The sequence below is a fragment of the Xenopus laevis genome, chromosome 3L (assembly GCF_017654675.1).
Source record: "Xenopus laevis strain J_2021 chromosome 3L, Xenopus_laevis_v10.1, whole genome shotgun sequence".
Classification (NCBI taxonomy): domain Eukaryota; kingdom Metazoa; phylum Chordata; class Amphibia; order Anura; family Pipidae; genus Xenopus; species Xenopus laevis.
This window is the reverse complement of record NC_054375.1, coordinates 132,934,834-133,006,922: the sequence shown is the minus strand read 5'-3', so window position 1 is coordinate 133,006,922 and position 72,089 is coordinate 132,934,834. Positions and strand designations below refer to the sequence as shown.

General features: G+C 42.0%; 3 protein-coding genes across 4 annotated transcripts; 1 reads left to right on the top strand and 2 right to left on the bottom strand.

Moving 5' to 3' along the window:
- The first annotated feature begins 16,313 nt into the window (after positions 1-16,313).
- On the top strand, positions 16,314-23,463 carry ankrd39.L (ankyrin repeat domain 39 L homeolog). The gene is given in 5 exon segments (NM_001096860.1): positions 16,314-16,449; positions 17,896-17,999; positions 18,402-18,605; positions 19,336-19,480; positions 22,853-23,463. Coding segments are annotated over 4 exon segments (549 nt in total). The 5' UTR covers positions 16,314-16,346; the 3' UTR covers positions 19,474-19,480; positions 22,853-23,463.
- Positions 22,159-36,395, bottom strand: cnnm3.L (cyclin and CBS domain divalent metal cation transport mediator 3 L homeolog; the record flags this gene model as incomplete). The annotated part of the gene is made up of 8 exons (XM_041585585.1): positions 22,159-23,221; positions 28,779-28,914; positions 31,294-31,391; positions 31,546-31,642; positions 31,720-31,889; positions 32,935-33,087; positions 34,282-34,425; positions 34,769-36,395. Coding segments are annotated over 8 exons (2,595 nt in total), but the record flags the coding sequence as incomplete, so codon positions are not given.
- Positions 36,396-39,183: 2,788 nt separating this feature from the next.
- On the bottom strand, positions 39,184-69,574 carry cnnm4.L (cyclin and CBS domain divalent metal cation transport mediator 4 L homeolog). 2 transcript variants are annotated; one of them, XM_041586982.1, is made up of 9 exons: positions 68,071-69,574; positions 62,684-63,047; positions 60,760-60,903; positions 57,140-57,277; positions 56,876-57,045; positions 53,175-53,274; positions 53,010-53,066; positions 49,444-49,619; positions 39,184-42,665 (listed from the first exon to the last, which is right to left on the bottom strand). In XM_041586982.1, the coding sequence occupies exons 1-9, from the start codon at positions 69,088-69,090 to the stop codon at positions 42,477-42,479; spliced, it is 2,358 nt and encodes a 785-aa protein (XP_041442916.1). In that variant the 5' UTR covers positions 69,091-69,574; the 3' UTR covers positions 39,184-42,476. The 2 variants fall into 2 exon arrangements, with proteins under 2 accessions (XP_041442916.1, XP_018108927.1); XM_018253438.2 differs by lacking the exon at positions 53,010-53,066.
- Between the last annotated feature and the right edge of the window lie 2,515 nt (positions 69,575-72,089).

Here is a 72,089-nt window from a genome sequence, read left to right as displayed (position 1 = left end):
TTTAGGCACCATTACTGATTATTTATAATGATTATAGACGATTCATAGGTTATTTGTATCAGGTCTGGACTGAGATTCAATGCCCTGGCATTCCAGATACACAGAGGTTCAAACAGCCCCCACCAGCCCAATAAATAGTGATAGTCAACTATGGCATCTTACAGCAGACCCTCTGGCAGCATTGGACTGGATATCCTGCCCCCTCCGGCAGGAGCAATGGCATTGGTTTCAGGCAGCAGACCCACTGGCTGTTTTCATAGTGTCCCACCGACCCAGTCCTTATCTGCAATGTAAATCACACTTCAGCCATGTTATTACCATTTGAATATTGTCTAGCAAATGATCTTATGTTCTGGTGTCAAAGTATACAAGAGGTTTCCTCTAATCCTGACAGATCCCAAACATTCTCTCATTTACTATAATATATTCAGCTGCTGGGAAATCTGTCCCATGTGGGACTGCTCTGCTGTTTTTCTATTATGTTTGGTTTGATGAATATGACACAAGAAGCTTCTCTTAGAGAAAAAACAAATCTGAAATGTGCCCTTTAGTAAACGAAATCTCTTTAGTCCCAGTCCGCTCTTTAGAACCCATCCGCTGTGCTCTGTACAGTGTGGGATGTATTCCTGCCCTTTCTGGAAATGTATCCCTGGAAGGGGATTTGAGCTTTTACAGCTGCTTACATATCAGCATTTACTTCCCGTGGGAGAGCAAGAAAACTGGAGATTTGTTTTCTTCTCTCATGATTTCCCAGAGTCTTTTTAGGAACCAAGCCACAAGAAGGGGGGGGGGGCTATGGAAAGTTAACCCTTTCTTAAAAGCTGGACACACGGTATTTTTAAGCCTCTGGTTGTGCAAAAATATACAACAGAACAGTAGGAAACCAAAGTACATTTCTCCCAACGATCTGTTTGATAATAACTTGGAAGTAGGTATTGAAAAGACAATATTCTGTGATTGTGGCTATATAAGTGAAAAGGATAATAATGATCAGTTTTCCTCCTCAATCCAAAACATACTGATAGATTAAATGGTTCCTGATAAACAAAGAATATGGCTGTAAATGATTATAATCTGTTTGTTAAACAGGGCGGTGTTAAGGTTCGAAAGGACACAGGGCAAAGATTTGAATGGTGGGTTCACACTGCCCCGTGAAAGTGATAGAACTACCCTCCAGCATGTGAACTTTAATATAATAGCCAAGCCCATGAAGAACTGGTTACTGAAGTAGACATAATGCCCAGGTGTGCTGCCATAGATCAATAGCCTTGGGGGGCAGATAAATGAGAAAATGGAATGCCACAATGCAAAATGCAAATAATTTACATAACCATACCATAGAGCTCTTCCAGTAGATTAAAATGATTAGCCTGCTATCTCTGCTGGACGCTTCTGTCAAAGGTTATACCAGAAGAAATCCAACTGAAGGGCGTCCTGTCCTTGTGGGCTCTAGGTAAATGCCCTGTTGTTAATCTGTGCAATGAATACTAGGCTACAAGCTCCACTATGGCAGAGATATGTAGTTAAAATGACTTGGATGAAGAGCCAGGCTTGTACTCATATCAGGTATAGATAGAAGGTATAGAAGATGGAAGTAGGGGAATGCAAAGCTTTCTAAAAGAATATGCAGATTTTATTATGTAGGGGATAAGACAAATCCTTCCCCTGTTTTTCTGTATTTTTCTGCCCAGTTACAGGCTGGAGAGCCATCCGATTGGCTGGGCGCCCCAGTGCATGCTTGGGAAAGGGGGTGTGCATGACTTTGGAGCCAAATGTACAGGGTCTCCAACAGAGCTTAATAGGGGTTCTATGCAGCAGCAGCCAGGGAGATCCAGATCTGTGGTGTGTAACAGTGCTGCTTAAAAGGAGCTCCAGGATGAAGGAAAAGGAAAGGTGTGTTTTGTTCTGCTGGAGAAAGTATTTGAGCATCAGGGAGAGACAGTTTCTAACTCCTGCTTGTGGATGTTTTGGCCACTGTATGTTTCCCCAGGGTGAGGACAGGTCTTGCTTGTGTACCTGCCACGTGGGAGCGGCTACTACTTTCAAAGGGAAAGGTACCTTGGGGCAAGTAGCGCTATCTGGGGACAAAAGAGCTCTTGGGGAAGGGGACATTGAACTGACCAGATTTATTCTACGTTTATCCACCCGTTGTGGAGTGTGGGACTGTGGCATTGAGAGACTGTGGCACTGAGAGACTGTGCCAGGGGTTGATAGTCCACACAGGTTCCCCAGATTATGTGATTTGCATTTACAGTTACTAAATACAATTTACATAAAGTTTATATTTGTTTTATTGCAAACTGTGTGTGTGTGTGTTTTATTTTTCCTAGTGGAACCCCCCTGAGGTGTGCTCCTCAGTCTTCCCTAGATGGAGGCATTGTGCTGTAAATCCCAGTTCCCAGTACTTTTAATTTGCAAAAGGGACTCAGGGCCCTGAAATGTCAAGGGTTAATTGCTATTTAAAGAGACAGTAACCAAATTAGGGTTATAATTATTAAATGCTACTTGACCAGAAAATAGACTTTTGTATTCAAAGTACACGGCTTGAACTAAGGGTAGTCAGAAGAGGCGCATGCCTAGGGCCCAACAATGGGGGATACTACGCATGAACCTCATATGTAGCCTACTAGCCTATGTCCTTGTCAGTTATCTTGGCTTGTTTGCTTGTGCACACGGGGGAGTGACCACCTGGCTAATTAAAATGGCTTATGAGTCAATTTTATTAATATGGCAGAAAGATAAAGCATGGGAAGGCTGATATTTGTTCCCAGAAATTGTGGCAAGCCTATTTATGCAAAATACCTTTCTTACCCATCATTCAGCTTCACCCCCCCCCCCCCCCAGAATTAGAACTAATTAGTGTCTTTGTTTGTTTTTGCAATGGAGTTATTTCAAGCACACTGTGAATGAGCCCTAGAACATTTTTCTCCCTGCTGAAGTGTCCACTAATGCAAGTCATTATGGGTAGTGCTCAGTTCAGTGGAAGACCTGAAATACAAGTTCAATGATGAGTCATTCACGAAAATAGGCCAGAAATATAGGGGGGGTACGCAAAGTTCTCAGTTCAAAAATATACTGTTGGTTCATCACAAGTGACTGCAAAAAACATTGTCTCCTGTTTCTTATTTTGCTCCTAAAACAGCAAGCACTAAAAATAATATGGTCCCTTGTCGCAGTTTTTAAAAAAAGAATATTGGGGTCAGATATGCCTTTTTTTCCCTCTAGTTGAGAAACGTGTCTATGCTGACATGCCAGAGAACAGCCAATAGCACTTTCAAATACAGACAAAAGAGAGTGGGGTGATGTAAGAATGGGACCAGAATGCTCGGGACCTGGGGTTTTCCGGATAAGGGATCTTTCTGTATTTTGGATCTCCATGCATTGTCTACTTAAAAATAATTTAAACATTAAAAACTCAATAGGATTGTAATGGTACTAATAAGGATTACTTATATCTTAGTTAGGATGAAGTACAAGGTACCGTTTCTTTATTGTAGAGAAAAAGGAAATCAATTTTTTAAATGAATTATCTGATTAAAATAGTCTATGGGAGACGGCCTTCCCATAATTCGGAGCTTTCTGGATAACAGGTTCCAGATTACAGATCCCGTACCTGTATTACAATGCACCGTGCATTAATGGTAAGTCACAAAATGTAGCTAATATGTCAAAATCATACTAGAAACCAACAAAAAATGCCTTCCAAATATTATTGTTATAATAATAATTATTATTATAGCTGTTGTAATAATAATAACCATAATCATTCTGTTAAGCATGAACAAAGAATATACTTTTGCCTATGGAACATATGTGCTTGAACACTAGATTTCAGTAAATCTGTGCTGATAGTAATAATTCCAGAAGTCTAATTAAATCCATTTAAGGCAGAGTGATATATAACAGCCTTTGACCTCAGGAAGGTTCATTTGTGCAACAAAACGAAATATTTGTCTTTCATGACACACAGGAGTCATTTAATTAGATTTAAATGCTTCTTTGCAAGAGAGAAATGCAGAATCCTTTATTTGCCCTTCTGCCCCCACTAATCCAGGTTCTGGCCTTCTTAGTGAGAGGGAGCAGCTGTCTATGACTACATCCACTCTCCATCTATAATATACATAGACCTGTGGTTTATAAATTGTTTTCAATGCACAGTCAAAACAAAACAGAAGTTGCGGAGACCGGGGGCATGCTGCGTGCAAGCACACAGGTTTGCTGAATTTACACGTGCAGGTGAGAGAGGGGGAGTGCTCCCTTTTGACTTTCTACTTCAATGCACAGTCAACAGAATTTGTTACGTGCTACGATTCATCAAGAAAGCCTTACGTGTTTAATGCCTCCATGTGACTCTTAGTCATTGGAGCCTAACTATGGGTACTATAACTTTTTACTAAATAATTAGCAACAGGAGTCAACTGTGGTCCAGTTTCTGCCAGCCTAAATTTTGAATGGTTTGAACGTGGCTTACTCCTTGAAGCACAAGGAATAGCATTTTACAATTTTGGTGGCAAAAGTTAGGCACCCCCAATTGACTATTTTTACTTAATTGAATCCCCAGGCCAGTGCAGAAAACCACACTGGCCCGGGTTTTTTCTAATTAACAACACAGAGAGATCATCTTCCTGCTTCATCGGTTCTCAAATCTCCCAGGACAGACGCATGTACAGTAGAGCGAAATAGCCGGCTTTTTCGCTAAAGTCTGGCTTTCCGCTCTACTGCGCATGCGCAACTGCGAGAAGACCAGAAGAAGCAGGAAGAGGATCTCTCCATGTTGCTCGCTAGAAGAACCCCGGGGCGGTGCGGTTTTCTGATGATAGGAGCGCCGGCCCGGGGTGTCAGGTAAATAAAAGTAGTCACTTGGGGGTGCCTAACTTTTTGCACCCCAATTGTAAAATGCTATTCCTTTTCCTTTAAAGGAGGATGAAACCCCCCCAATAAGAAAAGCCCCTACCTACTATCCTAGATAGTCCCCCCCCCCTCATAGTTCATTACCCAGTAAGTGTCCCAAATACATTGCTCACATGTTACGTGCAGAGTAAGTGCAGCGAACCTTATGGGCATGGGCGTGGGGTATTTTGGACAATTTCATGCAGGGGGGAAGCAGGGAGGGGGACAATCTAAGGTAGTAGGTAGGGGCTTTTCTTATTGGGGGGTTTAGTTCTCCTTTAAGCTGAAGGTCTGGGTCATGCTCACCTGGACCCACCGATTGATGTGGTGAATGTACTTATTATAACATTCATCATCTGGTATTTATTTTTGGATTTATGTTATCTACAGAGATCCTAGATGCAAGAGTGCTAAAGGTCACAAACACACTGCTCTTGGTGCTCATTCTAAAAGCACTTAGGTCTGGTGTCTGGCTGCATTCTGCACCTTGAGTCGGACTGGAGATTCAGTACCAGGTGCAGAGCTCAGATGGGAAAAGGGCAGCCCTGTCCTTAACAGTTGCCACAGTGCAGGAGGTAATAAAGGACTCAGTTGTGGCCTGTGCACCCCAGTGCTCCCGACCTTGCATGACTGAATGCCATGCAAGTTATGGGACAGGAAGGGGGCGAAAGAAGGGAATCCTATGTGTTTTCCTCTATCCTCCCTTGAATACAGAATGCAGTTCTTTACGCTCCATTACGGAGTACATAGATCCTGCAGAAATTTTTCGGGGTGCAGGATGCAAAATGCACATGGCGGATTGCCCCAGTTTTTTGCACTTTGCCCCCTACCGTACACTTAATATAGGAGCCCTATAATGGTTGGACTGGGCCGGCGGAACACCGGGAGAAAACCCGGTGGGCCCCTCTGGCCCAAACCCGAACCACACCGGCTCTCCCCCAGGACGCTGATCTCTCTCCCCCGAGGTGCTGAAGGTGGGTTTAATTTACGCTCGCTCGGAGAAGGGCAGGTGGCGAGGGCCCCAGGTGTGGGGGTGCAGTAAGCGCCCTTTGGGGGGTACGGGGGTCGCTGGGATGGCAGCCCCGGTGGGCTCTGCACCTGCCAGTCTAATCCTGAGCCCTATTGTAGTGTCACAGGCATGGTTCCAATAAGCAGTAACAGTGGGCTCACCAGATTATTATGTGGATCAGATAATGGGTAGAGTTAAATGGGGTAATTCACTTTTATAAAAATGATAATTTTCCAATAGTATACAAGAAAGAATGACTTCGGAAATTGGTTACTATTGTTTAAATACTGTTTTTCCTAAATGTTGGTTTAGAAAAGGAATTCATTAAATTTTTCTCCCTTTCATATTAACTCCGCACCCACGCTGCCAGCCATACTGCTAAAATCTGATAAATGAGTTGAATTTCCCAGCAGCATCTGACATTTCCCAGCAACTTGTGTATCAGTTGTCACCGTTGCTCCATTATAGACTTTAGTAAAGCTTAGGGAGCTCAGTAGGGGCCCAAGCTACAAGAAATAGAACACGTGATTCATTTACTTACTGACCTGCTACTGGGAAAATCGGAGAAGGGGGGGAAATTAAATAAAGTCGTTTTTTTTTTAATCTTACATATTAGGAAAAACAGTGAAAAATATACTATATACAATATATATGTTTTATACTATACTTTACATATCATTTGAAATTGATATGTATAGTAAAGGTAACCTGCCACCTTTAAGTGTCTATAAGAAAGGCAATGTGCGTGACTACCCTTGAATTGGGTGTCTGAGAAAGAAGTGACACTTTAATTGTAAGTGCTGAGCACAGCGGGAGTAAACTATGCATGAAATGTGTGTCCGTTATTGTAGTTTAAGGACCTCTCGGCTCAACAATCTTTGCAGAGTTTCCATAAGCCATACATATTTAACATACACCAGAACCCAGTCTAAGTTTAAAGGGGAAGATCACAGTTACCTTCATTTTTAGTATGATGCAGACAGTGACAATTTGCAATTGTTCTTCATTTTTTATTAGTTGTTTTTGCATTATATCGTTTTTTGTTCAGCAGCTCTTCAGCTGGAATTTCTGCAGCTGTCTGGTTGCTAGGGACCAATATACCAGTTGAATAGGAGATTTTTTATATAAGGATAAGTAATAAAAAGTAGCAATGAAATTGTAGCCCCACAGAGCAAAGGCTTTCTTGGCTGCCAGGGTCAGTGACTCTCTCTTTTTCAGAGCTGAAAAGAGTCAGAAGTGGAAGGCAAATAATCCAGAAGAAATGAAAAATTTAGACCAATTGAGAGGTTGCTAAGTATAGGCCATTTATAACATAGGGCACATTCACTGGCCATTAATGTTTTTATAAGTTTTAGGAGCCACCGTTTTTTTTTAGTTGTAGGGGGGCTCTTAATGTTGTACTGCTTGTGCCTGTGTGGCCATTGTACTGATGGGTTGGAGGGTTGACGAGGGGCACATTTTGACGCAAGTATCGTTAATTAAAAAGGTTTTTGGAGCAACTCACTGCAGGCAAAAGTGCAAGTTTCCCACTTTATCTGTAGACATAACTAAGCCCTCCTGAAAGTTAACTTAAAGGAAAGCTATCACTTTAATTGGTCTTGATATAACCCATGAGCAGTCAAGAGAGACAGAACTGGGTGAAAAGTTTTAACAATAGCTATAAACATTAACTCTATTCCCTGGGGCTGCCACATCTAAAATTGGCGTCTAGGGTAATGTTGGTCTACCCTGTAAGGAAACAATCAAAGCACCCACTGAGTCAGACCAAGTCATACAATTACATGACTAAGCAGTCCTTTATGAAATGCACCCGGAGCTGGCATCAAAGAGCCCATGATTAAATATCAAAGGAGCACTAAGTAATAAGGCGCTAATGGCAAATTCACAAAGAATCAACATAAAAACCCAAAACTTTCTTTTAATGCAATTTTCTGGAAATTAATATTTAGCATTGCTTTAAGGGCTTGAATGCACATGTGGATGCAGCTCCCAGACAGTAACCAACACAAAAGCTATAATCATCCAGTATTATACCAGGATTTATTAGCATTTTATAACAATGGCAAAAATCAATCGTTTCCAAAAAAAAAAAAGATATCATATTGGCAAGGACTTAAAGGGGAACTGTGACTATTTTTATTTCAGCCCAAACATTTGCATGTAAGCTGATAACTGCCCCATATGCGCAGCGACAGGCAGATAGGTGTTGCTTACATGGAGAGCAATTGGTGACTGGTGGAAAAAATGCATAGATTAAGGTATTCTTATGTGTTCATGCTTTGTCTTGTTGGACATTCTGATCACAAATTTATGGCTACTATTTTGATAACAGTATAAATGTAATCCTTTTTATTTGCCACGCTATATGTTGCCAGTAAACACACAATGGGGGAAATAGGGCTAATATTATATATATCGATCCAGCAAGAAAGCTCCCTGCTCTGCCTTCTGCCAACACTACTTACTTTCATTATTCTGACATTGGTTACAAAGGGTTCTCAAAGTTGCTATTATTTATGTCAGGACTACTTGTACTTCACTAATGTATTTTTAATACTGTATTTTTGCTTAGAGCTTGCTGCTCTGTAAATGAATACAAACAGCTTCTGACATTATACAACAGGGATGCATGGTTTAGGAATTACCCACCTGGTACCTACCCCCTAACATACCACCTCTCAATCTGACCTGCGATGAACTTAAAAGTCCACAACAAAGCCAACCTCTTTCATTTCTGGTGGTTACATCTCCAGGGAAGGCTATTTATGAAATGCCATAAGCAAGGAGGACATTCTTAGTCACTATATGATGTTGGCAGCTTGTCAGCCTAAATCTACCTGGCTTTCAGGTTCTAGGGGTTACTGACCAACCTGCACAAATCTATTTTTTCAAGCATTGTGCCATTTTCCTTCCAGCCCTGAGATGCTCTACTCTGTCCATTAGACAGGGGCCTGATTTAATTGCCTTGGTAAGGCTAAAGTAAATGGAGCGGCCCCGTTATTCACAACTTGTCCCTTTACCACAATAGGTGCTCCGGATGAGACCTTAATTCTCAGAGAGTGAGCCCTCGCAATGGTGTGGAGGCAGGGTGTAACATACTGTGTTCAGTGGTATTAATAAAGAATGGGCACCAGTCGTTCTTTAAACAATAACTGAACTGATTTATTAACACAGATCCACATGGGAGAATAGAGCAGTAATACAGAAAACAACCATGGTGTAATAGTAAATAAATACATTAGTGACCAATAGCAGAGTCTTCCCTCTAGTAGTACTTGAGAGGGGAATATCAGTCCACCCAGAGTTTTTATTGTTTCCTTTGAGGACACTTCTTATGTGGAACCCAGGTGGGATCTATTTAAGTCTCTATAACCTGTCTCTGGTTCCCTGATTAGGCAACAATGCCCTTTGGATCGAATCCCTTACTCCTCGGTGGAGCTAAAAGCTGCTCAATATAGGTAGCCCTAATCTGGCTTTCTCTCCTAGAGCGAGTATTACAGGATCTAGCTACCCCTTACTAGTCCTGACTAATGATGGCACTACGGGAGACTCCAATACACTTAGGAGAGGTTTAGGGAAACAGCCCTGGCAAACGCCTCTAGCATAGGAGTGCCCATACTTTACTAATGTGGAGTCTATTTTTATTGATGGTGTCACGTTATGATGAGCATAGAAAATATTACTTAAATACTGATTTATGAGAAAATCTATATTGCTATATTTAACACACATGAATTTCTTATGTAACTTTAACATAATAAATATCTGTATGAAAAGAATGAAATAGGAGGGTGATTTAGACAAACTGTTTGTTGACAGTGTCTTGAGATCTACTGATCACCAGCTAAAGGTCTACTGGTAGATCCTGATCTACTCTTTGGGAACCCCTGCTCTAGCGGAATCCTCCTGAGCCCACAAGGTTTAGTCATTGTAAATTATAACACAGTGCCCAAGCTTGGATTAACTAGGGGTCATACATGGCTTTTTGGGCCCCTCCAGCCCAGGTTATTTATAGGAAAGAAGCACACCAACTTATTCTGGGAAATGCCTTTATCTCATTTTATTGCAGAGAGATTGGGTGCACGTGTGCTTGTATCTGCACACATCTAGACCCAACAGTAGCCTAGAAGGGGGCCCTGTGTGGATGTAGCCTGGGGGTCTCACATCTCATTAATCCAGCACTGCCAACATCGATAAATATAAGCATTCATTTTGTAAATCCTGTCCAAATATGACACGTTTTCATTGCTGATTTGTGATTTTCAACCCACTAAGGCAGGGGTCAGCAACCTTTACTATCAAAAGAGCTATTTTGCCCCCTCTTCCAGTAAAGAAAAAGAGTCTGGAGCCGCAAAATACAACAAAGCTTATAAACTTTTAAAAGTTTTAACCTTTTTTTTTAATTTTAACTGTTACAACAACAGAATACAACAAACAGAAGTGCAATGTGTATGTGTAGGCCTACTTTGAAATAAACTAAACACTGAATAGCCCTATTAAATGCCAGTGTTCTCATCTGTGACTTCTGTTTCTGAAGCTCCATGCTGATCTTCCTTCTCTTGTCTTGAGTGTGTGACTGCGGGAAGGACCATGATGAATCATCTTGCTGCGGCTCGGTCTTGCCTGTCACTCCTGGGACGTCTATACAGCCCTCGCACCTGCTGGCGGCCTCCTGAGTGTGCGACCGTGGTAATATAATCATTCACTTATTCGGTCACACACTCAAGAACAGGGCCGGAACTAGGGGTAGGCAGAGTAGGCATGTGCCTAGGGCGCAAAGGTAGAGGGGCACCAGGCACGTACTTACTCCTACCCCTAGTCCGGTCCCTTCTCTGCCGACCGCCCACTGTGCCATGCATGCGTCAATTTGCGCCTGCGCAGAAGCGTTTTTTCACGCATGTGCAGGAACGCCTTTTTGCGAATGCGCAGAAGCGTATTTTTGCGCATGCGCAGAAGCGCTCATCCAGTCGGCGCAGCAGCCGGGCAGGCTGCCTAAGGCGCCTGCCCGGCTTGGCCTGGCTCTGCTCAAGAAGCCGCCAGCAGGTGCGAGGGCTGTTTAGACGCTGCAAGACCAAGCCACAGCAAGCAGGATGAAGAGCCGCATGAGGCTCCGGAGCCACGGGTTGCCTACCTCTGCACTAAGGGAACTAACTGCCCAGGTCCAGGCTGGGATTCACAATAGGCCCTGGCATTCCAAGTTCACAGAGGCCCAAGCAGCCCCCACCAGTGCAATAAATAGTGACGGTCTATGGCAACTTACAGCTGCCCCTCTACCAGATGATAATTCAGGGCTAGTGTCAGTGTGAGCATTTGCACATAATTCATCACAACAGACTGATGGGAAGCATCGGTGCTCGCTGGACGTTACAAAAAAAAAGACATGAGTGAACACAAGTACCTTTCTGAATAAGGTCAGACTCAATTTTGCAACCATATTTGTGCTTGTGTTAGCAAATTAGCCTTTCTATTGTCCGATCTAATATACTGTATAGGAAGATGTGGATTTGTAGTGAGTCAAAGGTCTATATGTAAGAGGCCGAGGGAACTACAGAAGTCAGAGTAGCGTGGGAAGTCAGAGTAGCTCAGATAAACTGGTTTTGATTAAATCTTTGCGCGTTTGGCTTGACTACAAATTGTAAGGTTATTTTATTATACATATTGTATTATGAGAAGTCCTGTTTCTGTGCTCTTTCTCTCATTCTGTTTCTATTATTAGTCTTATCAGTTCCTGAGAGGGCCCAGTAAGTATTTCATTCCATTTTTGGATGACCCTGCCACCTATAAAGGAGCTGTTGGTAAAATCTTTCTTTCTAGGCCTCTTAGGTCTGTACTGATTATCTTATCATTTTGCAGTGTTGTTGTGTCCCACTTTCTTTCCCCAGGCTTAAGGCCATGTCACCCTAGACATTTTATCCGCTGCGGTATCTACACCGGAGGAGAAAACGCCAATCTACTTCCTTTTGACATCAGTGTGCACTGACAGGCGGATTTCAATGTGGAAAGAGAAAGCATGCAGTTTCACATAACTGGCACTCTGAGGCCCTTGGACTTGATGAGGCATTTTAAAAGAAAATTTATTCTACGGGTACAACCATTTGAACCCTGCTGCACTCAGAATCAGGCTGTTGCTTTACTGCTTAAAGGGGTGGTTCACCTTTAAGTTAACTATTATTTTGTTATAGAATGACTAATTCTAAGCAACATTTCAGTTGGTCTTCATTATTTATTTTTTATAGTTTTTTGATTATTTGTCTTCTGACTTTTTCCAGCTTTTAAATTGGGGTTACTGACCCCATCTAAAAACAAATGCCCTATAAGATCACACATGCATTGTTATTGCTACTTTTTATTACTCATCTTTTTATTCAGATCCTCTCCTATTCATATTCCAGTCTCTTATTAAAATCAGTGCATGGTTGCTTGGGTAATTTGAACCCTAGCAACCAGATTGCTGAAATTGCAAACCAGAGAGCTGCTGGATTAAAAGCTAAATAATGCAAAAACCACAAATAATAAAACATGAAAACCAAGTGTAAATTGTTTCAGAAAATCATTCTCTACATCTTACTAAAAGTTAAAGGGGGACTAACATGCAGGAGGCTTCCACAGTAAGATGTTTTCCGGCATAGACTGTTCTCAGTGCTTAAAGAAACAGTAACACCAAAAAAATGTAAGTGTTTTAATGGAATGGCAATATAATTTAGGGCTAGTCCACACGAGGAGATTTTGTCACCTGGCGACTAATCGCCTTGTCTTTTGAGCGACTATCTCCCCGAACTGCCTCAGCGTTTTTCCCCATAGGCTAGAATGAAAAGTCGCCTGCACTAATGCACACGCGGCGATGCGTTTTCAATAGTCGCCCCCAAAGTTGCCGGCAGTTTGGGGAGATAGTCAATCAAAAGACGAGGCGATTAGTTGCCAGACGACAAAATCTCCCCGAATTTCCTCGTATGGCCTTACCCTTACTGTTGCTCTGCCATTTAAGCACAGGATACACAGTAGATAACAGATAAGTTCTGAAGAATTCCATTGTATACTACAGAGTTTATCTTTCATTTGCTATGTAACATGTGCCTTTTCTCCTTTTTCAGCTTTAAATGGCTGCCCCCATGACGACACAGCAGCTTGTTTATATAAACGATTGTAGAGTTTCTGAAGCAAACACACCAGTTTTACCAGTGTAGCACAACAGCACATTATATTTTTATTATATTTTTTTACTTTAAAAGACTTTTCATTTTTTGGGGTTACTGTTCCTTTAACTCAAGGGTAACCAACCCCTGTAAAGAAGAGAGAAACAAATCTTGCATATATTCCTGCTGTTTGGCCATATGTGAATGGTTTTGCTGAGCTAATATATTGGCTACAACCAATGTGGGCTGATGGACTTGCTGAGCTAGGCTGTAAGGGTGAGCTTAGTATAGCTCTGCATGACTGTGGCAGCCAGTGACTGAGATATCAGCTTATATTTGCAGTCTGATAACATCAGAAAAATGAAACTGTAGGTGGGCTTTAAGGACGGGGTTGCTGCTCCTTTCCATAACACAAACAGAAGGCTTGCCAAACTGACGGCCCTATAAACCAGAGCCTCTATGTTATTAACACAACCCTTCAATTTACCTGTTTCACTGGACAAGAAGTTCTGATTTCTGTGATTGTTTGTCCTCATGTGCCTCCGTTTAAAGGGGCTGTTCACCTTCCAAACTTTTTCAGTACAGTTTTTTTCAGTGAAGACTTTTTTCAATTACTTTCTATTTTCGACTTATGGCTGTTTTTCTAATATTGAAGTTTAACTTTTCCTTTTTCACCTTGTGTTTTTCTGAAGCAGCTGTTTGTGGGGGGTGTCTCCAAATCTGTAAATTGTTCTAAATGTATACATTTAGTTGATACATTTCTTATCTTTATCCCTGAGTTTTATTATTAAAGGCAGCTGTTAGAATCAATACAATAGTTGCTAATACTCCAGAGATGCTGCTGAGAAATGTATCAACTAATGTAGCAAATTGAAACAGTTCAGAATCTGCATCTGAATTACTGAGCTGCCAGACTCAAACACCAGAGACAGAGGACATTCTACTTTAAACTTCAGTTTTGTAAAAAACTGGTAAACAAAACAAAGAGAGCAACTGAACAATTATTTATTTCTGTTGAACAATCTGAAAAAAACTGAACTGGAAGTGTTATGAAAGGTGAACGACCCCTTTAAAAGGCATGTAAAGTGTAAAATAGAATAAGGCTAGAAATGCTGTATTTTGTATACTAAATATAAACATGAACTTGCTGCACCACAAGCCTAATCAAACAAATAATTTATGCTTTCAAAGTTGACTACAGGGGGTCACCATCTTGTAACTTTGTTAAACATCTTTGCAAGACTTAAGGTGGCCATACACGGGCCGATAAAAGCTGCCGACAGACTGTGTCGGCAGCTTATTGGCCCGTGTATGGGGGCCCCCGACGGGCTTCCCCGATCGAGATCTGGCCGAAAGTCGGCCAGATCTCGATTGGATGGGACAGAAAATCCCGTCGGATCGCGGCCGCATCTGTTCGTTGATGCGGTCCCGCGATCCGACTGCCCGTTTGCCGAATGCTAGGATCCGATCGTTGGGCCCTAGGGCCCACGATCGGATCTGCCCGATATTGTCCACCTCAAGGTGGGCATATCGGAGGGAGATCCGCTCGTTTGGCGACATCGCCAAACGAGCGGATCTATCCATGTATGGCCACCTTAAGACTGTGTACATGCTCAGTGTGGTCTGGGCTGCTTAGGGATCGTCATAAACAAAGCTGCTTGAGTTCTGCATGGCTGGTAAGTAAGGTGGGGGCTCCCCCGCTGTTCATAAGTATGATTGTTTCCCTGCTCAGCAGTTAGGGACCATCTGACAATTCCTATTCACAGCAGTAAATGAAGGGAGAATTTCACTGCATACAGTCAGGTTTCTTATAAAAACAGTACACATTTTTTAATTCAAGTATATTGGAGATAGGTTTCTTTTTCATTAAAGAAAATAAAAATGGGGTTTTATTTTTTGCCTTTACATGCCTTTTAAGCATTCTCGCATTTTTGACTGACTTTCCTCAATTTCAGACAATTTGGGGGGCAAAAATCTGCTGGCCACCTAAATGTCTAGAAGTTAACCTGTTTTACCAATATTTATTTATTATGGGGCCCCTATACCTCCTGGGCCCCCTTTTGCATTTACTCCCCTGGTGGGGGGAATCTGTGCCATTTTGCTTCATGTAAAAATATGGGAAACCGTTAACATTTGAAAAAGGCATATTTTCACATATATTCAATTATTTTTTAGACTTTTTTTTTTTTTACTCCACGTATTGTGCTATTTTTGGGCTACTTTTGAAGTGCCTCTTGGCTAGTTTTGGGCTGATTTTGTAGCTGACTTTAGCTGGTTTTGAGAATTAGACCTGGCAAACCTGGACCAGACTGTCCAATTTTAGCTCAGCAAAGGGGCTTTGTGGGAGAATGGGCAAAGTTTGAGTGGATTGTGGGCATTTTGTTGGCAGTACAAGATATAGATAGATATATATATATATATATATAAAATGCTGGAATGATTTTCAGAGATCGAAGAGCCCTGGGCACGGCAGCAAGGTTGGATCAGTACAGGCCCGGTCTGGCAATCTGTGGGTTCTGGCAAATGTCAGAGGGGCTGCTATAAGGTGCCATAGAAAGTCAGTATTTAGTGGGCTGGTGGGGCTGTTTGGGCCTCCATGTACAGGAAATGTCAGGGCCTGTTTTAATTCTCAGTCCGGACCTGGATTAGGGGTACCACCTTTTCTGGAAAAAATACCGGCTTTCCTATATTCTTTTCCTATTAATAACATTGGCATCAAGCTTAATTTTTACTGTAAAATACTGGCCATGTGGCAACCCTAACCTGGATGAATCCTATTGTTGGACTACAACCCCTCACCCTCAGTTCCGAAAAACCAATCACTTTGGGCATCCGTGTTGCAAATAATAAAAACACCCAACATTATTCCTCGTTTTTTACCACAAGGAAAACTTCTGACCTGCCCTTACATCCCCAGCTTTTCTCTTACAACTCCTTCCCAATAGTGAGGACAAAACACTTCCCCCAGTCTCCAACTTATGCCCGTTTTTTTTTATCAAAAATAATTGTCACGCCAGGAAATTAGGTTAAATCCTGAAAAGACCCTGCAATGCTGCAACTAATGGCGACTGCGCCATCTTCCCGCCTCACAAACTAGATCTTTGCAACACTTTTCTACTGTACTCGGGCTATTGTCACGGTCTTATAGCGCCACCTGGCGCTCCAAATTGCATTTCTCAAGCGGGAACCTGGGCTGTTATCTGATTGGCCAATGCTGACGACTGTTCAGTTCTGATTGGCCATACGAATCATGCTGCGAATGCGTGTCATGGCGGCTACATAGTATAGCAGGCAGTTAGTGTCCCTGTACGCTGATGGAGGGTCGAAAAGCGCACCCGGCCGGCGGCTCGTGCTCCTGCTGTACCGGGGCAGCCGCCAGTGTGCGAGAGACAGTGGAGGAGATGGACTTCCAGAGAGGTAGTGTGTGAGTTACAGGGACATTTCTGCACTAGCACATTGTCAGCTCATTTTAAGGACGTGTCCTGCTGCTTGTTCTATTAGATTGTAAGTTCCTCACCAGCCTTTTAACGAGCTGGTTCACCTTTAAAGCGAGTTTCACCTTTGAATTAACTTTTAATATATCATAGAACAACCAATTCTAAGCAGCTTTTCAATTGGTCTTCATTATTTATTTTCTTTAGTTTTTGAATTATTTGCCTTCTTATTCTGACTTTCCAGCTTTCAAATGGGGGTCACTGACCTCCTCTATAAAAAAAAACATCTACTCTGTGAGGCTACACCTGTATTGTTATCGCTACTTTTTATCACTCCTCTTTCTATTCAGGGTCACCCCGTATTCATATTTATGTCTCTTATTAAAATCAATGCATGGTTGCTAGGGTGATTTGGACCCTGGTAACCAGATTGCTGAAATTACAAACTGGAGAGCTGCTGAATAAAAAGCTAAATAACTCAAAAACCACAAATAATAAAAAAAATGAAAACCAATTGCAAATTGTCTCCAGAATATCACTCTCTGCATCATACTTAAAGTTAATTTAAAGGTGAACAACCCCTTTAAGAAAAGATCCCTTAAAGGAGAAGGAAGGCTACCAAGGCAGTTTATTGCCAATAGATTAGCCACAATAGTGCAAGTTATAACACTATATTTATTCTGGAGGATGGTTTAGCATACCTGAGAAAAGTGCTTTAAGAGTTCTCACTGTTTGTTTAGGATAGCAGCTGCCATATTAGCTTGGTGTGACATCACTTCCTGCCTGAGTCTCTCCCAGATCTCGATTGGATAGGACAAAAATCCCGTCGGATCGCGGCTGCATCTATTCGTTGATTCGGTCCCACGATCCGACCGCCCGTTAGGCATTGTTAGGATCCGATCGTTGGGCCCTAGGGCCCACGATCGGATCAGCCCGATATTGCCCACCTCAAGGTGGGCATATCGGAGGGAGATCCGCTCGTTTGGCGACATTGCCAAACGAGCGGATCTCTCAGTGTATGGGCACCTTAACTGTAACAGGAACAAGAAGCGTGGAAGCAAAAGACACAACTCTGTCTGTTAATTGGCTCATGTGACCTAACATTTATGGTTTGTTTGTGTGCAGCTTGAATCGTACAATCCCGGGGGGCTGCCCTTATTTTTTTAAAATGACAAGTTTCTATTTAGGATTACCTAATGGCACATACTGCTAAAAAAGGACATTATTATGAAAATGGTTTATTTACACGAAGAAGGGTTTTACATATGAGCTGTTTTATGCAATATCTTTTATAGAGACCTAAATTGTTGGGGGTGGGTATAGTTTTCCTTTAACCATGTTAGAATGGAAGCACCCATGCTACATCTTTGTGGTTGTGCTAGGCAGCATTATCACATGAAGAAAAGCAACTGACACCAGTCTCCCACAGGTATCTGGTCGGCGGCTCTTGATGGAGACCTCAACAGAGTTAGACAGTTCATAAAGAAAGGGACAGACCCCAGCCTGCCTGACAACTTCGGCTACACAGCACTGGTGAGAACTCAATATGAAGTTATATAGTGAATAAAGTACCCCCTATTGTAAAATATAAGGATATTATAAGTTACCGAGGAGTTTCATGACCATATAAAAGCACGAGGCCGAAGGCCGAGTGTTTTTATACAGGTCATGGAACTCCGAGGTAACTTCTAATATCCTCATATTTTGCAACTGGGGGTACTTTATTTATTATAATACACAAATTTCAGTGAGTCATGTGACAGAAATGACATCAGAACTCACCGTTTATAACTGATGACATCAGAACTCACCGTTTATAAGGATATAATTTACAAGATATTCATAGCTTTTGTGTATTATAATATTATAATAATGCATACTGCTATACCCAATGCTGCTGGGTGTATTTGACCCCTCTCTCTGCTTCTTTCCAAGCATTACAGCAGTAGACAAGGATGTGTGCCAGTGTGCAGCTTTCTCTTGGATGTTGGTGCTGACTGCAATGCCCAGACACATGGGGGCGCCACATCTCTTCACAGAGCAGCGTATTGTGGACACCTGGAGGTGGTGCAGCTACTCCTAGAGCGAGGAGCTGACCCAGTAAAGACCGACTCCGACGGGAGAACAGCTCTTCACAAGGTGACAATAACTAAAGCCCCTGCAAGTGTATCTTAACATGTTACATTCTACCAGCCCAAATATTAGAGCATCTCAGTCCACAAGTAATCCGTAGTTGGCCTCAAACCCCAGGCAGATGTTGATGTTGGGACATGTTGAGAAGGAGGTGGAGGAATATTCAGCATTAGACCATAAGGCAGGGACTCTATCCAAATAACAGGAAAAAGAGTGGTTTGTGAGATATTCAGTGAAGAATCCAGTTAGAGGCTTGACCTGTGTTAGAACTCATGCTTGAAATCAATTTTAATCACTAAACTGTGAATTCCATGGGGTATATTTATCAAAGAGTTAAATTAGATATCATAACAGTCCCCTAGAGTGAAATTCCGCCACTCTTCATTCATTTCTATGGGATTTTAAAGGCATATTTATCAAAGGATGAACTTTCACCCATTGATAAATACTCTTTTAAAAATCCCATAGAAATGAATGGAGAGTGACGGAATTTCACCCTAGAGGACTGTGCTGATCGCTAACTTCACTCTTTGATAAATATGCCCCCTAGTGATGAACCTCAATGAAGACCATGACTCAGTACCTCCTCTGTCTCAATGCAAGCCGTACACAGAGGGAAGTTATGCTGAACAGCAGTTATCATTCATGAAAAGAGAAAAGCCGGTGTCGTTTTATGAAAAGACTATACTTTCAACAGATCGCATTGATTTGTAGTGACACAGTTGTTCTTGTCTAGGCAGCAGAAGGTGGCCACCGGAACATATGTCACCTGCTTCTAAATCACAGTAGCAAACTCTTGGAACTGCAGGACTGTAGGGGCCAGACTGCTGCGGACCTGACTCCTGCTGGTGTGAATCAGCTTTTACCCCCGTAAATTTCCAGTAAGTAAATCTTAAATTGCTCTACTCTGAAGTAGTGTCTGCAGTTATAAATTGTCTTTGATTTGACACCAATAAAACAAGTTTCCTACAGGTAATTAACTTATCTGGACTATTAAATTACAGAATAATTGAACCTTTATTTTATATTATTTATATTGAGTGCCTAAAGTTCTAAAAAATATCCCCAAATACCTTGTAGCAGTGACCTCCTTAAGTGTATTCTGCAGCTCAAGCCAGAGAAGTTGTTCTTCTCCTCCTCCCTCCAGACTGCTCAGCAGAAGTAGACTTTAGTATGGGTATAACTATGGAGGAAGCAGACCCTGTGAATCCTGGGGGGGAGGGGTGTTGCAGGAGAGATGGGGGGCTCAGGTAGCGACATACATAAATATTTGGACAGACAATTTTTTTTTCTAATTTTGGTTCTGTACATTACCACAATGAATTTTAAATGAAACAACTAAGATGCAGTTGAATTCAGTGGGTTGAACAAAAAGATTGCATAAAAGTGTGAGGAACTAAAGCCTATATTTCAGGGGCTCAAAACTAAATGGACAATTGACTGAAAGGCTTTCATGGGCAGGTGTGGGCAATTCCTTTATGTCATTATCAGTGAAGGAGATAAAAGCCCTGGAGTTGATTTGAGGAGGGGGGGGGGGGCTTGTATGTGGAAGATTTTGCTGTGAACAGACAACATGAGGTCAAAGGAGCTCTCCATGCAGGTGAAACAAGCCATCCTTAAGCTGCAAAAACACATCCAAGAAATTGCTACAATATTAGGAGTGGCAAAATCTACCGTTTGTTGCATCCTGAGAAAGAAAGTAATCACTGGTGAACTCAGCAATGCAAAAAGACGTGGACGTCCACAGAAGACAACAGTGGTGGATGATCTCAGAATCATTTCCATGGTGAACAACACTCTCCAGGAGGTCGGCGTATCCATATCCAAGTCTACCATAAAGAGAAGACTGCATGAAAGTAAATACAGAGGCTGCACTGCAAGGTACAAGCCACTCATAAGCATCAAGAATAGAAAGGCTACATTGGACTTTGCTAAAACATCTAAAAAAGCCAGCACAGTTCTGGGAAAACATTCTTTGGACAGATGAAACCAAGTATGGAGAAGGGGTGGAAGAGCTGATGATCCAAAGCATAGCACAGTTGTGTATAAAACATTTGGGAGGCAGTGTGATGGCTTGGGCTGCATGGCTGCCAGTGGCACTGGGACACTAGTGTTTATCCATCATGTGACACAGGACAGAAGCACAAGAATGAATTCTGAGACACTGTCTGCTCAAATCCAGCTAAATGCAGTCACATTGATTGGGAGGCATTTCATAATGACCCAAAACATACAGCCAAAGTAACCCAGGATTAAAGCAAAGAAGTGGAACATTCTTGAATGGCCAAGTCAGTCACCTGATCTGATCCCAATTGAGCTGCATTTCACTTGTTGAAGACTAAACGTTGGACAGAAAGTCCCACAAACAAACAGCAACTGAAAGCCGCTGCAGTAAAGGCCTGGCAGAGCATTAAATAGGAGGAAACCCAGAATCTGGTGATGTCCATGAGTTCAAGACTTCAGGCTGTCATTGCCAGCAAAGGGGTTTCAACCAAGTATTAGAAATGAACATTTTATTTTCAGTTTTTTTAATTTGTCTAATTACTTTTGAGCCCCTGAAATTAAGTGATTGTGTTAAAAAAGGCTTTAGTTCCTCACCTTTTTATGCAATCTTTTTGTTCAACCCACTAAATTAAAGCTGAAAGTCTGCAGTTCAACTGCATCTGAGCTGTTTCATTTAAAAATCATTGTGGTAATGTACAGAACCAAAATTAGAAAATTTGTCTGTCCAAATATTTATGGACCTAACTGTATATCATGCCGTTTCAATCCTGTGAAAAATCAATTATTTCCAAAGTTTAAGGTGGCCCTTAAATGGTTTTGCTGTGGGGCCAGTGCCTCCTAGTTACACAGTAACCTTAGCTGCACATGCCTAAGAACAGGGATCCCCAACCTTTTGAATCTGTGAGCAACATTCAAAAGTAAAAGGAGTTGGGGAGCAACACTAGCATGAAAAATGTTCTTGGGGTGCCAAATAAGGGCTGTGATTGGCCATTTAGTAGCCCCTATGTGGATTGTCAGCCTACATTAAGGCTCTGTTTGGCAGTACACCTGGTTTTTATACAACCAAAACTTGTCTCCAAGCCTGGAATTCAAAAATAAGCACCTGCTTTGAGGCCACTGAGAGCAACATCCAAGGGGTTGGAGAGCAACATGTTACTCAGGAGCTACTGGTTGGGGATCACTGCCTAAGAAGCTTGATATCAGAGTAAGTCTGAACTGGGCATTTTCATGACATTTCTGGCCTGGGATTCCTGTTCGTCAGCAGGTGTCTCCGCTATACAGCAACCTGCTATAAATTAAAACAGAGGACGGAGAAGCAGCCCATAAGAATGAACTCCTGTATATAGGTACGTGCTTGAAAGCAGCTTTCATATACTTACCTGCAGGGGTGGCAGATTATTGCTCAGGCTTATGCATATCAGCCCAAGTTTAAATCATTAATGCCCAGGTCTGGGTCATCCTCTTGCTAAAGACATGCTGTGAGTTTCAGGTCTGTAATAGTGGCCTTTCCCAATGTTGCAGTGTTATGTGCTAAGAAAACCACGAAGTCTGTATGTGTGTATATAACATTATATTTTCCAATAAATCCAAACATTGATGTTTAGTTGTAGGAGGCGAGTGATTTCCTCTGGTTGATGAAAATTGGATTAGTATTAAAAACGAGCAACTGTCTTATCGTACCCTTGAAAAGAAGGCTGTGTATCATAAGAACATGCTTATCCTGCTCCATGGCACTGGGGGGGCTATGGTGATAGCCAGGAAGGTAGCGGGAATATCCTTTGTATAAAAAGACATGGACTAGCTTCAGTGTATTCACAGTAGGAGAGGACAGTATGGCACCACATAAGTCTATGTACTCAGTCCAATATTAGATGTTAATTCTGGACCTGTCCGCAGCAGTGCAGCCATTTACAAGCTTGGCATCGAACAAACATCCAAAATGAACTGATCATGCTCAGTGTAGTTTAAGCAATGCTTATGCTGACTATGCTTACCGCATCCTAGTAAATGCTATAATAAACCGAGGTTTGCTACAGGTCTGTGACTTCCGCAACTGCCCTCACTAGAATTCATGGCACCGTCGGTGCACACAGACTAAAAAGATTAGTGCGATGACTATGGCATAATGTGTATATACTTACAATTTCCACACTCCCAAGTCCTTGATTAGCTTAATACAAAATAAACATAGAACAATTGTCTCTAACTTCTATAAAATATTAACCCTACACCTTGCGGCTTCTTTACAGATCGGTGGCACGTCTTCCGAGCTCCTCGTGTGCCAGCAAGGCTGCTTCTTGGGAGAGAAGTAATTGGTCAGTGTCCTTCCAGCTTGAATGTGTTTGCAGCACCACAAAGTGAAGACCCCTTTGGCCAGCAAGGGAGAGCCAGAAAATGCTTGGGCACTTTATCTTTAAAAGAATATGGCGGCATAGCATTGGGACGGAACTAGGACATAATAATGCTCTCTGCTATAGTAACAGGTCCCTGTGGGGGGGGGAGAGAGAGGGTGCCAGGTTCGCTTGCATGGTACGGGGGATCCGAGAGACATTCCTCTTTCATCACTTCCTCTCCAGCATTCTGTGGCCAAATATCTGTTGGTTTTTCTTTACTGCTTTCTGTAAACAAAACAAAACAAAAAGTTATTACATGAATGTGCATACGCTAACTCACAGTGGGTTGGTCTGTGGCTCCTGGTCTTTGCAGCTGATGGGCTGGCCATGACTGTGCTTAGAGTAGCAACAGATATGTCAAACTTAAGCCAAACCCTGTGTTGATCCAGATGAACGAAAAGCACCTCTCTGCAAGTTCTAAGATGGTTTATACTCTGTATATAAATCTATTCCTGACCTCAGCTTTGCATAGTTGTTATGCACCTTTTATTTTCTGGTATAAAAACCATACAAACCACCCCTGTTTGGCATCTTATACATGGGGCCATCTCTTCTTGATATAAAAAATTAAATACCACGAAAGGAAGGCATGCGTATGATAAGGCCATTAGTTATAGTGATGTAAGAAATGACTAAATGGTGTTTAATTCATCAGTCTTCAAGCTTACTGTTCCAGGTAGAAATCTGCTTGTACTGTAAAGATTGCAATTGTTTTTCTAATATTGAAGTGTAAAGTGTAATTTTCACCTTCTAAGGGTTAGGTCACACTGAGCATTTCGGGAGATTTAGTCGCCTGGCGACTAATCGCCTCGTCTTTGTGGCGACCAATCTCCCCGAAACGCTCTGTGTGACCTTACCCTAAAGCAGCTCTGGAAGGGGTGGGGGGTCGCTGTGCCTGTAAACTGTTCTAATCCAATACATTTAGTTGATACATTTCTTATCTTTGTCCCTGCTGAGCAGAATCTCTGGGTTTCATTACAGGCGAATTGATACAATAGAGACTAATAATCCAGAGATGCTGCTGAGAAATGTATCAACAAAATTGTAACAGTTTAGAGAAGGGGTCCCCAACCTTTATTACCAGTGAGCCAAATTCAAGTGTAAAATAATGTTGGAGAGCAACATAACCATGCAAAAAGTTAATGGAGCTTCCAAATAATGGCTATGATTGGCTATTGGTAGCTTCTATGTGGACTTGCAGCCTACAGGGGGCTCTGTTTGACAGTACACCTGGTTTTTAAGCAACTAAAGCTTTCCTTTAAGCCAGAAATTCAGAAAGAAGCACTTGGAGGCCACTGGAAGCAACATCCAAGGGGTCGGAGAGCAACATGTTACTCACGAGCTACTGGTTGGGAATCACTGGTTTAGAGTCTGAGCCTGAATTACTGAGCTGCCAGACTCAAACAGATGGACATTTAATGTTAAACTTAGATTTTGGAAAAACGTTAAAGATGGAAAGTGTTTGAAAAAAAGTCTTTCTGGTGAACACTCTGAAAACAATGGAACTGAAAAAACATGTTTGGAAGGTGAAAAACCCCTTTAAGTGACAGGAATGAATTTACCAACCCCAAGGCTGTTCTCTGGGGTAGAAATTGTTGGCGCTGGGCCTTTTTACATCTTGGCTACCTTGTAAACTCAAACAGTGAGTCTACCACCAAAACTCTTTGCTAGTGGTAGGCTCCACCACTTTGTTTAATGAATAATCTTCCTAATGGACTTCGCTAAACGCGAACACAGGGTGAAGAGAAGGCTTGATCATGCTGGGAGCTTGCTGACAACATCAAACACAGCCATCTACAGTGTGTGCTCTTAGTATAAGATGTTAAATATGCCAGGACTGTGAGCATTTCACTAATGAACTAGAGTTAGTTGCGTCTCTACATCAATGAAGCATGAGAAGTGCAGTAAAGGAAATGAGTGTCAGCTGGTGCTGAAGCTTTGATGGTCCTACAGATCAGTATTGAGAAGCACTGCTGAAATTAAAGCTTTACTTTTGATTTATTCAGAAGAACTGAAATAGAATAATAACTTTGGCCCAAATGTAATAAATCCAATCTGCTCCTTTTCAGAATTAGCTTTGTCCCTATATTTATTTGCAGCACCAGGGAACCATCTATCCCGTGCTGCCATTTTAGATTATTTGAGCATTTCTAGGTCACTGATGCAGTACCTTCAGGTACTAAAGCAGATAGAGATAATGATTTTCCAGAAAGGACTTTAGTAAATTTGGGCCTTTGTGCTGAATGAGAAGAGAAGCATTAGCAAGAAGGATGAAAGGGACAGCATTGGCTAGCACTCATCAAACAGGTTTGGGATTTTGATCTTGCTGCAAGCAGAGAGGGGAGGCAGGAGACCTTGCTGATTTGCACTGGTTGATTGATAGGCAGCAAGAGCAATGTGCCATATTATATTTACCTCTGTACAATGGAATGAGCCGCTATTAGCTGAAACTCTCAATTGTGCCAGTAACTGAAGTGTTGATTAGAAGTGCTGGAAGTACAGGTAATATAAAGAGGTAGAAATGGAGAGAATTGAGAGAAAAGTTAGGGGGGAAAAAAAGACATTGTTCCGGAAAAATGATCAGTGAGGATTATAATTCAGCCAATCAAACACTAGCTCAGGTGAAGGCAAAGTCAGGCACTCAATTTGTGGCAATAACCATCATATACTGTAGGTCTCCTACAAACAGAGCGCCAGCAGTCCCCTCATCTGAGTGTATATTGTAAGACTGCTACGGCTTATTTCTAGGGATGCGCCAAATCCAGGCTTTGGTTTGGGTTCCTGGAAAATCATATCCAGCCAAATCCAAACCCTTAAAGTCATGTGACTGCAGAGCTCTGAGCACCACAACATTTTGTTCATAATTCTTGCCATGTTTTTTTCAAATATGAATAAGCAGATCAGTTTGGATTTGTTTAGGTATTTGGCCAAATGTTTTAGAGCAGGATTAGGTATTCGGACAAACACGAAAAAGTATGGATTCGGTGCATGCCTATTGTTAAACCTTAATGGAGCAGCTTTCACTTCTAAAGACAGACATGAGGACACTCACCAAACTGCACCAATATGTTTGCTCAGCCAATGGGCTCATCAAGTGGAGCTGGAACAAGACACATGAAGCCCCTGGGTTGGCAGTGTCTCCCACAAGCTCCGCTGGGAGGTATTAGACAACAGGACACATTTAGAAGATCTATAGGATTGTTTGTTAAAACCGTCCCCAAGATAGGACACCCAGGGCAATGGTGCTAGCAGTTAGAACAAAAGTGGCTAGAAAAAGAAAATTGTATATTGACAGTAATGGCCAGAGATTTACTCCATAAAAAGTCAGTTTCACACAGTGGGGACCATTTCCCAGTACTGGGCAAACTGTAATCTGGGCAGAAACCAATAGGATAATATTGGAAAAAGGGAATTATGGTTTTTAGCCAAAGTATAAAATCTCCCCAGTCAACATATGGGGTTTGGGTGTGCATGTTCCACACCTACAGCTTGAGGGGGAGGTATTCAACCATGGGAAAAACAACAGGCACTCACAGATACCACAACAGGAAATGCAGGTTTTATTTCAGACAAGGTGGACACATAGCCTTGCGCGTTTTATGCACACATATACTTACCTGGCGTTGCCTTAAAAAAAAAAAAGCCTAACCTCTGGTTGCTATGGGTCTCTGCCAAGGTGCAGTGTGCCCATTGTTGGCAAATAAGCCTAGTTTCAAGTAAGTTTCAAGCATCTTAAATATTTATACTGCCCTTACTGCTCCCCTCCCCCCAGTGGGATTTGGCTTTCTCTGAAAACACATTTCAGAGGATAAATTCTCTGCTATAGAGTTAAGCAGCTACTTTTTTCCCAAATGTATTTTTCTAGACATCTGGCTAAAGAGCTGCCATGTCATTTTTGAAATACATAATTTATTTACATCACTGCTGCACTGGGAATGTGGGGGCTGTACAGAAGCCAATCCCATGTCTGACCTGTCACTGATGTGTAACTGATAAACCACACCACAAGATGAAGAAAGAGTTGCGTTGTACTGATGCACTGCTTAACCCAATTGCATGTGTGGTGAAATCACCCCTCCTTATTGCATGATGAGCCCTTCCGCTCTCTGTGTGAAGTTCCTTTCCAGCTCACAGTTTAGATTGCAAGATTTCCATATCCAATCTGCCTGTATATGCAGAGGCAAACGTTGTTTAAACCCATGCCCAAAAGTGATAGAGGTGTTTGCATTCTCCATGCACACAGTTATACACTGGTTTTAAAACGTCATAGTGCCGAGAAGAAGTAGGACAGGAGTGTACCTTGACCTTTCAGTTATGCTTCTAGGAATCTAGAGGAGCATATTGGTTTTCTCCCCAAATCTCACACTTACTGTCCTTCAGACCCAGCCACTGCTCCAAACACCCTTTAGGGTGGCAGCCCAACAGTTTGGTGATTGCTGCCGATGGTGCTAGTAAAGTGATTGGGCAGTAATTTCCTTTGAGGGAGGTAATAAGGCAACCCTGCTGAATAGGAATATCTGCACACTAACAAATTAATGTATAGTTACTGGAAATGAAATGTTGAGGGATTCATACAGAATATATTGCTACATTCATATATTGTTACGAGTCATGTTGCACAAGATTGTGATATGGGATAGAGAGAACACCAAAGTGTTGACGGTGTGTGTAGCCACAGAGCTGCTGGGAGCTGCTAATGGCACATTGCTTAGGCAGCACTTTATGTTTCAGGCAATATCTTAATGGCCCATGTTTCCTGGGGCCTACTGACAGCTACAAATATTCATGTATGGGATATCTAATAAAACTGCAGCCCAAATAATTTCTTACATGTGACTCCTGGGGGGAACCCCAAAAATTATTTTTGTATTAGGCACCACTATTGTCTATAAGGTTATCATTTAACAGACAACAGCAAGGGGCCAGCTAGGACATATCTGCTTTAGCAAAAATATTGCAGCTTTGTTAAAGAAACAATTCAGTATAAAAATAAAAAATTGGGTAAATAGATATGCTGTGCAAAATAAAATATGTTTCTAATATAGTTAGTTAGCCAAAAATGTAACGTATAAAGGCTGGATTGACTGGATGTGTAACATAATAGCCAGAACACTACTTCTTGCTTTTCAGCTCTCTAACTCTGCGTTAGTCAGCGACTTTGAAGGGGGGCCACATGGGACATAACTGTTCTGGAGTTTGCAATTGATCCTTAGCATTCAGCTCAGATTCAAAAGCAAACAGTTGTGACCCATGTAGCCCCCCCTCAAGTCACTGATTGGTTAATGCCTGGTAACCAATCAGTGGAAACCAAAAGAGCTGCAAAGCAGGAAGTAGTGTTCTGGCTATTATGTTAGACATCCAGTCACTTCAGCCTTTATACATTACATTTTTGGCTAACTATATTGACATTTTTTTTTTATTTTGCACAGCCTATTTATTTACCCAATTTTTATTTTTATACTGAACAATTCCTTTAAGGCATTGACTCGATAACTATGTTTGCAATCTCTGAGCTAGTTTTATACTGCAGAGTAAATAGCAGGCAGGGGAAGCCAGACCAATGACATCATTGCGTTATTGTCCATTACTGACCAAATGCCAATCAGGACTCGACTCCTGCAGCATTTGCCTTCCTGATATTCAGCAGCCCACACTAAGCATTCTGAGTGGAATTTGTAGTATGAAGTGAACACTATTGGTTTCTACATTTTACATCCTGCAGATGATGCAAGAGAAGGAAAGGTATTACATGCGTGAGACTCCGTAATGGGCTGTTCTGTACCTGATTCCATGTTGCGGGTATTCAGCAGCTGTGTTTGGCTGTTGGGCAGGATCTTCAGTTCCATGCTGTCTGGAGACTGGGTGGTGGTGTGTGAGTTTGAGTTCCGCACTGCATTCAGATACTGCAGCCTACTGACCTGTGTTTAATCAGGTACATTACATGAAGAACGAACAGTTATAAACTGGTAGAGAGAAATAAAAGCTTTTGCAAATTCCTTCTGCTTTTTGAATACTTCATTTCAGACATTAGGATTATGCATTAACATGTTAATTGAACCTTCAGAGGGAAATCATAACATTTGCTAGCCTCAGGATTTCTCCCTCGCTTTTAACATGTATACCCAAATCTCACCCAGAGTGCTACAGACCATCTAACCAGTGCCAGTCACACACCAACCTGCAAAGTCACCCAAAGTGCTATTAATCCCAAAATAATTACCTTTGTAGAGACCCATGCCTTTTACTACTAGATCATGATAAATACTAATGTTAAATATATACTTTGTATTTTGTCTGACCCACTATAACAATGGAAATATGTCATTGGGTTTCACAGTGTCAGTGACAAGTGTGATTGCTGGGGACTAGTAAAATCACTGCTCAGCTCTTTTCACACCCCTTATTTATATAGCCACGTTGCCAGGCCAGGCCTGCTAGCAAAAAGATTCACAGAGTATTTCAGAACTATGCGACAGCCTTGAACACAATAAATATGGCACACACACACAAAAAAAAACCCATAAAAAAAAAGGCCTGTACTACTGGCCGAGATTAGTAAGAGCCATGAAGAACAATTCTGCTGAGATAATGCAGATGTAGGGGAGAATACATTTACTGATTTATATTCAATAGCTAATCCTGCCAATCAAGGCAAAAGGCAGGTATGACTGTTGCACATTCCTGATTTACAGCAATCCAACCAGCAAATTCCAGCAGAGGTAATCTTCACAGCCCTAGGCAAGAAAACCTCCCTCTTAATGCATATATGTTATTGACACATGTAGCCTGGGAGCTGCTGTCAGGGAAGCCACTTCATAGTTTCTCTCTGTACCACTAATCTCCTTGGAGTACATGCTTAAAGGAGAACTAAAGCTTAACTAAAGAAGTAGCTAGAAATGTTGTACATTATGTTTTAGGCTTCTGTACCAGCCCAAGGCAACCACAGTCCTTTAGCAGTAAAGATCTGTGTCTCCAAAGATGCCCCAGTAGCTCCCCATCTTCTTTTCTGCTGATTCACTGCACATGCTCTGTGCTGCTGTCACTTACTGAGCTTAGGGACCCACTCACATTATATAGTACACATAGAATAGAAATGTCACAATATAAGGCTGATTAGTAATTAATACAGATAATTACTGTACTACATGGCAGCACAGAAACCAGTGCAATTAGCATCAGAATTTAATAATCAGCCCTGTAGCATCATCTTATATTACAGGTCAATCTCATTTTCTGCTTGATAATTAGTGACGACCCCTAAGCTTAGCTTCTCAACAGCTGCTCAGAGCCCACTGAGCATGTGAGTGTCACAGACACTTTCCAAGATGGTGACCCCCTGTGACAAGTTTGAAGTCCTGGATCATTGCTGCTATTGACAAGCTGGAACTTTAGGCTGGTGCAATAAGTTCAGTATATAAAATATGACATTTTAGCCATTTATTTTTAGGGTTTAGTTCACCTTTAACTATTTGTAATTTTGTGATCTGGAACACAGAAGTATATGGCAGGATGATATTGATCCTGAGGTTCTCTAATTGTTAAAGGGGTGGTTCACCTTTAAGGTAACTTTTAGTATGTCATAGAATGGCCTAAGAACTCTAAGCAACTTTTCAATTGGTCTTGATTATTTATTTTTTAATAGTTTTCTAGTTATTTGCCGCCTTCTTCTGACTCTTTCCAGCTTTCTAATGGGCGTCGCTGACCTCCACTAAAAACAAATGCTCTGTAAGGCTACAAATGTATTTGTTATTGCTACTTTTTATTATTTGTCTTTCTGTTCTGGCCTCTTCTATTTATATTCCAGTCTCTTATTCAAATCAATGCATGGTTGCTAGGCTACTTTAGACCTTAGAATGCTTAAAATGCAAACTAAAGAGCTGCTGAATAAAAAGCTAAATAACTCAAAAACCACATATAATAAAAAATGAAAACCAATTGCAAATGATCTCAGTATATCACACTAAAAGTTATCTCAAAGGTGGACAACCCCTTTAAGTAACTGTTCCCAGCATTCCCCAATATCAAAACTGAATGCTAGTATAATACAAACATTTTTGTATTGAAATTCCCTGTTGCCTTATCTGGAGTCAGTTCACCTAAGATCAATCCCACCCACAACATTCTGGCCAGGTTGTAAAATTAGAACAAACCAGTATTTACAACTTTTACAGGACCTCTGAACTTTAAGGAAGATAATCTAAGTTACAAACAAAGGCATTAGCCTCCCAGCAGTAGCAACTGGCTCTGTGTTCCCTACAGTTAAACTCCTGAGCAGTAATAAAGTATTTGCTACATACCTTGACTATCTGCAAGTCACTCAGGGCTCTCACAGTGTAGTCTGGATAGTAGAAACTGGAATCTGAAGGACTGTTCTGAATACCAGGGGACTGATGACCTGAGAATAAATGGCACAGGGTAAGCAGTGGTAATTGGGATAATGCTGGTCTTAGAGGGTAAGAATTAGCCAAATTATACATTTGTATTACAAACCTTATTTATTCACACTGCAGCAAGATAAAAGAAAACTGTATAACCAATATGGATCTTACCTAACAAACAGGGACTCAGTGCAGCTACACCATAGTAGGTGAATGCGCCATTTTCAAACTTTAGCCCTTCCTTTCCAATCTCCACTTGCACCCTTCCCTAATACCAAAAGAGAATTTGTAAAAGCCCAAGACTGGAACATTCCGTTGTTATATAAGCCTTCCCCTCTAGCTTACCTGCAGAATGAGAATGAAGTAATCCACAGGCTGGCTGCGTAGGTATAGAAAATGCTCAGGAGACAGACGATCACTGTCATCAAACTTCACCTCCTGGGTGACTCCTGGGAACTTTAGTAGATTCAAGAGGGCTTTTTCTGAAACCCTGGAAGTACCAAACAGATCCACCTCTGCCAAAGACAAGTAGATGTTAAGTGACAAAGGTGGGCAATGAAAATTGCTATTATTATTATAGCATGTATTTATAAAGCTCCAACATATTTTGCACCTATGTACAACAGAAGTGTATATACAATGAGCGTACAGATTATATACATGAATACAACCTATACAAGTGGTAAGGAGAGCCCTGCTCAATAGAATTAAAAGCTATTAGCGACTGGTTGAACAAAAACCAGGGGGAAGAAACACATACTTAAAAGAACAGTAACAACAAAAAATGGGGGGGTGGCTGCGCGGCTTGCACCTGGGCCCGAACCTAATTTGTTACGTTACGGAGTACTTTATTAAAGGAACAGTAACCAAAAAAAAAGTAATCAAAATATAATGTACTATTGCCCTGCACTGGCTCAACTGGTGTATTTGCTTCAGAAACTCTACTATGGTTTATAAAACCAAGCTGCTGGGTTGCTTTGGGGGCAGCCATTCAAAGCTGAAGAAGGAGGAAAGGCACAGGATACACAGCAGATATTAGATAAGCCTTGTAGTATACAATGGAAGTCTACATAGCTTATTTGTTATCTACCATGTGTCCTGTTGAATTGTTTCCCCCATGACTACGTAGCATTGTGTTTATACAAACTATAGTAGTCTTTATGAAACAAAAACCCCAGTTGTACCAGTGCAGGGCAACACTACATATCAATTCATTCTGTAAACACTTTCATTTTTTGATGTTACTGTTCCTTTAAGAAATGAGCATCCCTACATATCTGCACCTACGGTTTATAAATGGGTGCACCAGCAAGGTCAGAGCGATTGCCATGTTAGTCTATAAAAAGGCACATTCAAGTGTTATGCTGCTCACGTAGCAGGGCATTTGCTGGAAGAAAACAAAAGCAACTGCTGCTCCTTTTCAGTCCGGTCAAAAATTATATTTTTCACTATAAAAAAACTACAAGCATGAGTAGTGCAATATATATTAAATAATACATATGATGATTTGAAAATACAGATCTAGCAATGACTCTACAAAAATAAGTGGATGGAACTAACCCTGAGTCAGAAAGCGCTGTGTTGCCAGAAGAAGCTGGGGTGAGATTTTAACCTTCTGTTCGGCTTCTGAGCTTCTAAAGAAGGACAAGTCATCCCCACCGCGGGGTATTAGTATTGGCTGTGCTGGTTGCCTCTTCTTCTTTACTTTGTGCACTGTGGAGAAGTTAAAGGTACAGCAAATATCAGCATAGGTAGGTATATGATATTCTCTTATATTTTCTAAAATACAGGAACACATCTGACCTAAAATCAACTTCCAGTTTATTCTTTTGAAGGATGCACTGAATCCACGATTTTAGGATTCAGACAAATACTTTGTGAAAGGTTTGGCCGAATCCCAAACCCTAATTTGCATATGTAAATTAGGGGGGCTGCTTACACAGGGAAGGCGTTTGGGGAGATTGGTCGCCACAATGGCGAGGCGATAAGTCGCCAGGCGACCAAATCTCCCCAAAACGCACAGTGTGGCCTTACCCTAAAACATTTTTGAATTCCTTGTTTGTGTGAGGAAAAGTTGTGTGATATTTTGGATTCGGATTTGGCCAGGCACTTGGATGAGGCCGAATTCTGCTGAAAAAGGTGAAATCACGAACCAAATCCTGGATTTGGTGCATCCCTAATTCTTTTACCCATTCCGGTGCATAGAGCAGTATGAGAAGCAAAAAAAACTGTGAGGCTATATATATGATATATATTCATAATACATTAATTAAAAATGATACTTTTTAACACTGGCCTCTCTGTGGGTTCTTCTGTGAAAGTCTACCCCATTTTACATGGTGATCTGCACCCTCTAGCTGAAAATTGGTGGCTTGGCATCCAGGCCTCATGGGTAGGGTTGCCACCTTTTCTGGACAAAAATACCGATCTTCCTATATTTTTATGGTTTTTCCCTATAAATAACATTGGCAACTAGCAACATTTTTACCAGCCGGGCCAGTAAAATACCAGCCAGATGGCAACCCTACTCATGGTTTTACTGGTGAGTGTTTTATGATTATATAAATGCCAGCTATATGAGATGTTTTCCATTATAGTGTATCCATATTTAAATCAAGGCTAGAATACTCCACATATGTCATTGCCCTAAACCTTGTTGCCACAGCTGACCAACAAGCTTTGACTAGTTGTCTCTAAAATAACTCTCTGTGCAATGAATAACACAAACTAACAAGGCTACCTTAGTAAACACTGATATTGATAAAGGAGCAACTAGAAAAATATTGGCTGGGGGAAGAGAAACGGGCAGATGGGTATAAAAAGTACCAAGCTCTTTTTTCCTAACAACATTCCTATACAAGTACCTCCAATATAAATGACAGATCAACTAGATAGAAATATCCTTACTGCAGTCTTCAGACTCATCCAAAATTTCTGATTTGATGATCTCCTCTATGACGTCTTCGAGGGTTACCAGTCCCATAACTTCATAGAAAGGATCTCCTTCTCCCTCATTGTTCACTTTCTGTACGATGGCCATGTGGGACTTGCCTAAGGAACAAAGTGGCAGAGGAAGAATTGCCAAGTGTTATTTAAAACAAAACTACAAAAAAAATACAAAAATGATATGAAATGAACAAAGCTACCTGGGCGAATAAACGGTTATACTTGCGTTACAAATACACCAAATACAGTGCAGGGGGTGCTGTTTTCATACTTCAGATGTCATAATGCTTTATACTCCATAACCTCAACTACCCTTACTCTACAGGAACAAGATCTTCTGCCCCTTTTCTCTGAAGTATACCTACCTCCTTTATTGGATTAACCTAGAAAGGACACATAGGCTTCCTCAAACACTCATACAGCTCTTGCATACACCACAAGCCCTCACCCTTCTTGAACTCCTCCAACACAGCGTCCAGCTTGGTGTCACTAAACACAAAGTGGACAGGGTGGCTGTAAAAGCGAGTGATGGTACTCAGTGGAGTGCAGTCTTGCGGGTCCACAAAAGCCAAGTCCTTGACATAAAGGATATCTACAATGTTGGAGCGCTCGTTCTCGTATACTGGGATGCGGGTATAGCCGCTCTCCATGATGCTGGACATGGTGTTGAAGTCTAAAAAGGCATCACTGGGAAGCATGAAGCATTTACCCACAGGGGTCACGATATCCTCTACTGTCCTATTCCTCAGGGCCCCCTTGCTGAATTCATCTCTCACTAATTCACTGTAAGGGTCTCCACATCGTGCCATTTCCAAGATACGGACTCTCAGTCGGCAGCAGCTTGGATCCTGCCCAAACACTGCCTCCAGAAGCCACGACAGAGGGAATGAGAGGAGACCTGCGAGGAGCAGGAAAAAATGGGTAAGCCATAGGCACTTGGGAGCTAGAACGGGCCCCCAGCGAGAACTTACTGCAGCTGGTAGAGCCTCACCAGCCAATAAAAGCAGCCCAGCGGCTGAGAATATGGCTGCAGGTAGTGAACCTATAGCATGGTACAGCAGAACAGCCACAGCAGAGTTGGTCAGGCAGCAGAGAGCCAACATGGAGATCAGTGTGTAGCCGCCCCAGCGCGTCCGCAGGGGGTCCAAGCGAGTGGCCCCATGTCTTTCACTGGGAGTTCCCCAATCTCTCAGCAGGCCAAGCTCTGGGGGTTCTAAGGCTAGAGTGCTGAGCTGCAGCCCCCTGAGCAAGCCAGACAGAAGGACACACAGGACAATGAGGAGAGCCAGGAGCCAGGAAGACAAATAGGGCCTTGCATCAGTTTCTGGGGGTTCTACCGAGGGAGCTTCATCCCTAAAAGTAAACAAGCGGGAGTTGAAGGAGCCCAAGGAACACTGATGTTCATCTCCTCGCCAGGGGGGCTTCTCCTCTTCCTCACCAACCCCCAGGACTGTAATGAGTGTGTCTCCGCCGGGGAATGGGGCCCAGCTGTTTCCTTTGCGGGTGCACAGGGGGTACATAAGGCCCCGCCCCTCGCTTTCATTCTCAGCCCTCACAGTGACCAGACCTGAGTGCTCGCCGCACACTCGGAACTCTTGCAGCAGTTGGAGCGGCGAGTCTGACCCTGGGGAACATGTGTTGTTTCCGGGGCTGCCAATGGATACCCAAGGCCAGGTGTCATTTCGTAGCCCTGATCCATAAAGACGGAGGCGGAAGGAAGAACCGGGGCGAGCCCTGATCACTCCGCCACTCATTGACACGCCAGCTCCTTCCTCCAGTCGTAGCCCCAACACCCGGGCTTCAACATTGTCGTCTACGTGCGCTGAGCCAACCAAGGTGTCACCGAACCCAGCCAGAAGCAGCAACCCAACCACGGCTACCGCCATGTTGGAGGAGGCAGAACAGCCTCTTCTGTGCCTTTGACAGCTCAGCCAATCGGGTGTAAGTCGCCGCCTACGTCCCCCCAGTGAGAAGCGGAATGAATAACGAGAGCCTATCAAAAGCGGGAGGTGCGGCAGAGGGCGTGGCCACACTGTAGGCAACTGTAAACAAGGGCAAAAAAAACTGTGGAAGGTTTAAATCTTTTGTTACTTGTGTGGCGTTTAACGGCTCCACTTCCCCTCAGGCATTGTGACCTGTCCCTCACAAGCACAGTACCAAACACACTCTGAGGGGGGAGTCAGTCCTTCCCACCACTTTAAGCTTGTTAAAGCATTGGGAGAGTTGTAGTTAAGTGTTGCTCGTGTCTGGTCATGATAAATAACATCCAGCGTTGTCTCACATTTCAGTCCCCTAGGGCTAATCCTAAAAACAGGCTGTACCTTGTAAGCCAAAGAATATTGTGCAGACAGACAATTGTAAGGATCAATGCAGCAGTATTACATCATTCAGGAACATTCAACTGAACCATTTTCTACACACTTCTGTATAAGCCTTGATGACCCCACCAATGGCACCTCTACTTCCTAGGGCCCCCATATAAAAAAAAACCAAATGCTCTTTAAAGGCCCCCATACATGGGCCAATCTGACAGGCTTCGCCGATTGATATCTGGCCATCTCGATCGGGCAGGTTAAAAAATCCATGCCTATGATTTTGTATCGTTTAGATACGAAACGCGTCAGCATGTGCTTGCCGATCTGCTTCGTACCTGAAACTACACACCGTTTGCTACGGGTTCGGGGCGATGCACCCGGACCACTTGAGACGTCGGGTGAGTGTTTTTCCCATTTTCAGCGGCGTTTCTATATTGTGCTTTACGTTGAAGTGTTGGACCTGGGGGTTTTACACTCAGGTCACTCTCGTTACAGGGTGAGAAAAGTTCTTGGTTAATCACCCGATTAACATACAATTGTTTAATTTAATTAATACAGGACTGTGCAGCTTAAAATTCTTTTGTTAATAGGTTAAAATATCCTATCAAATTGCAGCTGAATCTGTGCGTTTATGCGATCAGACCGCCCACAATCCGATTAGCCCGATAACGCCCACTTCAATGAGGGCATATCTGGGAGAGATCCGCTCGTTTGGCGACATCATCAAATGAGCGGATCTCTACGTCTATGGCCACCTTAAAGGGTCAGGCCACACAGGGCGTTTTGGGGAAATTTGGGTTGCCTGGCGACTAACCGCCTCGTTTTTGTGGAGACCAATCTCCCCAAACACCTTCCCTGAATATGCGCCGGTTAAAATGAAAAACCACCTGCGTTTTCCAAAGTTGCCGGCGTTTTTTCATTTTAGCCGGCGCATATTCAGGGAAGGCGTTTGGGGAGATTGGTCACTGCAAAAACGAGCCCGATTTGTCGCCAGGCGACCAAATCTCCCCAAAACGCCCTGTGGACCCTTAGGCTCGTTCATATTCCAGTCTCTTTATTCAAATCAGTGCATGGTTGCTAGGGTAACTTGAACTCCTAGAAACCAGGTTGCTGAAATTGTAAACTGAAGAGCTGCGGAATGTAAAGCTAAATAACTCAAAAACACAAATTAAAAAAAAAAACAAACCTGAGAACATGCTTGCCACCCAATAAGCTGGAAATGGCAGGGGCAACAATACACAACGGATCCTTCTACCAGTGCCCTTTAAAAAAGAAGTAAACCCTTACTACTAAAATCCCCTACCCTACATTGACCCCCCCTCCCTGCTCCCCACCAGCCTAGGTTGTACCTTTGTTAAATGCTCCTAACTCTTTACTTGCCCCTCTTTGCAGATTCAGGGCATCAGAGTTCACGGCAGCCATGCTCTGCTCTACGGTAAGCTTCGGAAAGTAAGTATCGGCGCATGCACAGTTGGAGCAATTCTCTGTCTCACGACAACTGTGCATGCGCCGAAAGTCACGGAAATTGCCGAAGTGGAAGATTACCGAAGCGGCTGAAGATCCGCTGGACAGAATCTACACCGAGGGGTAAGTAAAGAGTTAGGGGCATTTGTCCAGGGTAGCAGCTAGGAGAATGAAACTCAGTTTAACCAGGGTTCCTCTTTACTGGCATCTGCACAGCAAGAAAAACAAAACAAGAAAAAACACACACAGGACAGCCCTGCTTCCCTGTAGTTTCTTTGCTGTGGCTGGGAAAAGACGGAGAGGGCCTGTAGAGGAGACTCCTGGTTAAACTCAGAGGCTATTGTGCTCCCCATGCCACCTAAGCCCAATACTAATCCCTTCCCTCAGCACTTAGCTTTTCTGCTCTGACAGGAGTGAGGAGGGGGCCATATTGCTAGTGCAGAGATCACAATTATGATCTTTGCATTAGAAAAGCCAATTATCTGGTTTGAGGTTCTGATTACCAGAGCACTGCTGCCTAAAGGTGGCCATACACGGATAGATCCGCTCGTTTGGCGGATCTCCGTGGGCAATATCGGGCTGATCCGATCGTGGGCCCTAGGGCCCAACGATCGGATCCTAGCGTTCGCCAAACGGGCGGTCGGATCGCGGGACCGCATCAACTAACAGATGCGGCCGCGATCCGACGGGATTTTTAATCCCATCCGATCGAGATCTGGCCGACTTTCGGCCAGATCTCGATCGAGGAAGCCCGTCGGGGCCCCCATACACGGGCCAATAAGCTGCCGACACGGTCTGTCGGCAGCTTTTATCGGCCCGTGTATGGCCACCTTTAGGCAGGAGGCAAACGTCGTGTTTTGTTCCATGCAGATATGCAGAAATGGTAGACACCATTAGGCATAACCAAGTTGCCCTTTTTTCTATTACACAAACTAGGGGTATCCAATCTGCAACCCTACGTATTTTGATGAAGTACTCCAAAGCATGCGAGAGTCTTAGTTTAACTACATCTGGAGAGTTGTAAACTGGGCTTCCCAATTGGTACAGAAAACACAAGTGGCCTGCAATGATGCACACAAACTCATTAAATAATAAACTCTTTAATAATTAAACAATTTAGAATATACAGCCATCCAAAAATCGTACCATTCCTTCCATCTGTAAAAGGCAAAAAAACCCCAAAAAAATAAATAAATATTTGGAAACGATTCCCTTTTTGTGCAGAAAGCCACCCCCAAACAGTACAAAGTGTTATTTCCCATTCCCTGATCAGGAGGGTCCACCCTACACACAGCAGCTGACCCTAAAGCAAAAACAAAGAGAAAAAAAAAAAAGGCTATGGCTTGTGCAGATATTGTATCCGGAAAGTTCACTTATAAGCAGGTCCTTTCTGGAAAAAAAGTAGGTAAAAGGTGGTCAGTTTCATCCAAGAAATGCAAGTTTAACTTGTTGGAACCTGCACGGCAGACAGCGGGGGACTCGTGCGCGTTCACTACTGGAATTCCCAGAACTGAAGCAAAATACTTGTGCAATACTGGAACTGTGCCGTTCACTTATTTTTCTTCAAGCAACAGCAGGTCATTAGAAAAGGCCAACACCCCTATGCCGGTGAGAATACAGTGCAAAGGGGCATTAAGAGAACCACCGTATCTGTATGATCTATATGCAAACTAATCACTGCTGATGTTGCATTAGACATAGAATATAAAATGCTAATTTAAAGGACTTGATTTTTTACTTAAAGGGGAACGATCACAAAATAATTCTATAGAATAAACTGGGACCTTTGTAAATATATTTAATTCACAATTCTCAGGGTTATTTTGCTCCAGATCTAAGCATTTGCCCTAGTGCCTAAAAATGCCTCTCAGGAGTCTGTCCTTCTGCTGGGCTGCAAGTCAGTCGGTCCCCTGCAGGACAGGGAGTGCGTGTTATTTATTGGTTGCTTTTTAGAACTCCCTGGTTGTTAATAAATAAATTAGACCTTAGCAACAAGACAGTTGCTGAAATTCCTAACTGGAAAGTAAAGACTATCAAACGATCACTGGAAATTAATGGTAAACTACCTCTTTCGTTTCAAACCATTGGCCTGAGTGCAGGAGCAAGGTGAATACAATTGTTCAGAAGCAGTTTAGCAAGCACCCCCCCCCCCCCAGTCCTGCAGAAATCTGCTCCCACTTGCAGCTCAGCAGACAAAGCTCCAAGACAGGCATAGAGAGCGATACAGAAAATGCTAAAAAAAAAAAACCTTTATATATCACACACAAACACACTTTTAAACATCTTTTTGAGATTTGTTGAAAGTTCCCCCTTTAATTCTGATTTTTAAGAAAGCACAGCGAAAAATGCTTAAGGAACCTGCGAGAGGAGAGCAATGGTTAAGCCCACATATTTGTGTGGGATTAAAGGGCAAGCACATGACAAAGTACACTGCAACAGAGAAGGGTTGGGAGAGAGACTTACAGCTGTTAAGCCAATTAGCAGCTGGGAGAAGGAATTCTGAAGTATGTGAGGATCTTATGCAGAAAACGACATGCTGCTTCTACGTGCAAGAGTATTTTGTAACGTACATGAATTTTCAGAGTTAAACTGGAAGCCATGTGCTTCCGTCATGCTAGGATAGCTGCTAGTGGGGATTGCTGTGCATACTGAAAAGCATTATGGCGTTCCTTGTCTTCTAAATGGTGTGTGAAGTGTCCAAAATGTGACATTGTTTGCCTGGGAAACTGATTCAGCTGTGCTACATGCTGGTCAGAGCCCCGGTGAACCAATGTGACTATGGATCTACAAACTACATGACCGGACTATGCTCCATCAAGCTAGTGCCCAGCTGCCATCATCAGCAAGAATATTCTCATTGGACGCCTTCCCTAATACACAGCCCCTTGCCTGCCTGAAAGTACAGCAGCACCTCTTGCACTTTTATGAACGAGTGCTATAAATTTACCAGGCATCTGATAACACCATGCAGTGCTTTATCACGGTCCTACAACATGGGACTAGGAGCAGCTTCTTATCGTGCAAAATTTTAAGAAAAATCATATCAATAAAGGGAATTTCCTTCCCTAAGAAGATACACATAGTTTTGAATATCTGAACGGAGCACTTTAACAATGCAGGTGGTATATTTGTACAGGTGCACGGAGCTGAAGTATGGGTTGTTGTGTATAGCAGTTCAACATAGCCAAAGACCTAACTGGCCAGTTCACCTTGCATAGAAGCATCTTTTATTTTTACTTACAAATAAAAACTGGCCCCCGTGTTATTGTGTCATACAGTGTAAGAACCCCCTAATGAACCCTAAGCGGGCTAGTGAGCGTATACCCAAGAAAGAGGTCACAGAATCTGGGTGGGATTTTGCATTTCATTTGGACGAAACCTTGTAAACAATTAAGTGAACATAAAAGCCAAGATTGAACAAGAACACAATAAACCAAACCAGCAGCCTGTAAAACATACTCTGGGGTCCCTACCCAGAGTGCACTACAAACAAGAGGCAGGAGGGGGCATGCATTTTACCCACCAAGAATACACTCGATCTACAGTCTTCAAGCATTAGAAGTGTTATATGTGACATGTTGGTTTCTACAACATCCGTGTTGACCCAACAGGATCTGCTTATTGCTGGATAAGGGTTAAATAGAGAGCCTGAATGACTGAAGCCTGAACAGAACGAGAGAAATACTGCTGGAAGCTCATTGAAAGCTCTACTTAATTGTTCCAGTTACCTCAATATCGCTTGCTTACTGGGATTATATGCGTCTCGTGGGAGCCCATCATTAGGAGGGACCGCCAGAAAATAATAAGTGCATACCGTCAGCAGCCAGAGTGGATGCGACTGCAATGTATATCAGCCCTGACCATGTGCTACCAGAACACTCCACAGACGAGTGCAGGAAAAGCTGCAAACACCAACAGGAAGACTGAATATTTCCCAAAACCAAAAGGAAGACATAAAAATAGGTTCCCCCCCCCCCCATGATCCTTATTAGGAGAGGGGGTGTCTCCAGTGCACATTTAGAACCGTAAATCCCTCCCTGAGTTACTGATATATAGAGCATGGTATCCATAATAGAGTGGTGCAGAGACACGGTCTGTCAAATTCACACTCCTGACGATGACAAGTCTCTATGCTCCTGCGTCTCCAAACATTGTTCCTAACTAAAGTGTCCATCCCAGGGATGCATGCGGAGCTCTCTCCTCACCTTCTGTCCAAGTGAAGGCCAAGTGTTGTTCCAGGGATTAAAGCTCTGTATGCTGCAATCGCTCCGCTAACCTGTCACATATAACGAAGTAAGCCTAGGGGCAAATGAAGATCCAGAGGGCGCAATTGCAACCCTGTGGTGGAGCAATGCTAAGCAGACGCAGATGGTGGTGTCAGACAGCATTGTGCTGCAGACTGTGCTGAGAGTTCCTCTGGTTCAGAAGGCTGGTGGTCTCATCCTCCAGAACTTCACTGCGCTCTGATAAGGTGCTATCGAGCTTTCGAGTTCCTCCGTCTGGGGACTGGGGGCTGGTATCCAAGCGAGAGGACATAAGGGCTCCTTGATACTGTTCACGCGTGATCTAAGTGAGAAAACAAGAGAAAGAGCTGTGCGTGAGCTAGCAAAATTACCCAAGAGGCACCTTGTTACTAACCAGAAAATACTATTTCTCTATTGATGGCAAATTTGCCTGTTTGCTTTACCTATGAGTACGTGTGGGATCACACGAAACATGTTAGGGAAAATAAATCGTTTTACTTCACCGCTGTCTGCTGATCTGTTGAGTGCATGCCACAAGGGCCAGAGACCAGGAGTGGTGAGTGACCATTATACCATCAATGCATATTTATATATCCTGATTAGAGGTTCAGGCGTTTGCACCCGGACCCGCCTGGTGCAAGGGTAAGCGTAGCAGGAATTAAGCCTACACATTATTACTAATAATACTGGAAGGTTAAAGGATTTGAGCGCTTCCTAAAGTGTATTTTTTAGTTTCAAATTTGCCAGTTAACCTATAATAATGCAGAATTAATCATATTCATGGACATATCAGTGGAAACACCACTGTCACAGACCAAGGCCAAGGCCAAGCCACCAGGTTTCCTGTGGCATTTAAACAAAGAAACCAGAAATAGATGCATAAATTAAACTGGCCATAGACGTGCAGATTATTAGCCTACAACTGTCTGTGTCATTCTTCTGACCTGCAACTAACCATTCATATTAATTAGGGATGCACCGAATCCACTATTTTGGATTCGGCCGAACCCCAGAATCCTTAGATTTGGATTCGGCCGAATACCGAACACGAATCCTATTTGCATATGCAAGTTAGGGGTGGGAAGGGGGAAAAACTGTTTTTACTTCCTTGTTTTAAGTCAAAAGTCACGCAATTTTCCTCCCCGCTCGGGGAAGAAAATTCGGTTCAGCCAGGCAGAAGGATTCGGCTGAATCCTGCTGAAAAAGTCCTGGATTCAGTGCATTCCTAATATTAATATAAAGTAGTACCAGTAACAGAACAAGTCACACAATGCTCTGGCCATTAATGGACAACCAGCAATCGTATTAAAAGTTATGTCTGACAATGACAATAGTAGTGACTGTATCCCACTGATATCATCAGATACAATACATGCAGAGATATTATCGTTAGCCAATAATAAATCTTTTAAACTTGTCCAACTGACTGAACGACCGATCGCCACGGTACGAATAATGCCGGGATGATCCACACACTGTCCGAAAATCATATGAATTGTTATTTCATACAATGGTATCTTTGCGTCTATGGCTATCTTAAAGGACCAGTAACAATTTTTTTTTTTTTTTTTTAAATTAACATTCCACTCTACCCATTTCCACCTACAGATCTATCCTGCAGAAAGTGTATTATGCTTAATACTTTATAAAAAAAATACCATTATAAAACACTGCTTCCGGATGTGCACTGTCTTTCCCAAAAGACAAAAAGGGGACTGCAAGATCCAAGGTGTGGCGCTCCACATCTCCTCCTTGGCAGCCTTCTAAACCTAATTAAAAATTAGCGTACTGGATCTTTAAGCTGGCCATGCACACAGATACCATTGTATGAAATGACTAGTGGTATGATGTTACTGGTCCTTTAAAGGAAACCTATACCCCCAAAATGAATAAGCAACAGATAATATGATGTAAACTAAGTGGCATATTAAAGAGTCTTACCAAACTGGTATATATATTTAAGTAAATATTGTCCTTTTACATCTCTTGCCTTGAGCCACCATTTTGTGATGGTCTCTGTGCTGCCTCAGAGATCACCTGACCAGAAATACTGCAGCTCTAACTGTAACAGGAAGAAGTGTGGAAGCAAAAGACACAACTCTGTCTGTTAATTGGCTCATGTGATATGGTATGTTTGTGGGCACAGTGAATACAATCCCAGGGGGCGGCCTTTATTTTTTAAAATGGCAATTTTCTATTTATGATTACCCAATGGCACATACTACTAGAAAAATATATTATTATGAAAATGTTTTATATACATGAAACATATGAACTGTTTTATGCAATATCTTTTTATAGAGACCTACATTGTTTGGGGGGGGGTATTGTTTTCCTTAAGTGTCCATTCAGACAGTCACCTGAGAGTGCAGCATGTTCCCTGCATTACTGTCAATAGTCTGGCGAGCAGAGCAAACAGACAGGATATAAACAGGAGTACAGAGCTGTCTGAAATATTCTGCTGTAATGCCAGTCATCCCCCACCATTTATCATAGATAAACTGGTATAATAAATATAATGACCTCTGTTAGTACAAAACACCCAATATCATCCTGTGTTCTATTGCCTGAAGCCTCATCATTAACTCAATGAGATTCCAATGATGTGCAACGTGTATGACTTTAAAGGGGTTGTTCACCTTCCAAACGGCATGTAAAGGCAAAAAAAATAAAATCCCATTTTTACTTTCTTTAATGAAAAATAAACCTATCTCCAATATACTTGAATTAAAAAATGTGTACTGTATTTATAAGAAACCTGACTGTATGCAGTGAAATTCTCCCTTCATTTACTGCTGTGGATAGGAATTGTCAGATGGTCCCTAACTGCTGAGCAGGGAAACAATCATACTTATGAACAGCAGGGGGAGCCCCCGCCTTACTTCCCAGCCATGCAGAACTCAAGCAGCTTTGTTTATGACGATCCCTAAGCAGCCCAGACCACACTGAGCATGTGCACAGTCTTAGTCTTGCAAAGATGTATAACAAAGTTACAAGATGGTGACCCCCTGTAGCCAACTTTGAAAGCATAAATTATTTGTTTGATTAGGCTTGTGGTGCAGTAAGTTCATGTTTATATTTAGTCAAAATACAGCATTTCTAGCCTTATTCAATTTTAGACTTTACATGCTCTTTAAGTTCAGTTGTTTTCAGATTGTTCCCCAGAAATAAAGACTTTTTTTCAATTACTTTCCATTATTTCTTTTTTACGGTTTTTCCAAAATCTAGGTTTAAAATTTAATGTCCCTGTCTCTGGTGTTTGAGTCTGACAACTCAGTAATTCAGGTGAAGACTCTAAAGGTTAAATTTTTGCAACATTGAGTTGATACATTTCTCAGCAGCATTTCTGGAGTATTAGCAACTATTGTATCAATTCTAATAACGACCTTTAATGAAAACCAGCGATTCTGCTCAGCAGGGACAAAGATAATAAATGTATCAACTAAATGTATCAATTTAGAACCGTTTACCGGGTCGGCGGCCCCCCTACTACAGCTGCTTTAGAGCGTGAAAAACGACACTTTACACTTCTATATTAGAAATACAGTGACACAAAATAGAAAGTAATTGGAAAAAGTCGTTATTTCTGGTTATCTATCTGAAACCAACTAGTTGTTTGAAGGTGAACAACCCCTTTAAGTATACTCATACCTTGGTTTTTCAAAAGGGCATCATATTAGATATATGAGACAAAAACAAAATACCTTTTAAAGTAAGGTACCCTTCATCTGCCAGTTAAAAAAGAATGTCCACTTCCAAGCAAGTCCCTTGGCACAAGAGCCACAGCTCAGCACAGAAATGTGGCCCCCACATCAGTTGCTGGACATCAATGATTTAAAGTCAACAGACAACAAAACATGATATGGCCAACGTCACATGCAGGAATGGTCAGCCTGCTGCGTTATCAGCTGGGTGACAAAACTCCCTATTTGTTTCAATGACAATCACCTAGATGGATTTTTGACTCCTGTTTAACTTGTGCTCTACATAATGTAATAGTTGAGATATCATTTGTTCTCTCCTATGCAGATGCAGGCTCCGAATCAACCTTGGATGGCTGCCCCCATGGGTATATAGGAGATTATTTGAATTCAGGAAGAAAATACACAACTTTTGGAAGAGCAAGCCACTCTTGACATTTGCCAGAATGAATTTGAGCCTTGTGCATATCCCTTATCTGGATGTGTGTAAAGGGGAACTGCTACAATTCCTCAACGGTATGTGCATCGCATGTATACATATGACCAGTAGCAAAATAAAGAGCGCCCTCTCCTGGTATACGTGAAAATCACCACATTTAAAATAAAAATAAATACAGACATAAAAAAATGACTGATACCCCCACTAATGGTGTGATCATTTAGGTTTGGTGGCAGACCGAGCATGTGAAGAGCCCCTTGTACAGTTGGAATTGGACCATCTGGAGAATTGCCCAATGGTCGCTAGATGCAGTTTAAAAGAAAACTATACCCCCCCAAACAATGTAGGTCTCTATAAAAAGATATTGCATAAAACAGCTCATGTGTAAAACCCTGCTTCATGTAAATAAAACATTTTCATAATAATATACTTTTCTAGTAGTATGTGCCATTGGGTAATCATAAATAGAAAATTGCCATTTTAAAAAGTAAGGTCCACCCCCTGGGATTGTACGATTCACACAAACAAACGAAACAAACCACATGTTAGGTCACATGAGCCAATTAACAGAGTTCTGTCTTTTGCTTCCACACTTCTTCCTGTTACAGTTAGAGCTGCAGTATTTCTGATCAGGTGATCTCTGAGGCAGCACACAGACCATCACAAAATGGTGGCTCAAGACAAGAGATGTAAAAGGACAATATTTACTTAAAATATATATACCAGTTTGGTAAGACTCTTTAATATGACTATAGAAATCAAATTGGGAGCAGAATCAGTAAATACTATAAAGGCGCATATTGGAGACCTCTAGTGACCAAACAGAGGTAAAATTGCAAATACAAAAACTTTTCTCCAAAATATGCTGATTAGTAAAAAATATATATTTTATTCACATCAATAGTTAAAAAACATTAAGAGTATACCCTCTAACGCCTAAAGGGCGTTAGAGGGTATACTCTTAATGTTTTTTAACTATTGATGTGAATAAAATATATATTTTTTACTAATCAGCATATTTTGGAGAAAAGTTTTTGTATTTGCAAGACTCTTTAATATGCCACTTAGTTTACATCATATTATCTGTTGCTTATTCATTTTGGGGGTATAGGTTTCCTTTAAAGGACCAGTAACATCATACCACTAGTCATTTCATACAATGGTATCTGTGTGCATGGCCAGCTTAAAGATCCAGTACGCTAATTTTTAATTTAATTTTAATATATATAAGCAACTTCGCAATTTAGTTTGGAGCAAATCAGTGGCTCAAAAATAATTCATAAAGAATACTTCTAAGAGTGTCCAATTGACCCCAATACAGGGTTCTTACTGTTACAATACTCTATCGACTGGTAATTCATGTCTGGTTTCATGTAATGCATACGAGATGTGCTGTTATGTCTTGGTTTACGTGTTTAAAACAATAAAACTTACCTTTTAAAAAAAAAATATATATATATATATATATATATATATATATATATATATATATATATATATATATATATATATATATATATATATATATATATATATATATATATATATATATACACATATATATATATATATATATATATATATATACACATACACACACACCAGTTTGGAAAGATTCTTTAATATGCCACTTAATATGATGTAAACTGTTGTTTTAAGTATTTATTTTGGGAGTATAGTTTTCATTTAATTGGAGCGGGTCAGCCCTAGTAGGGAGGATGCCTGGCTAAAAGGTGGGCAGAGATTCTGCTTAATGAGCAAGTTGAGCACAGGCATGGGATCAGTTATAAGGAAACCAGTGATCAAGAAAGCTTTAATCAAGGGAGGGGGGATTTTAGCTCCAAAGGGGTTGAATTCTCCTTTAAAGTAAAACTAAAGCTTAACTAAATAAGTAGCTAGAAATTTTGTACACAATGTTTTGAGTTTCTGTACCAGCCCAAGGCAGCCACAGCCCTTTAGCAGTAAAGATATGTGTCTCCAAAGATGCCCCAGTAGCTCCCCATCTTATTTTCTGCTGATTCACTGCACATGCTCTGTGCTGCTGTCACTTACTGAGCTGAGGGACCAACTCACACTATACTGAATTTATATATATATCTATATATCTATCTATCTATCTATCTATCTAGAGAGAAATAATTACTACATGGCAGCACAGAAACCAGTGCAACTATCATTAGAATTTAATATCAGCCCTGTAGCATCAGTTTATTTTACAGACAAACCTCATTTTCTGCTTGATAATTTGCGACCATCACTAAGCTTAGCTTTTCAGCTTATCACATGCTCAGAGCCCACTGAGCATGTGAGAGACACTTTCCAAGATGGTGACCCCCTGTGACAAGTTTGAAGTCCTGGATCATTGCTGCTATTGACAAGCTGAAACTTTAGGCTGGTGTAATAACTTTAGTGTATAAAATTTGGCATTTTAACCATATTTATTTTTAGGGTTTAATTCTTCTTTAAAGCCACATGGAAGGGAAATAACAAATGAGATTAGTCGCTCCATGATAAATCTCCTCTAGCGTGGGCGTCTAATCTCTTCCAAATGCTTCCCCATCAGCTAACGTGAATTCGCCAATGGGAAACATATGCAGTACAAAATTGGCCGCAGCTTCCTCACGAGGAAATTGGAAAGCAGCTGCACTACGTACGTTTCTCCAATGTCGATTCACTTTAGCTGCTGGGGAAACATATGGAGGATCTTAATGCCTGCGCTAGAGGAGATTAATCATAGGGAGACTTATCTTCTCATTTGTATTTGCCCTAAAGTCACGTACATCTTAGATTGCATTGACAAAACAATTCACAACTGTTTAAATTTAAAAGAAACTGTATAAACATCCGGTCCTAAATAGAATTGCACACAGATCCTCTAGGTGGGGATGAGGAGAGCAATAACAAAGGAAAGGAACATTAAACAAGTGGAAACCACTACACAGAGTTTGCAGAACCCTTACCTTAACAAACTGCAGGTCACTCAGGGCTCGCACACTGAAGTCTGCCATGTACTGTGCCTGAGCGCTGAGCTGAGTATTACTGCCACTGATTGTGGAGGAGATGGAGTCAGATCTCTCATGGCAACTCAGAGAGATGGAGCGATTGAGGCTGCTCATGTGGGATGGGGAACGAAGTTCTGTAACAGAGTTAGGGAGAGAGACAGAGTTGAGAGGCAGCAATTTTATTTGGGATAAAACAGTAACAATGAAATAAAATGCAACCTTTCAATATACATTTTCAATCTGTTTTAAAGATATTTGCACATGTAATTGCAATCAAAAGCAGCATCTCTGTCCCTATAATTAGAGCTGGTTCGGACTATTAAAACAAATATAGCAGAAGCCAGCTCTTCTCCAGCAAAAACTCCAATTCCTACAACACTTCTTCGCAGGTGTTAGTCAACTGATCTCGGATACATTGTACAGGTATGGGACCGGTTATCCAGAATGCTCGGGACCTAGGATTTTCCAGGATAACAGATCTTTCTCTAATTCGGATCTTCATACCTTAAGTCTACTAGGAAAACATGCAAATATTAAATACACCCAATAGGCTGGTTTTGCTTTAAATAAGGAATAATTATATCTTACTTGGGATCAAGTACAAGGTACAGTTTTATTTTTACAGAGAAAAAGATAATCATTACAATTTGGATTATTTGGATACAATTGAGACTATGGGAGATGTCTATTCCTTAATTTGGACATTTTTGGATAATGGGTTTCCAGACAATAGAGCCCATACCTATACAAAGGCCTATAGCTGACTGGGACCCAGACTACGGATTGGTGGCTGAAAGATCCGGGTTTCTTCCGAAGGAGCTATGGGAGCTGTGGGAAATATGTAATTTGCACTGGCACAGGAGGCAGCTATATTGCTTCATGTACTGGAACTATGAGCAAATGAAAGGTTTTATTTCCAATCTCAGCATAGGGACATGTGGCTGCAATGTGCCTTCCACCCATAACCACTTTTATTCGGTCATGATTTTTATGATGTGGCAGTTAATACAAAGTTACACTGTGTAAACAATAATAGAAAATAGAATGGTAGAAAATAATTCATTCTACCATTTAAAAATGTATCCTTGAACCAATAAATGTATTGTTTTGTTGTAATAGAGGTGTGTAGACAGCCATCTCATCATTGTGCCTTATCTTGTCTCTTCAGGGTCAGGAATGTAATTGCCTCTATATATAATGTATTAGGGGCCAACGTTCCCACTACCTCTCACTGTATCTAAACTATTTGGAATATCCCTACCATCTGCTTTTCGCTGTATAATGTACTTAGGATCAGGAGCCATTGATCTTTGAAGCCCCTGTAAATTACTTATATTAGAGCGTTTCATATCATCAGAAGCTGTGACAGGCAGACTTTTGTTTTACAAAGTGCCCCATGGCGAATCAACCAAACAATACTTTGTTTTCCCATTGGTACACACAGCCAACAGGTACTTATTCTAAATTAATTTTCCCTCACATCTTTCAAGGAAAAATATACACCCTAGTTTAACATATCCAAAGAAGAAGTTCAGGCGTCACTCCGGATAAATATAAAGAGGTTTAATGTATTATAGGTAACAATATCGCCTTACGCGTTTCAGGAAAGCATTCCCTTAATCATGGATCTCTTTCCCGAAACGCGGAAGGAGGTATGGTTACCTATGATACTTTAAAGGGCATGTAAAGGCAAAAAAATAAAATCCCATTTTTACTTTCTTTAATGAAAAAGAAACCTATCTTCAATATACTTTAATTAAAAAATGTGTACTGTTTTTATAAGAAACCTGACTGTATGCAGTGAAATTCCCCCTTCATTTACTGCTGTGGATAGGAATTGTCAGATGGTCCCTAACTGCTGAGCAGGGATACTTATGAACAGCAGGGGGAGCCCCCGCCTTACTTCCCAGCCATGCAGAACTCAAGCAGCTTTGTTTATGACGATCCCTAAGCAGCCCAGACCACACTAAGCATGTGCACAGTCTTAGTCTTGCAAAGATGTTTAACAAAGTTACAAGATGGTGACCCCCTGTAGCCAACTTTGAAAGCATAAATCATTTGTTTGATTAGGCTTGTGCTGCAGTAAGTTCATGTTTATATTTAGTATACAAAACACAGCATTTCTAGCCTTATTCTATTTTAGACTTTACATGCCCTTTAAACCTCTTTATATTTATCAGGAGTGCCGCCTGAACTACTTCTTCGGATCTATCACAGTCGGAACGCTGGTGGCTGAGCACTCGGAGCTTACAGAGCTGATTGGAGAGATTGGTGAGGTGGGATGAGTCTTGAGCGGTCACTATTCATTGACTGTCTAGTTTAACATATGTTCTATCAACTTAGAGCTTATAAACAAGATACCGACACCAGGAATCAAATCATTTTTACATCTATCATAACATTGTCTTATTATGCCATTTATAATTTTACCATAAAAGAATTTGCTGCACGCTTTTACATTACCTGTTTTTTTTTTTGTGTCAGTATCACTTTAAATGCTTACCACAGACTTGAGAAGACCATTTTGCAACCGCTCACAGGGAGTCAGAATCACTTGGTCAATACTCTGCCTTTCTCAGTCCCTGCTCAGTTTGTTCCACTTTGACACAAGAATACATATGTTTGACATAAGCTCAGTTGATAGAGCGTGTATATTTTGCCTTTAAAGGAGACGGAAGAGCTGTATTTACTTGGATCAGCTTCCGGCTTCTTCTTTATTAGCGTGGGTACACATCCATGCACAGTAGCACAAAAAGCTGAACTTTAACACAGAAGTCGGCTATTTCGTTCTACTGAAGGAAGCTGATCACTCCGTAGTGCTCGCTGGAAGAACCCTCAGACCCCTAGGTTTCAGGTAAGTATATACAATCACTTGGGGTTGCCCAACTGTTGGCACCCTGAGGAAATAGGCCTTTCCTTCTCCTTTAAGGGAAGGGTTGACTGTGTAACACAAAAGACATTTCCTACATTGTCAGGAAAAAGGTTTTGAAAAGCAAGCTATGGAATATTTTTGCTGAACTGAAATAGACAGCAGATAATAAAGCCTAGAAGGTAATACAGCTATAGACAGAACCGATCATCCAGACACTGATCTAGCAGCTCAGAAACATACAATTCTGACAAGTGAAGAGGTCTTGTGATGCTACACACAGTTCTAGGAGGGCCTAGATTCCTCCAAACCATGCATGGATAGAATAGGTGCTGGGAGAGAAAGGGAGAAGCAGCATATTTGGTGTAATTCTGCCCAGGGGTTAGTGGATGCATGGCAGTATGTTAGCGAATTTAATAGTTAATTGTTATAAGCCCCATCATAGAACAAAACATGCTCTGGCACAGAAATACTGCTCCAGTCAAGCCTAGTTACCTCCTGCAACAAGAAAGATAAGGGGGCCTGAAACTATTGCCTGTCAAAAAATGTATTAAGCAACCGACAGGACCTCCCCACCCCCATTTAGCTTGTTTTTAAGCCACGTGTGCACATATCATGCACACCCAATTCACACACATGCAGGCTTTTCATTTACCTGCTAACCTGGAAAAGAGAGAGCCCCTTTTAAGGATGGTACGGGGATGGGCAGGAGCTGGATAAAATGGATTATAAATTGGAGCGGGTGACAGCTCTGGAACAGAAATGTATGTGATGGCAGTGGGTGGAATGTTTAAAAGGCAAAAGAGGAGCAGGGTCTCACCAGTAGCTGATGGAGTGTTTATGGCCATAACACCATAGTAGGAAAAGGCTCCGGATTCAAACTTCATATTCTCTTTGCCAGCTTCTACTTCAACTTTCCCCTGAGAAGAAAGCAAAATATATATATTTAAAAATTACATTTGCGTCTAGTAAGGTAGGTACATGCCATGGGGTGGGGGGAGTGCTGTAATTGGGAGAGTATTATTTGGCTGTCCTGCAATTGCAGCAGTCCAGCCCAGCTTTATAACTGGGATTCTAGTTGTCTTTATAATGCAGCATTCTGTCACACAGGCTATGGATCCCATCTAAAACTTATGCTTAAATCATAGCGACCCTTAACATTAGGCCTATGGCATGTACTTGAAAAAAATACAAAAGCTACGGTCAATTATCACATGGTGCATCAATAAGAAACAAAGGCAAGTTTGTCAACTCAGCAAGAACAAAAGTTTTTATGTTAAAGTTACAAAAAGAAAATGTTTTTTCCCCACATGATCTAAACTTTCATAGGACTTCCATTATATTCATATTCCCACTGCTGTATACACATAACAGTCCTTACTAATATAGCTGGCATATTGCTTCCCTTAAAAAGAAGGAGGTGAATCCTTCTTTGCAAAATTTATTGCATGCACAGTTTATTCCTTCTCTCCATAGCGGATTTACTATGGTACTACAATAGCAATTTAATTTCTGGTAAAGGGCAATCAATTACATTCACGTTCTATTCAGCAATTCCTAGATGTCACTGCCCTCCACACATTCCTCCTCCCTCTATAATTTGATAGGGTACTGTGCATGGGCTTTAGGTCCCCCATTCTGAAGTATACATAAGATTTTTGGGGTGATGCACAATTTGTCTTAATAACAGTGTCCAAAAAATGGCTCCTGCCTGCTTGCTGTGATTGTGTAATTCCAAAACTGAAGGAAACAAAATGTAAATAATAAATGTAGCGCAAGTACATTTTATTTTGCTCAACTATCATGATAGAAAATAATTTGGAATTCTTTCTTAAGGTGACAGGTCCCCTTTAATTCTGAGACTTGAAGCTTTCTAGAGAATATGTGCAAAGCCCAACATGAAAAGTAGAGGGACTTGAAGTCCAAGAATCCATTAGCAAGGGAGGGGTTAAATGACTGCCAAGCTAGGTGGGTTTCGGAAATGGACCATGCAATTTAGAAGTATGTTGCGTATAGAGATTCATGGGTAAGCCTAAAAACATCAACATCCGCAAAGGTTTACCCAACTTGCTTCCAGCCCAGCTACTCCAAAATTCCCTGTCCTAATCCCACTTTTGTGACTGCTTGCATCCTACTTTTTTTTTTTTTTTTGATAGCCATGTCTGTGGAGTTGGGCAGGTCTAGAGTCTGTATATAAAATCAGACAGCTGTGCTCAGGTCAACCCCAACTGAATGAGCTCATGCCAAAAGGAGGTTATTTTTACCCCTTTAAACTTGTTTTGGCAAAGGGTTGTCGATTAGTCATAGGGGGGACAGCCCAAAATATTTATTACAACAATGTTACTTTCTCACCAGAAATTGGAGAGATCGTAATGTCAGTCCAAAATAAATACAGGTATAGGATCCGGAAACCAGTTATCCATTTTTTAGAATGATTTCCTTTCTCTGTAGTAATTAAACAGTACCTTTTACTTTATACAAACTAAAATACATCCTAACTGGATGCAAAACACTCCTATTGGCTTCATTTAATTTTTATATTTTTTAGTAGACTTATAAGGTATAGAGATCCAAGATCCCTTATCCGGAAAACCCTAGGTCCCGAAGTTACTGCATATCAGTAAATTTTAAAAATGCTGGTTTTGCTTCTACCTGCATGCACCCAGGTATTTATTTTGTTTGGTGTGTGTGCGCCCTCTCTACTGTGAGATATGTTATATAGATCTATATTCTCAGCAAGAAGTCAAGCAAAACATGTGCTCTAAATAGATGTATTTTAAAAAATATAAAATTCTGTTTGAATGTATTTTGATTATTTGTCGCATATGTTTCTATCATTATATATTATTCTATAATATATGGGCCGGCTACCTGAATAGAGACAGCATTACATCTGAAGGCATCGGTGCCATTCCATAACCAGACAGGCTACTTAACCCTGGAATTGCTATCAGTTACACATGACTCATACAGCCTGCTTGACTTTGGAACCATTCAGGTATTTTAAAGCTTCACATAGGAAAGGTTAGATAATACTCATGAATAAAATACACATTGATGCAAAATTAAGATACATTTAAATAAGACAAACGATGATGCAGTTAAAAAAAATTGCAGTCATTATATGACAGATCTATTGTAACCCTTTAAGTGAGGTAGACTTTGTTAGACTAGATAGTCTAGGTTTCCTTTTCACTGCAGTACTTTTTACTGGCAAAATACAGCGAGGCAATAGCAAAGCATCCCGGCACGAACGGCAAAATAATCAAAAATAACCCAATAAATAGAACTTCAGTTGTTGAAAAAAAATTCTGCCTATTACTTCATTTAAAAAGAAAAAAAATATATTTTAATTTTGTTTTGGTGGTACTCTTCCCTCTCCCACACCCAGCAATCAGACTGTATAAAGAAGCCCTTCCCAACTAAAGTTGGTTACTTGTATCTCAGGCTTATATATAAGTGAAAGTTCAATATAATGGTGCAGGTGAAGGGAGCAATTAAATGGCATCTTGCCCTTCCACAACCGCTCTAAAGAATGAAGAGGTATTAAAATGAACATGCTTTCAATGTCACTGTTCTGCACTAATTTTTAAAAACATTAAGCAGGGGTACAATGAGGTTGTGACCACAAAATTCACATAGACAAATACAAGAGATGCTCTGCACTCAACACATTATCAATATATTAAGGACATTGAAACATTTTGTGCCTTTACGACTCTGGCCAGTCCTATGCTCAATTTTCATCTGATTCATTAAGAATTCTGTTGCTTCATTATACATTTTACAAAAGGGGCTAAGTTTTACCTGCAACTTAATGTGAAGGACTGGCCATGTCGGGGATGACTTTGACGTAGTTAGCCAACTTAAATATATTGCAATATATGGACAAACAATCCCTGTTTTGTTTAAAGGGGAAGGCATTTTTAGTAGCTTAAGGCACAAAATGTTTCAATGTCCTTAATATATTGATAATGGGTTGAGTGCAGAGGACCTCTTGTGTCCTCAATAAGTGTGTGTGTGTGTGTACCTGCTATGTTCTCCCACTAACCGATAAGCTCACTTACACCCCCCACCTGGCACCCGCACTAGGTAGGGTATGACATTTTACCACAAACTCAAGGGAGGGTGGAAGGGACCAGTCTGCAGCTTAGCCGGGTACCCAGAAGGGTTACCGCACAATCAAGCGACCAAAAAGTTCTGCCCAAAAGCTGACAACGATGGGTACACACCTGATGCAGGACTCTACCACAGGCAGGGCCAGGCTGGGTTTCAAAATAGCCCCCCAAGTACAAAGAAGCCCAAAAAAATAATATATGGCATCTTACAGTGGAAGTTGTCAAAATCAACAGACAGCCATAGGGAGGAGGTAACGTCTAAATGTACGACTACTGCCCAAATATATGGATTTTTCTTTTTCACGCACATAGTCCAACACAGAATTTCTTAGGGAAAATGAATTAATGAAAACGCCTCCAGTGTCCTTAATCAGTCATTATTTCCTTCAATCTGCCCCAATACCTGCAGGACAAGTATGAAGTAGTCCGCTGTCTTGCTGCGCTGGTACAGGAAGTTCTCTGTTGCCTTTTTATCATCCTCATTAAAATGCAGTTCCTGGACCACATCGGGGTACTTGAGTAAGCGCAAGAGGGTCTTCTCAGAGATTAGTGCAGGTGCAAACAGGAAAACCTCTGAAAACAACATAATGAAACACAGATAAGCACACTGAGGCACAGGGGAGGAGTGCAAATGAAGCAAAGGGTGTTTGGGGAAAACAAAACTCACCTGTAGATAGGAAGCGATGGGCAGCAAGGAGGAGCTGAGGGGAGATTTTAACCCTCAATTCATTGTCTGAGTCCTTGAATACTGAAAAGTCTTTCCTGTCTTGGCGACGCTTGACGCGTTTCTTACTGCGGTTATCAGCTGCAGAACAGATTAGAAGGATAAAAGAATAAAAGATTGTGAGTCGTAAAGGGCATATTTAATCCATAGGTAGAATACATTGAAAAAAAAAAGAAGAAAAAAAAAGAAGGGCAATTGCAAAATGTATATTTCCCATCCAAAGCACAAAAACTGCTTATCCAGCAATGATACCTTGTGATGAGTTAATAGGCCTGTGTCCAAGTGGAAGTGAAACTTGTCAGTCACTGTGTAGCCTTCTCTTCTGGCACTTTTGGAACTCTGCCCTAGTTGTGGGTCACTGCCACACTATATATTGAAACTATTTTTTTTTCTTATTTAAAATCTGTTAAAGGGGACACCACCTGAAAATGTAATTGTATGCAATTATCCAATATACAGTCATTAAAAAATATATATATTTTTTAAGTTATTTGCCATTGAAAGCAGCAACTCTCTGCACTTCTGGTTCTGACCCTTAAAACAAAATAGCCAACAGAATAATATGCGTAGAGAAGAACTGACTTCTGCTACACAGTTTAAAGGAGAAGGAAAGGTTAAAACCAAGTAAGCCTCATCAGAAAGGTCTATATAAATACACTAGTAAACCCTCAAAGTAATGCTGCTCTGAGTCCTCTGTTAAAAGAAACACTGGGCTTTTGTATCAGACTTCTTGCCTTCAGCTTAAACCTCCTTGCCCCGGGCGTGAGCATGCTCAGATTTGGAATCTGAGCTGAATGTTGAGGATCAATTGCAAACTCACTGAACAATTATGTCCATTGTGGCCCCCCTTCAAGTCACGGACTAACTCAGAGTTAGAGAGCTGAAAAGCAGGAAGTAGTGTTCTGTCCTGTTATGTTAGACATCCAGTCACTCCAGCCTTTATACATTACATTTTTACCAAAGCTAACTATATTAACATGTTTTATTTTGCACAGCCTAGCTATTTAGCCAGTTTTTAGTTTTACACTGAACGGTTCATTTAAACAAAAAAGCCAGAGAAGAAACGCAATTGCCCAACAATACACAATCCTGGACAATTTGCCCCAAAGCCTCGGTTAACATCCCATGTGCCTTCCCTTTGTTTGAGCTGCCTCCACGCACTGCTGCAGAATAGCTCTGCATTAACCACAGGCAAAACTTTCATTTAGATCTGCAGATAGAAATAAACTTTGTTTCCAGCAGTGATCATTTGCTAGAGGGTCACAACTATCTGACTATTGAAAGGTTCTAAAGAACCTCAAAAGGTAACTGGATGCAGAAAATGTCAGAGTACAGGGCAGTAATGCTGGTTTTATAGTGTTAGGGTCCTTAAAATTTAGCAGCATCAGGGTGATAACAGTTTAAGCCTGGCCTGGTTCCAGTGGACTTGTTATGTTTAAATTTGCGTGAAGGCTAGAAGCCAGCACACTAAAGCTGCAGAACCAGCCACACAAGTACTGAGAACAGCCGTCTGGCAGACAATGCTGTAAACTCCCTTTTCTTGCAGCAGTGCCATTTCAGGGCCACGGAACACAATGACTCAGTGACAGGACAGGGTTCAAAGATTAATATTTAAAGGAACAGTAACACCAAAAAATTAAAGCGTTTTAAAGTAATGAAAATATCATGTAATGCTGCCCTGCACTGGTAAAACTGATCTGTTTGCTTCAGAAACACTACTATAGTTTATATAAACAAGCTGCTGTGTAGTAATGGCAGAAATAAAAATAGGCTATATGGCACAGGTTAGATCGTGGATAACATGTTCTACAGGGCTTATCTGCTGTGTAACCTGAGCCTTTTCCCTTTGAATATTGCTACACAGCAGCTTATTTATGCAAACAATAGTAGTGTTTCTGAACCAAACACACCAGTTTAACCCACGCACGGCAACATTGCATTATATTTGTATTACTTTAAAACATTTTAATTTCTTGATGTTACAGTGATGTTACAGTTTCTTTAAAAAATTTTATGGTCTGGTCATATGTTCCTATGCCGTATCTCTGTAGCTTTCTCCTGTTATATATCAGGTGGATTAGGGCTTCATACTGTCGAGCAGTGTCTTAAAGGGGTTGTTCACCTTTGAATGACCTTTGAATGACGAAGAGAGTGATATACTGAGACAATTTGCAGTTGGCTTTCATTTTATTATTTGTGGTTTTGAGCTTTTTATTCAGCAGCTCTCCAGTTTGCAATTTCAGCAGTATGGTTGCTAGGATCCAAATTACCGTAGTAACCATGCACTGATTTGAATAAGAGACTGGAGCATGAATAGGAGAGGCCTAAATAGAAAGATGAGTAATAAAAAGTAGAGAGAACAATATATTTGTAGTCTTACAGAGCATTTGGAGTCAGTGACTGCCCCTCCCCATTTGAAAACTGGAAAGAGTCAGAAGAAAGAGGCAAATCATGTAAAATCTATAAAGAATAAATAATGAAGACCAAAAGAAAAGCTGCTTAGAATTAGCCACTCTAGAACATATTAAATGTTAACTTTAAGATGAACCACCCCTTTAACTTCAGAGGGTGAGCAGGTTATCGCCTCTCCAGCAACCCATGCTGTGTAAGTGCACTGAAATCAAGACTGTTTTAGGTAACCATTAAATGTGATACTCTTGTAATTTTCCGTGAAATCAGAACTGTAAAATATTTCTGGGGATTTGTCTTGCTCACGAAAAGGACAACCTGCCCCGTCCGTGTGCAGGTGACAGATTTCAATTACAAAGTACATGAAGTGGATTTGGGCAGTATTGCAGTTTTCTCTGATGGTGATGAAAGTGTGGCTGTAGCCTCAAAGGAACAGTTCAGTGTAAAAATAAAACTGGGAAAATAGATAGACTGTGCAAAATAAAAAATGTTTCTAAATAGTTAGTTAGCCAAAAATGTAATGTATAAAAGCTGGAGTGACTGGATGTGTAACATAATAGCCAGAACACTACTAAGGGGGGCCACATGGGACATAACTGTTCAGTGAGTTTGCAATTGACCCTCAGAATGCAGCTCAGATTTAAACGCAAACAGTTATGACCCATGTGGCCCTCCCTCAAGTCACTGATTGGCTACTGCCTGGTAACCAATCAGTGGAAACCAAGAGAGCTGCAAAGCAGGAAGTAGAGTTTTGGCTATTATGTTAGACATCCAGTCACTCCAGCCTTTATACATTACATTTCTGGCTAACTATATTGAATTATTTTTTTTTATATTTGCACAGCCTATTTTCCAAGTTTTTTTTTTTTTATACTGAACAATTCCTTTAAAGACCATGTGAATTACTTGGCTAACAGGAGGTAAATTAACAGGAGGGAAGCCCCCCACCCCATTCCCTTGGAAAAATCTCTTCTCTATGACATAGGCAGCATGATTCCCAAATGCTTTTGTAGGATGTGATTAGCAGCATTTCACACAGTGGTTTTCCCTGAGAGAGTGATCGCTTGGAGAAAACCTGGCTCCTTATCAAGCAGCTTGTGCGCATGACCATGTGACATTACAGTCAGAAAAAATAACTCACAAAAGTAACTTACTATACAAGTCAGATTCATCCAGGATCTCTGATTTTATAATCTCCTCAATGACATCCTCCAGCGTCACCAATCCCATCACCTCGTAGAATGGATCCCCTTCTCCTTCACTGTTCACTTTCTGTACGATAGCCAGGTGGGACTTGCCTGCAGGGAGACACATTCTGTAAGCAAAGTTCAGGGCAACAAAAGCAAAATGGGAGCCTGAAATTTACTCCAACTGCGCATGCGCTAAATTCTCCTCAGATTCCGAAGAAGAAAAAAAGAAGATGGCGCCCGTGAATTTCCGAGGCCAGATATACACGCAGGGGGAAGTAAAAAATTAGGAGCATTTGCCCTGGGGGGGGAGGGAGGTTGGACTACGCAGCTATGGGGGGGGGGGGGTAGGGGATTTTGCTAGTACGGGTTTGTTTCTCCTTTAAAGGTGAACCACCCCTTTAATAAAAGTTTATTCTTCTCAAAGTTCATATTTTTCAATTCAGTGCGGACCATCTTCATATCAATCCCATTGGTCTGGGAATGAGATATTGGACAGGCAGGTGCCCTATACATTTGGCCCAACAGTATACGATATTAAAGCTATTAAAACAAAAACAGTTACACATATCCCCATGGAAGGTATTTCTAAAGGAAATGTGAAACTCAAAGACAAGGGTTTTCAGACACTTTTTCCTTCTGGCCTGGCTTTATGGTCAATCATTTGTGCAGGCACATACCAAGGTCACAAATATAAGAAAAACTGACCATAATAGGCACTTGTATAGTTCAAGTAATAGCCAAGACTGTAAATTAGTAATAACCCTCAAATTTTTATCCTAATCTGCCTACATGGAAGGCCCACCATCACGCTGACTGGGGTTGGTGGGGGGAGGCAAACCCACAATTTGGGAGCCACTGCGCTAAGACCTCCCTGTCAGTCCAACGCAGGCAATAACTGTTATGAAGGATTTAGAAAAGAAGAAGATATTAAATCAACAATTATGCAATAATCCGAGAGCAGGGACGAGCACAATGTGTGCAGTGTGCCTACAGGATATAAAGTTAAGTGTCTGTGCCAGACAGGTAATTACACAATGTCAGGAATCTGCAAGGCATTCCGTTCTCCCTCATGAAAAATAAATCCAGATTTTTGGAGTCAGAGGAAAAGATCAGTTGGAAAGCTAAATGAATAGTTTATATGAGGTCGCTTGTTTGGCTGAACACTTATTCCCGATTAGTGCAATAAACCTGCAGTGGGTATTGGGTGCTCCTGGATAGTATGGAGCTGTAAAAATACCCAAGCATGTGTCAAGGCCAACAACAGAAAAACACCTGGCTGTGAATGAAGCCACAAAACAATAGAAAATACTAAGCAGGCACGCAATGGCAATACAGAGACTTTAAAGGGGTTGTTCACCTTTATTATGATGTAGAGAGGGACATTGAGACAATTTCCAATTGGCTAATATTTTTTATTATATAAAGGTTTTCGAATTATTAAAACTTTTTGTTCTGCAGTTCTCCAGTTTGCAATTTCAGCAATCTGGTTGCTAGGGTTCCAAATTACCCCAGCGACCATGTATTGATTTGAATAAGAGACTGGAATATGATTAGGAGAGGCCTGAACAGAAAGATGAGTAATAAAATGTAGCAATGACTATAAATTTGCAGCCTTACAGAGCATTTGTTTTAGGATGGGCCCATTAGGGACCCATTTTCTAAACTGGAAAGAGTCGGCAGGAAAATGCAAATAATTAAAAAACTATAAAAACTAAATAATAAAGACCAGTTGAAAGGTTGCTTAGAATTAGCCATTCTAGAACATACTAAAAGTTAAATTAAAGGTGAACCACCCCTTTAGAATCCAATACAATCCTGCTGCTCCAAGCAAGCAGCATGCCTTCCAGAGTGATGCATTGGAAGGGGGGAAGGTGAAGCCACCTGTTACCTTTCTTAAACTCTTCCAGAACAGCATCCAGCTTGGTGTCGCTGAACACGAAATGGAGGGGGTGGCTGTAGAAGCGGGTGATGGTACTCAGGGGGGTACAGTCATCGGGGTCCACAAAGGCAAGATCCTTAACATAGAGGATATCCACGATGTTGGAGCGCTCGTTCTCATAGACGGGGATGCGGGTATAGCCGCTCTCCATGATGCTGGACATTGTGTTGAAGTCTAACAAGGCATCGCTGGGCAGCATGAAGCAGTCCTCCACTTTGGTCATGACATCCTGCACGGTCTTGGTGCGCAGCTCCAGAGCCCCCTGTATGATGTTCATCTCCTCACGCACAAGACCGCTATACGGCTCCGTCACCTGCAACAGGAGGAGGAAAATGTTTTGTGCGCTAGAAAACTAGGTAAAATATATAAACGAACAGTAACACCAACAAATGAAAGTGTTCAAAGATTTCAATATTTAAAGGAACAGTAACACCAAAAAATTAAAGCATTTTAAAGTAATGAAAATATCATGTTCTGTTGCCCTGCACTGGTAAACTGATGTTTGTTTCAGAAACACTACTATAGTTTATATCAGTGATCCACAACCAGTGGCTCATGAGCAACATGTTGCTCACCAACCCCTTGGATGTTGCTCCCAGTGGCCTCAAAGCAGGTGCTTATTTTTGAATTCCAGGCTTGAAGGCAAGTTTTTGTTGCATAAAAAAACAGGTCTACTGCCAAATACTGTAGGTTGCCAGTCCACATAGGGGCTACCAATAGCCAATCAAACCATATTTATCAGCCATGGGACTTTTTCCTGCTTCTGTTGCTCCCCAACTGTTTTTACATTTGAATGTGGCTCACAGATAAAAAAAAAAAAAAAAAAAAAAAAAAAGGTTGGGGACCTCTGGTTTATATAAACAAGCTGCTGTGTAGAAATGGCGAAAATTGGAAAAAGGCTATATGGCACAGGTTAAATAGTGGATAACAGATAACACCATTATGTTCTACAGAGCTTATCTGTTATCTGCTGTGTAACCTGAGCCTTTTCTCCTTTGAATGGCTGCCCCCATTGCTACACAGCAGCTTATTTATATAAACAATAGTACTGTTTGAGGCAAACAGCAGTTTTACCAGTGCAGGTCAATACTGCATGCACAGTTCTCGCAAACCGGAAGATTACCGAAGAGAAGAAGATGGCGCCTGTGAGCTCCGCTGCGTTCCTTCTGCATGTGCGGTTGCTATTTCTAGAGGGGGGGGCAGAATTCAGGGCTAAGACTGTGCAGTGGGGAGGCAGGGAGGGGGGTTGATGGGGACTTATCACCATGGGGGGGTTTAGTTCTCCTTTAAAAGGAACAGTAACACCAAAAAATTAAAGTTTTAAAGGATATACAATATAATATATTGTTTCCCTGCACTGGTAAAACTGGTGTGTTTGCTTCAGAAAGACTACTACAGTTTATATAAAAAAGCTGTTGTGTAGCCATGGGGGCAGCCATTCAAGCACAGGATACACAGTAGCTAACCGATACGTTCTGAAGCATCACATTGTGTACGACAGAGCGTCTCTATTATATGCTGTGTATCCTGTGCCTTTTCTGCTTGTTCAGCTATGAATTGCTGCCCCCATGGCTACACAGAAGCTTGATTATATAGACTATTGTAGAGTTGCTGAAGCAAACACACCAGTTTTACTAGAGCAGGGCAACTGTACATGATATTGTCATTACTTTAAAACACACATTTTTTGGTGTTACTGTTCCTTTAAGCTAGCCATACACATACCAACAGAACTGTTTTGTATGATTTTCGGGACTTGCATGCTGGCCATGTACCATGGATATTACACAGCTTAAAAATGAGAAAGTGAGCAACAGATCCTGTTCATTGACTGCAGTTCCAATTATTTGCACTGTCAGCCAAACACACACAAAAGGAAAGTGGCTATACTGTGCACAGCCACTCGTATGTTATCTGTATGGATCAGCTTGTGAATGGCCACCTTCAGGGTAAATAGCACCCTATGCCAAATTATACAATGGTTTGCTCATTACTGGTTTGCAAAGTAGTGTAAAAAGTAGGGATGCACCAAGGTTGGTAGGTCTAATTTTCAAGTCAGCTACAAAACTTGCCAAGAGGCACTTCAATAGTAGCCCAATATGTGCGGTGAAAAAAAAAAAAAAAAATTTAAACATTTAAATTAAAATGCGCCTTTTTCAAATTTTCACCGATTCGCTAATTTTTCCATGAGGCAAAATAGGACAGATTTGCCTGTCAACCAGGCATGTAAATACAGAGGGGGCCTAGGAGGTATAGGTGCCCCATAAGGTCCTAATACATATACAATTTCAATAAATATTAGTAAGACAGATCAACCTCTAGACATTTTGGTGGCCACCAAAATTGGCTGAAATTGAGTAAAATCACTGGAAAATGAGCGAATGCCTAAGAGTGACGGGAGACTGGGTTACAGAGCCCAAAATCTGGTAAATCCCAAATTCTACACAAGTCAGTCCCATTGCATGCTGGGTATTGTAGTCTTGCATTAAACGTGGCAGTTGGCAAATTGTTAAACAAAGACTACATTACCCAACATGCATTGCGAGATGTAGGTTTGAAACAATAGGGAAAGAAAAAAAAAAAATCTTTGGCTGGCAAACTACAAACCAGCCAAAGGCCCAAAATGTATCCCAAATCTGTACCTTGGCTAGTTTCTATTCTTAAAACAGCCTGGGCTTTAAATTAGTAGCCCAGTTTGGCTGGAAAACCACCAACCTGCCAACCCTGTGATGCACCAAATCCTGGATTCAGTTTCGTATTTGGACTTTTTCAACAGGATTCGGCCGCATCCAAGTATCTGGCCGAACCAAATCCAAAGAAAGTCATGTCACTCGGCCTCTTTTCCAGCTAATTTACTTATGCAACTTATTATAATAGCGGATATTGGTGCATCCCTAGCAAAAAGGACAGTAGCACCATTATTTCAGATTTCAGAGCATGCACAGAGATTTAAAAATAAAAAACCAAAAAAAAAAATCAATATATAGATCAACATGATATAGATTATATATATTACTGGCCAGCCTGGAGCCTAAGCTGGCCTTGCTCGGTTATCGCCAATAATGTTGCCTTGCCCAAGCCTGATCTCACTAACACAAAACAGTTAAAACTTATGCTTTGACCTTCATCATACTGGATGCTTCCCCCCACCTCGAGTAGCATTCTTCATTCTTATTGTTGATCGGCAGCCACATTCATCATGCCACTCACTGTATTGTTACATGCCTGACATTACCAACCAGCACACACAGTGACGGACTCAAAGGACTTTTGCCGCAGAGTAAAACTATCCCTCTCAGCACCTGTCACTGGAATTAAGTTATGAAGATTCCAAAAGAAAGTACCCTTGTAAAACACAACACTGTAGGCTTGATCTGTGCCTAGAATACTCCTTTTGCATGAAAAAAAAAGGATTAGCCCTAACTTTGATGCCAGTCAAGTCTGCCAACAAAGTTAGTTCAAACTCCAAAAGAAGCCACATGCAGCATTGCACTGGTTTAAGTAAACTAGACTATTTCTGAAAGATATGTTCAAGTACAGTCAGTATACCTGCTATCCCACAGTCACACTCCCTTCCCAGAGACTATTATCCCACTGTTACTATAGGCACCATCTCTCCCTACTATACCGGCTATCCCACAGTCACAGTCCCTTCCCAGAGACTATTATCCCACTGTTACTATAGGCACCATCTCTCCCTACTATACCTGCTATCCCACAGTCACAGTCCCTTCCCAGAGACTATTATCCCACGGTTACTATAGGCACCATCTCTCCCTACTATACCTGCTATCCCACAGTCACACTCCCTTCCCAGAGACTATTATCCACTGTTACTATAGGCACCATCTCTCCCTACTATACCTGCTATCCCACAGTCACACTCCCTTCCCAGAGACTATTATCCCACGGTTACTATAGGCACCATCTCTCCCTACTATACCTGCTATCCCACAGTCACACTCCCTTCCCAGAGACTATTATCCACTGTTACTATAGACACCATCTCTCCCTACTATACCTGCTATCCCACAGTCACACTCCCTTCCCAGAGACTATTATCCCACTGTTACTATAGGCACCATCTCTCCCTACTATACCTGCTATCCCACAGTCACACTCCCTTCCCAGAGACTATTATCCCACTGTTACTATAGGCACCATCTCTCCCTACTATACCTGCTATCCCACAGTCCCTTCCCAGAGACTATTATCCCACTGTTACTATAGGCACCATCTCTCCCTACTATACCTGCTATCCCACAGTCACACTCCCTTCCCAGAGACTATTATCCCACTGTTACTTTAGGCACCATCTCTCCCTACTATACCTGTTATCCCACAGTCACAGTTTCACCCAGTCACTACCATAACCATGTGTAATAAGACTGCTGCTGCTGAATCGCTACCCAGCTCGGATCCCCTATAAGTGGATTTGTACGGATGATGGTTTATTCCCAGCAGCATGTATAGTCGGTATAGTCCAGCCTGTATAGTCCAGCCTGTATGGTCGGTATAGTCCAGCCTGTATGGTCGGTATAGTCCAGCCTGTATAGTCGGTATAGTACAGTCTGTATAGTCAGTATAGTACAGCCTGTATAGTCGATATAGTCCAGTCTGTATAGTCGGTATAGTACAGTCTGTATAGTCGGTATAGTCCAGTCTGTATAGTCGGTATAGTCCAGCCTGTATAGTCGGTATAGTCCAGCCTGTATAGTCGGTATAGTCCAGCCTGTATAGTCGGTATAGTACAGTCTGTATAGTCGGTATAGTACAGCCTGTATAGTCGGTATAGTACAGCCTGTATAGTCGGTATAGTACAGTCTGTATAGTCGGTATAGTCCAGCCTGTATAGTCGGTATAGTACAGTCTGTATAGTCGGTATAGTACAGTCTGTATAGTCGGTATAGTCCAGCCTGTATAGTCAGTATAGTACAGTCTGTATAGTCGGTATAGTACAGTCTGTATAGTCGGTATAGTACAGCCTGTATAGTCGGTATACTACAGCCTGTATAGTCGGTATAGTACAGCCTGTATAGTCGGTATAGTACAGCCTGTATAGTCGGTATAGTACAGCCTGTATAGTCGGTATAGTACAGTCTGTATAGTCGGTATAGTACAGCCTGTATAGTCGGTATAGTCCAGCCTGTATAGTCAGTATAGTCCAGCCTGTATAGTCGGTATAGTCCAGCCTGTATAGTCGGTATAGTCCAGCCTGTATAGTCGGTATAGTCCAGCCTGTATAGTCAGTATAGTACAGCCTGTATAGTCGGTGCTGCTATTTTGGCTCAAGCCTGGGATCATGTGGCTCATTCCCTATCATTACTCAGCCTCACCTTGAGCATCTCGAGCAGCTTCTCCCGGTTATAGACGGTTCCGATCTCCTGGCCGAGGGCACAGTCGAGCAGGCGGCTGACGGGATAGGCCACGGGGAAGGTGAGTAACATGAAGATGCGGGTGAGCCAGATGGTATTGGCCCCTACAGCCAGGCCGTGGCGGGAACACAGAGCCTGGGGCACGATCTCCCCCAGCACGACGATGCCCATGGTGGAAGCGAGGATGGCGGCCAGGCCGGAGCCGATGAGCTCGTCGAGCAGAGTGGTGAGGGTGGTGTTGACCAAGACGTTGCCGAGCAGCAGGGAGCAGAGCAGGTAGTTGCCCTTCCGCCTCACCGGCTCGATCTTGGACGCGTAGCGCTTCTCTCTGTCCGTCCCGCAGCGTTGTACCACCCGCAGCTCCATGGGGTCGAGCGCCATCAGCCCCAGGTTGAGTCCGCTAAAGATCCCGGAGAGTACAAGTAACACGGCGATAATACATCCCATCAACCAGACCGGCAGCAGCGGCTTCTCCTCCTCCAGTACCCGCAGCCTCCCGTCCGGTCCCGCGTGTAACTTCCAGGGCAGCCCGGGGCCTCGGCTCGTACACAGCACGTACACCCGGGAGCTCTGGCTCTTCCGCAGGGGCAGCACATCCAAGCGCACTAGCGCCGCCGCGCCGAATCCCTCCTCGCTCACGTTCAGCCGGGTCACCACCAAGTCCCTACTGTCCTCCAGGCAGCTGCGGTTGTCCTGAGAGCCCGGGGAGTACTCGGTGAATGCCAGGAGCTGCCCGCTGTCCTCCCGCAGGTGCAGGCCATAAACTCGCAGCTCCAGCCGACTGCCTTCCACTACTTCTAGCTCCCCTTCCGGGGACAGCGCGGAGTGTCGGTCACTTCTCTCCAAGCGGAAGCCTAGGATGAGCGGCAGTTCCTCGTGAAGCGGAGAGTCGGTACGAGCAGCGCAGCAGGACAGGGGCAGCAGCAGGAAAGACAGCGCGCAGCCCAGCAGTCCGTACAAACATCCACCAGACGCAGCCATACTATACTATGGGGTTCTCCCAAGCCACGGCCGGGTCTGCGAAGCCGGGGCCACGCCCCCTCAACGCTAGGAATCACGTCCATTTTTCATCCTGTCAGACAAGCTCACGCCCTTTTACCGCTATTTTTTCTCCCTCTGTCGCCAGGGTTGTATTTACGTAACCACGCCCTCTTGCTTCTCTTTGACACGTGGGGTATTTTTTGTCGTCTTACAAGTGACCCGCCCACATGAGATAGTCCCCGCCCCTCTGTCAGTCGGCTCTCGCCTTATCCCATTAAAAAGACCACCTAGGCCGCGTATAGTTCAAATACCTCAGCTTTCTATACTGAAAACTGAATAGGAAGCAACTAAACATGAATTTAGATACGTTTTTCGTTTTTAATTGAATCTGCCCCAATGTGTATGTTCAGTATTCCGAGCTTTAGGCTGTGAGGCGAACTGTTAAAAGGACAAGGAACGCTAGAAAATAAAATAATTATGAATTAAAAAGCACTGTTTATTGAGACAAAAAAACAGATGGCTGCAGTGTAATGGACGCCTATCGCTTTTGGGGAACATAGGCCATTAAAGGAGACATATTGTGTAAAAAATAAGACTGTACCAGTGCATTATACTTCCAGGCTGTGCAGGGGAAATGGTGGCTCTCAGCTCACTGCTAAGTAGGACAGGAATCAGCAGCTAGTAATACCTGATACGGAACTGAAGCCTGTCTGTGGTTGTGAGAACACCAGGCCCGGGCCTAGGACGACACAAGCTCAGGGGCGGCTTGCCGCCCAGCCGCTCTGGAGATAAAACGGATGCGCATGCGCACGATCCGAGGGAAGGGGCGACGGAGGAAGTCATCCTCTCAGTGCGCACAGCACAAATCAGGCCCTGATGACCGCAGGGTAGAGTCCTGCAGCGGGTCGGGTACCCGTGGGTTACTCTCAAGAACCTGCGGTACCCTGCGGGTTGCGGTTAGAAATTCCGGGTGTGGGTATAGCGGGTTTGCGGGTCAGGCCGCGGGTCTTCTAAATAGCGATATTTACTCCTTTATCTGGGCACGTCTACTTCCGATGACGTCACTTCCGGTTTACAATGACAGCCCTTCCTGTTTTACTCCTTTTTTTCGGAATATGACTACTTCCGATGATGTCACTTCCTGTTTCCAATGACAGCACTTCCTGATTCTTGATGGTCAGCGGGTCCGGATTGCGGATAAGGTACTTGCGGGTCGGGTAGCGGGTCCAAGCAGGTAAGAATGCGGATTGCAGGTTGCGGGTACGGGTCGGGTACTAGTCCCAAAAAATGGACCCGCACAGGACTCTACCGCAGGGCTATGATCAGGGGTGATCCTGGCCCCACCGCCGCCTGAGGCAGCAGCTGCTGCCCTGGAAATTTGCTCTTAAAGTACCAGGAGCAGCATTTTTGCTGCCCCTGGTACCTAGTGGGGCGCTGCCGCCTGAGGCGACAGCCTCAACTCTTCTCATTGGCGAAGCACCCCTGGCTATGATTGCCTGTCCCCCACCCACCCACCCCTCATTTGAAACACAGTCAGGGACCAGAGAAAATCTATAGGGAGCTCTAATAAAGGGGCTATTTTTAAATATAATATTAATTTTCAGCACCATGTACAAGCAACACCACATATTACTTATAATTGCCTAACATTTTTTTGTTTTTTTTCATTTATCCTATATGTCTCCTTTAAATCACAGGATACACAGTAGATAACAGATAAGTGCAGAAGAATCTCATTTGAAGTAACAGCTCTAGCATGGAGCACCAGTGAGTGGGGCCTATTTTCCTAAAAACAATTCTTCTTTCAGGAACATATCTTAGAACTGCAAGCTTGACGCGTTTAGTGGCTACCAACCACTTTGTCAAAAGTTAGAAGAATCTCATTGTATACTACAGAGCTTATCTGTTATCTCCTGTGTATCCTGTGCCTTTTCTCTTTTTTCAGCTTTGAATGGCTGCCCCCATGACTACACAGCAGCTTGTTTATATAACCTATAATAATCTTTCTGAAGCAAACACACCAGTTGTACCAGTGCAGCACAACAGTATATTACATGTTCATTACTTTAAAACACTTTTATTTGGTTACTGTAACGTAACTAATTAGGTTCAGGCCCAGGTGCAAGCCGTGTTTTTTGTCTTTATCTTTTTTCCCTATTAAGAACATTGGGATCAACTACCATTTTTACTGGGCAGGCCAGTAAAATGCCGGCCAGGTGGCAACCCTAGCCATTGCCCAGGCCGGGATGCACCCCTGGTAGTTCCGCCACTGAAAGTACTGTTACTCTGCACAAAACAATTACAATTATTTTACACACAAGGGTCCTTGCTTTCTTTTTTAACTTTAGATAAGGCATCCTGTGGTACGGGGCAGCAGGCTAGTTATTTATTTACAACATCTTAATCTTTGATCATTTTAATTGTACCAATAATCTAGACAGTGATCCCCAACCAGTAGCTCGCGAGCAACATGTTGCTCTCCAACCCCTTGGATGTTGCTCTCAGGGTCCTCAAATCAGGTGCTTATTTTTGAATTCCAAGCTTGAAAGCAAGTTTTAATTGCATAAAAACTAAGTATACTGCCAAGTTGAGCCTCTTGTAGGCTGCCAGTCCACAAAGGGACTACCAAATAGCCAATTATAGACTTTATTTGACACCCCAAGGGACTTTTTTCATGCTTGCGTTGCTCCCCAACTCTTTTTACATTTGAATGTGGCTCACAAGTAAAAAAGGTTGGGGACCCCTGATCTAGATTATGTTTGGGGCGGGTGAGGTGACTGAAAGAGTACACCTCATGGTCTTGCACTGGGAAAGTTAGGAAAAGCACCGTGGGCAAATTTTCAATAGATATATAGAGTATACATATAGAGCGAAGATATATATTGTGTCTATAAAGAGTAAAGGTCTTTAAATTAAAGTTATTTAAAATTATTTGATATCCAAACCATTCACACTAATAACTGAGCAGATTCTACCCTACTGACGGGTTATCAGTTATT

Excerpts from the sequence above, each read along its gene's own strand:
- cnnm4.L (XM_041586982.1), bottom strand. The coding sequence starts at position 69,090 with ATGGCTGCGTCTGGTGGATGTTTGTACGGACTGCTGGGCTGCGCGCTG. Across the intron at positions 57,278-60,759 it reads GGATGAATCTGACTTGTATA|CTGATAACCGCAGTAAGAAA; the intron begins GTAAGTTACTTT and ends TCTGTTCTGCAG. Across the intron at positions 49,620-53,009 it reads TCTCTTTTCCAGGTTAGCAG|AACTTCGTTCCCCATCCCAC; the intron begins GTAAATGAAAAG and ends ACTCTGTTACAG.